General features: G+C 38.7%; 2 protein-coding genes and 1 long non-coding RNA gene across 6 annotated transcripts; 1 reads left to right on the forward strand and 2 right to left on the reverse strand.

Moving 5' to 3' along the window:
- Window positions 1-23,535: 23,535 nt before the first annotated feature.
- LOC113741281 (alcohol dehydrogenase-like 6) lies at window positions 23,536-47,340 on the reverse strand. 3 transcript variants are annotated; one of them, XM_072046191.1, is made up of 11 exons: window positions 47,031-47,340; window positions 46,805-46,890; window positions 45,901-45,947; window positions 45,046-45,368; window positions 43,677-43,759; window positions 43,511-43,586; window positions 43,339-43,400; window positions 39,111-39,206; window positions 38,870-39,031; window positions 24,648-24,820; window positions 23,989-24,096 (listed from the first exon to the last, which is right to left on the reverse strand). In XM_072046191.1, the coding sequence occupies exons 1-10, from the start codon at window positions 47,071-47,073 to the stop codon at window positions 24,671-24,673; spliced, it is 1,128 nt and encodes a 375-aa protein (XP_071902292.1). In that variant the 5' UTR covers window positions 47,074-47,340; the 3' UTR covers window positions 23,989-24,096; window positions 24,648-24,670. The 3 variants fall into 3 exon arrangements, with proteins under 3 accessions (XP_027124577.1, XP_071902292.1, XP_071902291.1); XM_072046190.1 differs by having other exon boundaries at window positions 46,754-46,890; window positions 47,031-47,338; XM_027268776.2 differs by lacking the exon at window positions 24,648-24,820 and having other exon boundaries at window positions 23,536-24,096; window positions 46,754-46,890; window positions 47,031-47,333.
- On the forward strand, window positions 33,095-34,579 carry LOC140005336 (uncharacterized). Its single transcript, XR_011813159.1, has 2 exons — window positions 33,095-33,226; window positions 34,252-34,579. It is a non-coding gene; the product is annotated as an uncharacterized lncRNA (long non-coding RNA).
- Window positions 47,341-53,670: 6,330 nt separating the features above from the next.
- LOC113742121 (uncharacterized) lies at window positions 53,671-59,271 on the reverse strand. 2 transcript variants are annotated; one of them, XM_027269837.2, is made up of 3 exons: window positions 59,134-59,271; window positions 56,421-56,776; window positions 53,671-56,181 (listed from the first exon to the last, which is right to left on the reverse strand). In XM_027269837.2, exons 2-3 carry the CDS (start codon window positions 56,765-56,767, stop codon window positions 53,901-53,903), a joined length of 2,628 nt encoding a protein of 875 aa, XP_027125638.2. In that variant the 5' UTR covers window positions 56,768-56,776; window positions 59,134-59,271; the 3' UTR covers window positions 53,671-53,900. The 2 variants fall into 2 exon arrangements, with proteins under 2 accessions (XP_027125638.2, XP_027125637.2); XM_027269836.2 differs by having other exon boundaries at window positions 53,671-56,196.
- Between the last annotated feature and the right edge of the window lie 12,818 nt (window positions 59,272-72,089).

Consider the following 72,089-nt stretch of genomic DNA (forward strand, 5'->3'; position numbering starts at 1 on the left):
TATCTTATTTCGAATTCTTGTACCCGAGTACTCAAGAGTTCAGGGTAATGCTAAGAACGTGAGATCTCCACCGCGAAGAACAAGACCCGGCTAATGTTTTGTGAGAGCAAGTGCAAGAAGTGAGAGATCAGACAGAGAATATTTTAACCGAGTGTGGGACAATATCGGCCAGAGAGAAATGGAATCAACTGGTTTAGTGATGACCTAAGCTAGGACCGTAAGACCTTGAGGTTGTAGGAAGTAAGTTAGGGTGGTTGGGATGGCGTGTCTTGTTTTCCTTCTTGTTTTGCCACTGTATGTATTTTGGTCATGACATGTCAATGCTTACATGTATAGTACTTGTAGCACTTGAATTTTTGAACTTGATATGTATCTTTGTGAACTTGGTGTTATAGATATGCTAAGCATGTTTCCTTATCCTTGGTTTAATGGTTTAAAATTGTCTTTATCTTGCCGCTTTAGCCAATTTATTTTGTTTACGTACTATATCACCTTTTGAAAAAAGAAAAGAGAGAGAAGGGTATGGAGGGTAGATGAAGTCAAGGACGAGGGGCTAGTTGGGGACATACGGCTAGCCGTGGACGTGGCGGTAGGCAAGTACAAGAACCAAGAAAAATAAGAGACGCAGCAGTAGAGCAGGAACAGGAACCAAGGAACCCTAAGCGTGGCCGAATATGAAGCACAATTCACTAAACTATCCAAATTTGCTTCTGAATTAATAGCTACGGAACAAATGAGGGTGAGACGATTTGCATAGGAGTTAAATGTGGAAATACGAGAAGCATTGGCAGCTGCACAAATTAATACATTAACGGAAGCTCTTGAAAAAGCTCAAAGAATTGAAATGGCGATGGCGCAAGTGAAGGCTTTTCATGCAAGAAAGAAGAGTACACCTACTAGTACACCTGAGGAATCTAAGGAAAATGTAACACCCTCAAAAGTAAGAAGAATGGACTTTCCACACTACCCACCCTAGGCATTAGGACAATTGGAAGAAGGTTCTTCAAGGGGAATTGAAATAGGAAAAGGGCAACAAGAGGGAATTCCTCGAGAAAGCCAAAAGTGGCTCCTTGCTTGGCTTGTGGATATTGTGGGAAAACAAATCATACTGAGGATGAATGTTGGGTAAAGGGGAACAAGTGTTTGATTTGCGGGAGTACCGACCATCAAATTAACAACTACCCGAAGAAGCAGCCACGGGGGAATGGTGCTCAACAAGTAGATAGAACCAAATCTAGACAATCTAATGACAGAGGAAACCAACCAGAAGTACCGACATGGGTATATGTCTTGGACAAGTAAAGGACTCTGGAGTCATCTGAGGAGATGGAAGGTAAAAATTTCGAGGACGAAATTTTCTTAAGGGGGAGAGAGTGTGAGACTCGCAAAATTCTTCTTATTTTCATAAAATTTCCTTTTATTTTGAATGAATTACTTTATAATAGCTTTACTGCTCATTTACATTCTCCGTAGTTGCAATAAATCATAGAGTTAAGAGTTTCCCATTTACTTTAATCGTCCGGGTAAATTAGGGTTTTCGTGTATTTTCGTTGTGTAATTAATGGTGAGGCGTGGGTACTAAATTTGGTGGTTAAGAGTGAGTTTTAGATAAGAGGAAGTGTGTAATTAGAAATGCTATTAATAAGTTAGTGAATCATAGGTTAAAACCCTAGTACGCGCGAGTTAAGGAAAATAAGTTTGAACTGACGCGCACCGTTTGCTACCGATTGAGTGCACCACGTGAATACTACGTTATTACCTTAATCTCATTGTTATTAATTGAACAAAATCAGCCCCAAAATATCCTCAAGCCAGCCAAAATTTTGGACCACGAAAAAGAGAGGAAAGAAAAAAAATTGACCACAAATCAAAGTGTGACACTTGTTGACTTTGACCAAGCACATTTCCTATCTTCTCATCTTTCTTCTTGGCTGATTTTTATTTATTTCTTGATGGTCTTGGCCGAACGTGAGAGAAGAGATAAACAAGTGAGGAAAGCTAGCAACTTCAACCTTGAATCCTTCTTGTTTGAGTGAAATCTGTGACAGCCCCACCTTCCCCTAAGGCGAACCAAAGAGGTTAGCGGACTGCCTGCCCAGCTCTCGCCAGGACTAACGGTGCAGTTTAGAGCGATCTATTTCGTTTCGGAACTTATAAACACGCGTAAACAAGGCAAAAGGGCAAAATAACCCAAAATAAAAAAAATGAAATTCGGAGTCGGTCATGACTAGTAACCGACCCGTCAGAACGCAACCAAATATCGAACAAACATTCACATCTTGAACTTTAGCAAATACAATCCAAAGTGACATACAAAAGTTGTCAAAAGTGAATATATACACGGTTTGCCAAATTGAAAGTGAAAACGGCCCTAAAGATACATTTAGGGTTTCACTTCATATACCATACAAAAAAATATACATCTAGTTCATTCGGCAACCATCTATCAAGATTCATTCCAAAAAGAGTCATATTCCTGTAAGGAAAACAAAAGGAACGGTGTGAGCTAATTGCCCAGTGAGATACTATCACTTACGCAACCAATTGCATATAAGCATCAAACTTTCATTCAATATAGTAAATTAAGCAAAGGCACACGTCAAATATGGTGATAAAAGGATACAGATGGCTCTCAAGAGCCCTTTTCCTCGTTTGCATTTCTTGATCAAATGTCATTAACTCTCCGTCAATGTTCAACGATAACCAACCGTAGACTCCACTTTACTTCCATTCCTTCCACCTAACATTCCCCAACCGGGCCCGAAATCCAAACACTTGCATTGTGGTATTACTCGAGTAAACCGGAATCGAGAGTCTCTCATACTACAAGATTCCATATAACATTGCCCCAAGGCACATTAATTGGCACGACCAAGCCCTCGCCGGCTCGATTCAATCAATTACCAATGGGGTTGAGCTCAAGGATAACAATTGTAGTCGTTGGAGACTCGTCCAAACGACACCAAGTCATGTGTTTCATTTCATATAACATTTCATATAACATTCCAATAACATGCGAAACAATAAGTGAGAGTGATAAAGTACACTCTCACTTCAATCAATTAACATTCAAAATCTCAAGTTCAAGTATCAAAGTCATATAATAACACACAAGTGAGTAGTACACTCACCAAGCTCGCAAATGTGGTTTCATGCACTTCCGTCAAAAGAACGTTGTGCACCACGGTCACGTCCTAAAACATGCAAACAAATACAATGAGACTCGATAACGAGTCATAAACCAAGGCCAAACATGACCCCAATAGGGTTCCATAAGCATATACAAACATTAAAGGAAACCAGAAATTTCGGAAATGTAACTAGCTTTGGCCCTGAAAAAAAACAGTTTTTGTCCTCATTTTGCGGTAATGGCACCAATTTCACTACGATTATCGGATGAAGGTACAAGACCCACCATTTTGAAGCTAAAAGATAGGGTTACAACATCACAGAAGGTCACTCAACCCAGTTTTGAGTACAAACAGGTCAAAAATGCAAGATACTACATCAAAAACGTAAAACAGATTCACCAAAACGCATTCTAGCGGAAACATCATAACTCAGGCTCTACAAGTCCAAATCCAGAAATTCCAAAACCAACTGAAAGCTAAGAAACAGGGCTAAATTTCATCAGAAGGCCTCAACAACCAATTCGAAAGCAATTCCAGCCAAAACAACCAATTACAGGCGCAATCCTTACATTCGGGTAAAACCAGAACAGCAATAGTAATTTCGACTTTTCTCATTCTACACTACTCCGATTGACCTGAAATTTTGTAGGCACCTCTAAAATGTCATTCCCTACAACTTTCATGTTTTAATCTAAGGTCAATTCGGCCTCTAACTAGGAGCTAAAAATTCGGGCAGAATGCCCCCTCAAAAACCCTAATTTTCTGAAATTTCTTCCAAACCAGAAATTGGTTGCAATTAATCACTTTTTCCACCTCCTAGAGTCATTATATACCAATTCCAATCATCATAGCTAGCCACACAATCATGCTTATATTAAAACAGAAAAATCCCCAAAAATAATAAAACTTCATCACTACAACCACAAATCAAGAATTAATCCATAAACTTGCATCTCATACTACCACTAAGCATGATTTAAGCATCAATTAAGGGAGGAGGGCGGTTCTTTACAACTTACCTTAGAAACAAGAGAGATAGAGCTATTGGTCACCTTAACTTTCCAAAAAAACTTCACACAACAACTCACCAACACTTCCTTAAGTGGTTTTATGGAGCAAAATCAAAGTTGGATGGTTGGTTTTGATGATTTGGAACAAGATTGAAGTGTTTTCTTCCTTGTGCTTGGAGTAAGAGAGAGAGAAAGAGAGAAAGAGAGGGCCGGCCACTTCTTGATGATTTTTGAAGATTTTTGGTCATTTTTAAGCTATTTTAACCAATTTGGTAAAAGGGTGAATAGTGTTCTAACAAGTGCAACCAATCCTATGGTGACACTTGTCACCTTTTATTAAATGCTCACCTACCTTGTCTCTCTTATATCAATTCACTTAGCACCCTCTACTTATCTCTTAACACCCGGTAAATTAATTCCAGTATCCAAAACTTAACCTAGTTGGTCGAATTTTTCCGAACTTTTCGCATTAGTGGGTCCCACATCCGGTATACGCTCTTAATTTCTCAAAATCCATTCGATACTAGAAAAAACATCTAAAAATTATATCTGCTCCTTAAATTCATCTAGAAATTTTTCTAATCACGAAAATGCAAAAAACAAGCCATGAAAAAAATACGAGAAACCTAGAAAATGAAAATTATGGGTTCTCACACTCTCTCCCCCTTAAAAGAATTTCGCCCTCGAAATTTCTCACCTTAACTCACGAAAAGGTTAGGGTATTTCGTTCGCATTTCTTCTTCCACTTCCCAGGTAGTTTCCTCTACCCCATGGTTTCTCCACAGTATCTTCACTAACGGAATCTGCTTGTTTCTGAGCTCTTTGACTTTCCGGTCAAGCACTTGGACAGGTTTTTCTTCGTAAGCAAGCGATTCTTCCACGTCGATCTCCTCTGGTTGTAAGACATGGGTTGGGTCGGGATAGTACTTCTTGAGCATTGAGACATGAAATACGTCGTGGATTCTCGAGAGACTTGACGGCAGTTCTAGTCTATACGCTACCGCACCTATCCTCTGTAAGATCTTGTAAGGTCCGACAAACCTCGGTTGAAGCTTCTTTCCTTTGCCTGCTGTGACACTCCGTAAATGGGTGACTTTAAGAAATACATGGTCTCCAACCTCGAACTCCAAGTCTTTTCTCCGGTTGTCGGCGTAGCTCTTTTGTCGGCTTGGAGCTGTTTGGAGTCGTTGCCGTATCAACTTGACCTTCTCTCGAGATTCCTCCATCCAAGGAATAGTGGTTGGATCTAATGTCTTCCTGTCGCAAACTTCATCCCAGTAAATTGGTGATTGTGAGGCCCCAGTTCGTTCTACGTTGATATATTCATTAATTAGGCGGTAACGTTTGGTTTTGGGAGTATTTCGAAAACCCTAAGTAGGGATTAAGACTTAAACCCTAAGTTCCGGTTAAGATTGAAAACCCGTTTTTTTCCACATTTTCTTTATTAGAAATTTCCCCAGATAACTTTTATTGAGTAAATAGAGTTTTTAGATGATTTTTCTAGTATTGGTTAGATTTTGAGAAATTAAGAACGTATATCGGACGTGGGACCCACAAGTGCGAAAAGTTCGGAAAAATTCGGCCAATAAGGTTAAGTTTCGGATACTGTGTAAAATTTATCGGGTGTTAAGAGATAAGTAGTGTGTGTGAAGTGAGTGATGTGAGAGAGAAAAGGAAGATAAGAATGCATTAATGGTGGTGACAAGTGTCACCATTTCATTGGAGAAGACTTAAGAATTACTATTCATATTTTTGACTTTTTTTTGACCAAAGGTTAAATATCTCAAAAATTCACCAAAAAATCACCATTTCCTCCTACTCCATGGCCGGCTCTCTCCTCTCTCTCTTTCTCTCTCTCTTGCTCCAAGTACAAAGAAGAAACACTTCAATCTTGTTCCAAATCATCAAACCAACCATCCAACCTTGATTTTGCTCCATAAAACATCTTCAAGTGGTGGTTGTGAGTTGTTTTGTGGATTTGTTTGGAAGAGCTAAGGTGGTCTACAACTCCTCTTCTCTTGTATACTAGGTAAGTGATGGTTTAACATACTCTTGCACTTAATGAAGCTTAAGTTATGCTTATTAGTGATTAAAGTGCTGAAATTTCTGGTTTTTATCTTGGTTTGGAGTGATTTGGTGAAGTTTTCCATTTTATGATGATTTTTCTGGTTTAATTGGATTATGATGGTGTGGTTGTTTGTGATGATTGGCAATGGACTATAATGGCTCTAGTGGATGTGAAATGTGGATAAATGCAACCAATTTTGGATTTGGTGTGAAAATTGCAAAGCTAGGGTTCTTAAATCCCCAATTCTGTCCGGTTTTGGATCATAGGGTTAGAGGCAGAATTTGACTTTGCTCAAAACATGAAAGTTGTAGGTATTGATGTGTTTGAGGTGCCTACAAAATTTCAGGTCATTTGGATTAATGTAGAATGCGATATGACGAAATTACTGTAGCTGTTCTGCTTTGGACAGAATGCGAAAACTGCGTTTGTATTTGGCCATTTTGATTGGAATTGGTTTGGATTTTGAAGTTGGTGTCTTCTGGTGAAATGTATCTGAATGTCCTAGCTATCATATGCCTTTGGAATTTCAGCATTTGGACTTGTATGGACTGAGATATACCGATTACAGTTTTCTGTGTTTTGCAAACCTGTTTTGGAAATTCTGGTATAGTATTTTGCATATTTGACCTAATTGTGCTAGGATTTGGACTGAGTGACCTTCTACATTGTTGTAGCCCTGTTTAATAGCTTCGAAACGGTGGGTCTTACACCCCCATCCGATAACCGTAGTGAATTTGGTGCCATTACCGCATATTGAGGTCAAATACGGTTTGTGATTCTAGTACGTTTTTGGAAAGTTTATGGCTGGAACTTTGGCTTCACATTTGACTGAGTTACAAGCTGTTTGGGCTTCCGACCAAAACACCAAACTTATAGCCCTATATCAGAGCTTTCTAACGCCCTTGGAATTTCATGAATCGGATTTTTAAAACCTGAGATATAGCCGAGCAAACAAGGCCTGCCCGTGAAAATGACCAGAAATCTGTTTTGGTCCTGATGACCAATTTCCGTTCCGAATTTGGATTGCCGACCTTCATGAAAGTTGTTCCATTTGGAATGAACTATCTAACTGCCAATTTTCAGCTCTTTTGACCATGTGTAGCATAGAAAACAGTTCGTACTCAAAACTGACCATTTGTGCATTGGCCAGATTTCGTAAGTGATTGTGTTTGGTTCATTTGGGACTAAAGCCTCCAGTTTCAGTTCTGGATGTCTTCATAACAGTTGTTGTTCATCCTTTAAGCTTCGATTTGGCATCTCATCCGCCTTAATCCGATATTCGTAGCTCAACTTATGGGTGAACTAGAAATGAGTATCAAATCTGCCGTTTGCCGTTTCCGCACGCGTGCGTGTGCCCTTTCCGTACTTGCGTGTGCCGATGTTGCTGTTTTATTTGTTTTGGGCACGTTAGTGGCCGTTTATGACATCATGTGATGCAATCTTCTATTTCAGATCGTGGTGAGCTAGGCGGAGCTGGTGGGCCCTACTAGCGAACACGCACGAAGTGATTTTCACGTTTGTACTACTTTTGTACTTTGTGTAAGTATTCAGGCCAGTTTGGTGTGTTTTCTTTGCTATGTGTTTGAGATATGTGAAAAGGGCACTTAGGCGAGGGTGTACTTTATCGCACTCGACTTAAACCCTAATTTGAATGTATAATTGTACTTGGCATATGTATATGAACCTTTTGGAACCAAAACCCTTGAGCTTGTGGCTCGGGGCGACTTTCGAATAAAGTTTGTGAAGTTTGCAAAGTTTGTGATTTTGAATAATTTTGTGAAGTTTGTGGGTTTGGGGCGAACTCTTGACCTAGTTGGACTATTCGAGCCGGTTAGGGCTTGGTCGAAGTCAGTCCAACTTGGTCTGAGGTCACCAAGTTTGTAGGTTCATGTTATGAACCAATTTTGTGAATCCGGTTCACCGAGAAGGTGACCAAGTTTGTGACCCGAGCTTGTGACTCAAGCTCAAGTTTGTGATTTCGTTCGCCCGGGCAAGTTTGTGAGGTGACTGGCCAGTGAGGGTGATAAGGTGTCGGTGGGTGTACAAGTGAAGTTCTACGGACTATTATTTGCGGTCGACGGAGTGTCGGCAGGAGATCACGCATGGCACATGAGTTGGCTTTGGAGCCACCTGTATCCTTATTATGTGATGTTACTTTTCTGCTTTTGCTTTACTCTTATTGTGTAACTGTTACGTGAAATTTATGCTTTCGCCCCTGTTTACTTACTAAGCATATAGCTTACCCCATTCCTTTTGTTTTCCTTAGCAGGGGCCGACGCGGGGACTTTTGGCTCGTATACTAGTATAGTAAGATTGGCTTGTAATAGTTGAACAGTTAGGATGTTTGTTTTTTTGTTTTGGTGGTTTGACTCGATACTTTTGGAGAATGTAATTATAACTCTTTTGGGGTTGTATATAGTACTCTTTTGAATTTTCTGGCTTTGATTGTTTTAAGTTTTGAGTCCTGGCGCGAGCTGGGCAGGCGGCCCGCCGAACCCTCTGGTTCGCCTCAGGGGGAGGTGGGGCCGTCACAGTGATCGGCATTTTCGTCCATATAATGCTTCATTTGGAGCCATTTGAATCGACGAATGGTAGCTATTGTTGTATGCAAACTCTACTAAGGTCATGTGTTGACCCCAGTTGCCTCCAAAATCCAGAATGCAAGTTCGTAGCATGTCCTCGAGAGTTTGAATGGTTCGTTCTGATTGTCCATCCGTCTGAGGGTGATAGGTTGTGCTCAAGTTGAGTTTCGTCCCTAGAGTCTCCTGGAACTTTTGCCAAAATCGAGATACAAAACGTGGATCTCGATCGGAGACGATGCTCACCGGCACACCATGCAGCCTTACGATCTCATTCATGTACAGTTGAGCCAACTTGTCCATGGAATACTTCATGTTCACCGGCAAGAAATGGGCCGACTTAGTTAATCGATCGACGATCACCCAAATGGCATCGTGTCCTCGCTGCGTTCGCGGCAAACCTGAAATGAAGTCCATGGTTATGTTTTCCCACTTCCATTCAGGTATCTCCAAGGGTTGTAACAAGCCCGATGGTTTTTGATGCTCTGCTTTAACTTGTTGGCAAACGAGACATTTTTGCACGTACAGAGCAATTTCCTTCTTCATATTGTCCCACCAATAATTTCCTTTCAGGTCTTGATACATCTTACTACTACCCGGATGGATTGTATACTTGGATCGATGGGCTTCCTCTAGAATCTCCGTTTTCAACGATTCATCCTTCAGCACCACTATTCGGTTTCGGTATTTTAAAATACCCTCAGGACCAAAATTTAAATCAGTGGTTTATCCTTTTCCCACTTTCTCTCCCCATTTTTGCACCAGTGCATCTTTCTTTTGAGCTTCTTTAATCCTTTCCAAGAAGGTAGAAGTCACTTTAATATTGCCAAAAATCACCTTATGGCTCCCAGGGCAAGGTTTCTATTCACACACGGAGTCTAACAATTCCCATTCTTTGATCATTAGACTCGCGACTTGAGCTTTGCGACTTAGGGCATCGGCCACCACGTTTGCTTTTCCCGGATGGTAGTTGATGGTACAGTCGTAATCCTCTAGAAATTCCATCCACCATCGCTGCCTCATGTTTAATTCCTTCTGTGAGAAAAGATACCTCAGGCTTTTATGATCGGAGCAAACTTCGAAAGTTACTCCATATAAGTAGTGCCTCCACTTCTTCAGAGCAAAAACAACTGCAGCTAACTCCAGATCGTGGGTCGGGTAATTTTGCTCGTGGGGTTTTAACTTCCTCGAGGCAAAAGAGATCACATTTCGGTTTTGCATTAATGCACAACCCAGGCCTTCTCGGGATGCATCAGTGTACACAGCATATCCGTCCACCCCATTTGGTAAGACTAGAATTGGAGCCATGGTCAATCTTTCCTTTAATTCCTGAAAACTTGTCTCACTTCGGGCATTCCATAAGAACCGACCATGTTTCTTCGTCAAATCGGTTAAAGGACCGGCTAGTTTGGAGAAGTTCTTGATAAAACGCCGATAATATCCAGCCAATCCTAGAAAGCTGCGGACCTCTATGGGAGTTTCTGGCCTCTTCCAATTAGTCACAGCCTCTACTTTCGCAGGGTCGACTGAAATACCCTCTTGAGAAATTACATGCCCCAGAAAAGCAATTTTCTCCAGCCAAAATTCGCACTTGCTGAACTTGGCATACAGTTGATGGTCTCTCAGGGTTTGCAAGACAGTCTTCAAGTATTGCTCATGCTCTTCACGGGTCTTGGAATAGACCAGGATGTCATCGATGAAGACTACTACAAATCGATCCAGGTAGGGCTTAAAAACCCTATGCATTAGGTCCATGAAGGCGGCATGAGCATTGGTTAGTCCAAAGGGCATCACTGCGAACTCGTAATGCCCATATCTCGAGTTGAAGGCGGTCTTCGGAATATCCTCCTTCCTAATTAGTAACTGGTAGTACCCTTGGCGGAGGTCCAATTTCGAGAAAACCACCGCTCCTTGCAACTGATCAAATAGCTCATCGATATGGGGCAGTGGATACTTATTTTTAATTATAATATTATTCAGGCCCCGATAATCAATACACATCCTCAAACCACCATCTTTTTTCTTCACAAACAGTACAGGAGCTCCCCAAGGAGACCCACTCTCTTGAATGAATCCCCGCTCCAGAAGGTCCTGTAATTGCAACTTTAGCTCCTTGAGCTTGGCAGGAGCCATTCGGTATAGTGTTTTTGAGATGGGTGAGGCTCCCGGTAGCAGGTCTATTTTGAATTCAATTTCTCTTTCTAGAGGTAAGGCTACTAATTCATCAGGAAACACGTCCGGAAATTCCTTCACTATGGCCACATCCTCCACTTTCAACTTATCCGTGGGGGTGTTAATCAAAAAGGCCAAAAATCCTTGCGCCCCTCTACTTAGCAATTTCGTAGCCCGAATGCCCGAAATTAATGCAGATGAGCCTAACCTACCCCCTTATATCCAACCTTATGGTTGCCTCACAAGGGATACGGAATTCCACCACTTTCATTTTACAATCCAGTTGGGCATTATACTTGGCTAACCAATCCATACCCAAAATCACATCATACCCCTTAATGACCAGACTTATCAAATCCCCTAACAATCTTTTCTCTCCTACCCACACTTCACAATCCTTATAAACCATACTAGTAACCAAGCGTTGATTCCCCGTAGGTGTACTAACTTCTTGGTCGTATGGTAAACTAGCAGGTTTTATATCGATGCCACACATGAAATCAGGGTTAACAAAGGAATGGGTGGCACCAGGATCAATTAAAACTTTGGTAAAACGGTGGAAAATAGGGATCGTACCTTCTACGACCTCTGAGGATTCTGGGACCTGTCGAGGTTCTAAGGAATAGACTCGAGCTGGCACTTTAGGTTTCGCCTCATTCTCCTTATTCGGTCCCGTATTGGTCTTTGGCGTGGTTTGAGTTCCCCTTCCGTCTTGCGTTATGAGTGGGCAGGTAGCAAGCTGGTGGTCTACGCTTCCGCAACGCAGACATTTGCCTCCCTTCTTCCAACAATTGTCTTCAGAGTGATTCAGCTTTCCGCAGTACCCGCAAGGTCCACAAAACGCCGAACCTGAGCCCCTCTGGAAGTTTCCACCTTGCCCTCTCCCGGCTGGGCCACCCCTAGACTGAAACCCTCTGCCGGAACCTGACTGTCGCCCACCTCCAGCTCCGCGTCCAAACTTGGAGGGAGTACCTTTGTCCCCTTGTCCAGAACTGCTTCCAGGAAAGCCCCGCTTCTTCGCCTAGAGGTTCCGGACTTGCAATCGAGCACTCTCTACCCTTTGGGCCTTTTCTACGACCTCGCTAAAAGCATTGATTTGAGGCACTGCGAGGTTCTTTTGAATTTCGACGTTCAAGCCCTGAATGAAACGCCTGATTCGCCGTTGCTCTGTCATGATCAGCTCAGGCGAAAATTTGGACAAACGGGTGAACTGGCTCTCGTATTCCGCCACCGATTTAGTTCCTTGGCGGAGTCGGATGAACTCGTCTTCCTTCCTTTCCTGAACTAGAGGAGGGAAGAATTTCGCGTTAAATTCCCGGATGAAATTCACCCAAGTCCTGGGCGTTTGTTCCCGTTCCCATTTTTGTCGTATGACGTTCCACCAAGAACGGGCCGCCCCTTCGAACTAGAATACGGCAAAAGTTACCTGCCATTCATCGGTGTAGTGCAAAGCCGCAAAAATATCAAGCATCTTCTCGAGCCATCGCTCGGCAACATCCGGATCAGGTCCCCCAATGAATTTGGGCAGACCAAACTTTTGAAAACGTTCGAGAGCTCTGTCTTCGCTCTCGATGTGGTTACCAGGGTTTCCAGGGTTTCCAGGATTAGGGTTTGTATTCTGGCCTTGTTACTGCACCACTTGTGCTAGAAAGTTAGTCATTTGCTGCATAGCGGCAGCGATTTGCACATTGGGGTCAGGGTTAGGTCCCGTAGAAGTTTCCCCAATACCCCTATCCGATGTGGGTTGTCTATTTCCGCGTCCACGTCCCCGTCCACTACGTGTTCCTTCCATACGTTATATGATCTAGGCAATGGTACTAAACCAATATAAAACAATGCATGTAAGTAAACTCAAAACTTTTCAAACACGCATATATACATTACAAACAAGACAAACAACACACATATATACAATCAGTCAAGTCAAGTACAAGCATGGACAATCCCCAAGGGAATGGCCTCATCAAAAGAAATATACACATAGCTAATCTAGCTGTACAAAATGATTAGCTAAGGCCCTACTCCCTATCCACCCTATATACAAGACCAAAACTATCCACAACAACTCTAGGAGTCGTAACTTAGACCGATGACGAGCTATGAGACCCACCCGACGGAGTGGATCCAACCCCAACCTCAGACCCCGCACAGGAGTCCTCGTCGCTCACGCCCTCGACCACCTCGGCGCAAAGGTTCAGGATCGAAGCGGCTCGATTCTTTACCTTGCGAGCTCGCTTACTCTCGCGCTCTTGGACCTCCTTTAGCTGAGCGCGGAGGTCATCAACCCTATCCTCTACCTCAAGTACGTCGTACTTCAGGCCCTCAATGCGCTCGGCCTGTCTCTCATTGACCGCCCTAAGTTGAGTCACCTCGGCCTCCAGTCGAGCATTCTCTACGACCAACTCTGTGACAGCCCCACTTTCCCCTTAGGCGAATCAGAGGGTTCAGCGGACCGCCTGCCCAACTCTCGCCGGGACTCAGTCGTTCACTCACACAAATCAGAAATAGAACCACAAGAAAGAGCAAAACTAGGATCCAAAACTTACAACAAAACTTATATACATTGCTATCTCAGAAAGAAGTATAACCGCTGAGAATACAAAAGTTCTCAAGTCACCATACAACCAGCCCGTGCCAAGCACTAGGGCGAGAACCAAAACAAAACCAAAACTAAACCCAGCCAGTCGATACAGATCTCTCGCCCCTGCTCGCCTTCCCCTGCTAAGGAAAACAAAACTAAAAGGGTGAGCTAAAAGCTCAGTGAGGTTCCGAACACATAGGCAACAAGGAGTTTAAAGCATTCATTACATGTTACCAATAATTCAAATACAAAAGAAAGCGATAAACACATTCATTAAAAGGATACGTGCTCACAAGGAGCCATTCGTTCATTCATTCATTCATTCTTTCTCCTTTCGTTCCCTTATACCTTCAATCATTTGAAAATGCATTTGTATATAAATAAAACCCTCATTCATTCATTCGTTCATTCATTCATTCACCAGGCTCCACCAACCTCCACCAACCTACAAGGTAATACTCGAGTATACCAAAACGTTCACCCAGGTCCCTAATCGCCTGCCGAGTCCGCTTCTGGCTCGAGACGACCGGTAACAAGGGGCAGTGGCCAGTTCAGCCAAAAGGCTTACATTCATGCACAAATAACATTTCAATCATTCAATCATTGAAAATTTCACAATCATTTAGGCCGAGTGCGAAAAAGTACACACTTGCCTAAAAAACTCGTTTTAACAATCATTGAAAGCATTTAACATGTTATCAACCATTCATACCAGCCATAAAATCATGAAACATAACAAACAAGGAACACTCACCTATACACGCAAAATAACGTCCACTTCTCAGTCACTAATGAAACCTAAAAGTAAACAAAGAACACATTACAATCCATCTATCATGATTTGGATGAAATCAAGGATTACCCGACTACTCGCGAGTAAACGTATAAAATGACTTTTAAAGTGTCAATAGAGCATATGGATCCGTGGACGGAAATTACTAGGGTTCATAAACCAACCCAAAGAGGTATTAGGTTTTAGAATGGTAAAATGATCATTTTATTTGCCAAGCAGAAATATACAGGTTCAAATAGAAATTTAGCCCTCGGCCACCTTTTGAAAGAGCCGGTAACATTTTCAGTAAATAAGTCCAATTCGTCACAAAATACATTCACAAAATCACTTTAACTTGCTCACATTACAAGAAGATAAACGGACAGCATGTCCCTTGTGTTTACCTATTTTCCAGCCATTAATGGCTTCATTATTTTCCTCAAAACAGTCCCAACATCTCATATAGAATAATCTCATGTCCAAAAGCCGTTCACTAGGCTTAAAGTCATATAAATACAAAAATCAAGCTAAAAACATTTCCGGATAAAAACAGTTTTTGACACCATTTTGCGGTTTTGGCACCATTGGCGCTACGATTATTGGATGAAGGTGTAAGATACACCGTTTCGAAGCTAACAGATAGGGCTACAATGTTGAAGAAGGCCACTCAGTCCAGTTTGTAGTGCAACTAGGTCAAAATTGACATATATGAAACCAGAAACTCACAAACAGGTTGGCTAACCGTACAATTGTTAATCAGCAATAACTCTGGCTACCGAAGTCCGATTGAAGTGTATCCTATGGTGTTTTGAAGCTAAAACACAACCCTACATTTCTTATCAAGACCTCCAAGGCCAAATCATGCATTTTCATGATCAAAAATGGAAAACTACATCAAAACAGAATTCTGGGCGCGAAACAGGTTTCATGGACAGCCAAGGGTATTGCGGTCATTTCACATGCTACAGTGGTCGGATCAGGCTGAAATACTTCATGTAGCTAGTTTATACTATTGGCTACAACTTTCATGTTTTGGCCAAAAGCTAATTCAGTAGGAATCATGGTGAAAAGTCACGGTCCAATTGGGTGAAAAGACAACCCTGTTCGCTGAACTCCTACCTAAACCAATCTGGGTATTTCCATCTTATCTCAGGCTACCGAGCTCAGATTGGGCTGAAATTTTACAGGAAACTAGAAAACATCATTCCCTACAAATTTCATGTTTTGTGCTAAGGCCAATTCAGCCTCTAACCTGGTCAAACAGAAACGGGCAGAAAGGAAAAAAAAAATGGACCCTAATCTGGAAATTCATGCATTCATGTGCCAATCTTCCACAAAACAACATCTAAAACAATTAAAAACCACTAATAAGCAATTAATTGAAGTAAAGAGGAAGTTTGTAAGCAAGGTACCTTGACACCTCAAGAAAGATGATAACTTAGGGTTTTTCTTTCACAAACCCCTCGACTAAAAGCTTTAATCCTCCTTAATAAGTAACTTTGATGGAGTAATCTTCACTTTTAATGGTTGGAAATCAAGATTGGAGCAAGGGATTGATGTACAAGATGAAAGATTTCCTCTCTTTTCTCTCCTCAAAATTTCAGCCAACAAGGGGAAAAATGAAGAAACATTTGGTCAAAATGGATGTTTAGTAAAGTTAAGAAAAGTTAGTCAAAGTCCCCATCCAATGGTTTCATGACACTTGTCCCTCTCATTAATGTCATGCCTAACTTTTTTTGTCTTTCTCACACCTATCCACTTGGTACCTCTAAATATCTCATAACACCCGGTAAACTAAACCCAGTATCCAAAACTTAACCGAACTGGCCGAATTTTTCCGAATTTTCCACACTAGCGGGTCCCACGTCCGATATACGCTCTTAATTTCTCAAAAACTAACCGATACTAGAAAAATCATTTAAAAACTATATTTACTCACAAAATTGATCTAGAAATATTTTCTAATAAAGAAAATGCAGAAAACGTGCAATTAAGAAAAGTACGGGTCCTCACACTCTCTCCCCCTTAAAGAAATTTCGTCCTCGAAATTTTTACCTTCATTTGCCTCAGACGAGTCCGGAACTGATTGGGTGCCTAACGCATAAGCTTTTGCTGGCCCACTAGTTCGGTTCCCTCTTTCATTTGCTTGTTTCGTTTTAGCTCCCTCCAGTTGCGGAATACTACCTCCGCGTGACTGTCTCCTCGGACAGTTGCTAACTTGGTGCTCACCACTCCCACAAATCAAGCACTTCCGCCCTTTCCGCCAACAATCGTTCTCGGTATGATTGGCCTTTCCGCAATAGCCACAAGTCAGGTGAGAAGCCATCTTTTGGCTTTCTTGAGAAATTTCCTCAGGTCCGATTTGGCTCCCTTTAGTAAACCTTTCATTTCCCGCCCCTACCGTCCAGGGCGGGTAGGACAAAAAGTTTGCTTTATGCATTTTGGAAGGGACTATCGATTCACTTCGTTCCTCACTCATACTACCAGCTGCACCTCTTTTCTGTGTTTGGGAGGCTTTTACTTGTGCCTTTGCATTCTCGATTCGTTGAGCCTTCTCAAGGGCCTCCATAAATGTATTCACTTGCGCTGCTGCCAACGCCTCTTGGATGTCCAAATTTAGTCCCAGTATAAACCGTCTCACTCTTCTCGGTTCTGTGGCTACTAATTCTGAAGCAAACTTGGATAGTTTGGTGAATTTCGTTTCGTATTCAGCCACACTTAAGGTCCCCTGGCGTAGTCCAATAAATTCGTCCTCCATCCTTTCTTGAACTAAGGGTGGGAGGTATTTCTCGTTAAATTCTCTTACAAAATTCGCCCATGTCCAGACAGTCTGTTCTCTTTCCCACTTTGTTCTGATTACGTTCCACCATGCCCGGGCCGGTCCCTCAAATTGAAACACTGCGAAGTTCACCTGCCTCTGTTCAGTGTAATTCAAAGCTGTGAATATATTCACCATGGCCTCTAACCATTGTTCAGCGATGTCCGGATCAGGCCCTCCAGCGAATTTTGGAGGTGCAAACTTCTGAAACCGCTCCAGAGCCTTATCCTCACCCGTCTCAGGGTTCCTGGGTTGATTTACAGGTATTCGACCTTGTTGATCTACTAATCTTGCCAAGATATTCGTCATTTGTTGCATTGCCGTCGCCATTTGGTCTCCGGTTGCAACTCTCGGTCCTTGTTCTTGTTCGGCGGACGTTTCCCTTTCTGCTCTAGGTTCTGGGGTCCGTTTAGTTCCACGGCCTCGACCACGTCCCTGACTACGTCTCTCGTCCATATTTTTTCCTTCCCTCTCTTTTTTTTTTCCAAAAGTGGTTTAATGAATAAATGCAATAAAGTGACTCAAAAGTAACCAAAATTGAGGCACCAAGTACACAAGTAAACATATATGCACATAGCACTCCACATATCAAGAAAATAGATGATCAATTACACAAGTACGTATCAAGTCAGGCAAATATTCATATGCTCAAATACACCAATGAACGTCATGTAATAAGAATATATAAGCGAATCAAATGAGGAGATGATGTGTCATCCCAGTCTTAGCTAAGGTAACCCCGTCCGGTCCCTCACGTCACTTACTATTCACACCAGATATCCCTTAACCTCTTGTACTCATTCCAGTCGAACAAAGTCTGTTCATGTTCCCACAATACAAGTCTCAAATACTTAGCACTATCTCAACTCTGGAGTACTCGGGTACGAGAATCCGAAATAAGATAATTCACCTCTCGAGCTGGCCAGTCCCAAGAGTAAACCATCTAAAATCGGAATTCCTCCCAGACGTACCTATCTACGTTCCTCAGATTCCACAAGAAAATTTAAGGCCTATAACGTTCACAACTCATACCTTATGCTCGAACGAGCACTTAATCCTTCATACCTATTCACCACTCAGTCCAGGCTCACTCCGCGCAGAGACCACGCGAAGCAGGCTCTGATACCAACTGTGACAGCCCCACTTTCCCCTTAGGCGAACCAGAGGGTTCAGTGGACCGCCTGCCCAGCTCTCGTTGGGACTCAGTAGTTCACTCACACAAATCAGAAATAAAACCACAAGAAAGAGCAAAACTAGGATCCAAAACTTACAACAAAACTTATATACATTGCTATCTCAAAAAGAAGTATAACCGCTGAGAATACAAAAGTTCTCAAGTCACCATACAACCAGCCCGTGCCAAGCGCTAGGGTGAGAACCAAAACTAAACCCAGCCAGTCGATACAGATCTCTCGCCCCTGCTCGCCTTCCCCTGCTAAGGAAAACAAAACTAAAGGGGTGAGCTAAAAGCTCAGTGAGGTTCCGAACACATAGGCAACAAGGAGTTCAAAGCATTCATTACATGTTACCAAAAATTCAAATACAAAAGATGTGAGAACCCGTATTTTTTCCCTTAATGTTTTTCCTAGGGTTTTCCCCCTTTAATTGCATGTTTGCTGCATTTTCTGGCGTAGGAAAATTTTCTTGGTGGATTTTATGAGTAAGTATAGTTTTTAGATGATTTTTCTAGCATTGGGTAGTTTTTGAAAAATTACGGATATATATTGGATGTGGGACTCTAAAATTCCAAATTCACATAACGGATAAGAAGCAAATCAGGCACTTAGCAACAAATTCATGCACTCAACACTCACCAATCAAAATGAGGAAGTAAGTGCTCAAACAAGTTTTTAGGCGTCCACTTCGAGATCCTCTTGAAGGTCCCCTTGAGAGTCTGAGTAAATAATAATTGACTATCACACACTATTACTTACAAACCCCTTGCTAACAAGGAAGATTGTACACTTGTACAATACTAAGAAAATGTCATGAAAGAGAGCCTTAATTACTCAAAAATCGAGACTCAAAAGTAGGATTTAATAACATAAGAAAAACTGATTTCCTCCATGAAATCAAGTTTAAAACGGTCAATCAATATCAATGGATAGGGAAGAGTTTCCAAAAACTCATTTCCCAACAAGTCGGTAAAATTCAGTTTTAAGTGACAATCTTTGAAATTTCAGATCTTTCACTCAATAGGTCCAAAATTGAAAAACTTTGTACCATTGGAATCTTGGTTCAGAGTATAAGACAATTTTCTAAGATTCTAAACGGAAGACATTCAAATTTCAGCTCAAAGTGGCTGATCTGAACAAGCAAGGCAGTTTCAGTCTTGTTTTTCGGCAAACTTTGAAAATTCGACAAAATTCACAAAAAGTGAACTAGCCTTTGAAATTTGTAACACAATAAGAGTTCCATACAAAGTTTCAAACACAACAAGAAAAACTAAATTTGGATTCATGACTATCAAGATATTGTAGTTCAAAGTCGGTAAATTTTCACTACTAAACGGTGAATTTCCAGATTTTAAAAGTAAACTTTGGGACATCATTTGGGTATCTAAATGGTCTTAGAATAACACCAAATTTGGTACAATTCAACTTCCATATGAGGACTACTCCTCCTTCAAATTTCACTTAAAAAATCGTACGGGAAGGTAGTTAACAAAACTACCAAAGTTTAGAAAATTCTTAAAGCAAATCTTTCTTCTTGCTTTCTTTTCCTTTTTCAAACATTTTGCCCAATGAAATCAACTCCAATTCTGTCCATTTTTTAAACCAAGGTTCTAAGAACACTTAATAAGCATTTGACAAGCAATGGACATCAAGATTTTCGAAACAAAACGTCCCAAATCAAACCTAACCAGTCGGCTAGTAAGAAGAAAGGGTTTTCCAGATTTCCAGCTTTGGCACAGTTTGTAAATTGAACCATAGCTCACTCAATACAACTTGAAATTGAGAATAGTTGGTGGCGTTGGAAACTATGTTCAAAATATTTCATCAGAAGAAAATATTTCCAAAATCAGTTCACAGGTAGTTCAAATTCAAGCCACAAGTTGCAGCTTCTCATGTCCATTCGAATGGAACATGCAAACAGAGCAGAACAGAACAGCAGATTTTATCAATTCATTGCACTTCACTCAGATTGAACTAGCAAGTGATTTTTATACTGTTAGAAAGCTACGGATGTCTAGTTTCAAATGCCACAAACGGCACTCGATTTCGACTTTTGTACAAAGAGTTATGTTCGATCAAAGGGGCACTGTTCAGAGTCTGAACACATTTTCCAGTTTTCTTCAAATTTCGAAATTTCAAGTTTCGCTCAACCAATTCAAATGATTTTTGGTAGAAACTTTCTACACACCATATACAACATATATCAACCAATTTCACAGCAAAACAACCCACAAAAATTTGAAAGGCAGGTACAAAAAGCACTGGACTGATTCGGCCAATTCTAGTTCCTCTCATTTCTCAACTTTCTCTCCATTTCTAACCGTAATTCCTCTCATTCAACACATAAACAATATTAAAAAAGCATTTAATCCTCAAGGCAGCTGCCTAGAGGTCACACCAAGTCCGCTAGCCTAACAATAAAAGTAAGAAAAATAAATTTCCTCAAGTCCTCTACCTATTTCTTGCTTAGGGTAGTAAACCCTTGCAAATCCACTACCAAACTTTGATTAAATGGAAAGATCTAAAGGAGATGGAAGTTACCTCCTTAGACGTAGATGAGATCAGAAATTTCCACCACCAAAAGCTCTAAGAAATTCCACAAAATGAAGTCTTTCACCAATCTAGAGTTAACCTCCAAGTAGCTAGAAGATTGGTTGAGATTTTTGGTGCAAGATTTGAGCAAGACAAGAAGAGTTTTTCTTTCCTTCTTCTCCTTTGCTGTTCGGCCGACCAAGAGGTGAGGAAAGAGAGTGTTTTTGTTGTGTGAAGCTTCTTGGAGAAGATTGGAGGGAAAATGGAATGAAAAGCTAGCCAAAGTCAACTAGGAATAGTGTCACGCGCGGGGTTCATATCACCGATTTCTCTCGGGTTTGTTTCACTTGTGTACTAATCTTCCAATGTAATTCCCTAACACTTTTAATTACTCACTCCTAGTAATCTAGTATTAATTTCTTAAATCTCTACTTAGCCGTTCCGGCTCGATTTACGCGAACTTCGGATTCGCGCGCAATAAAGCGAAATTTAAAAGAAATTCTTGTAACAATAATATAATTAATTAATACTAGGTTAAATAACTTATAAAATGACTATTTTAAGAAATAAAACATAAGTCCTCAAATCTTGAAGATCATTGCACTCTCGGATCGAATATTGCCTCGAAATACGTGTATTCGCTATTTCTTACTAAATGAGCTTCTGAAAATTAAATTTGTTAACAGGACGTTTTAAAAATATAAGTAAGGCATTGTTGCATGTAAATAGATTTAAAATGGTTGAAATAAATTATTCCGAAAAAACGGGTGAATAAATATTTAAATAAGGCAGTAAAATAAGATAAAAATAAGAAAATTTTCGAGTCCTCACAGTTGTTCTATCGTTTTGATCTTTTTTGAACGGTCCAAGATCGATCAAAAATATCCATCCCCAAACGTTGATCCTTAATCTAGATCCAGGATTTGTGATTCACGTTCTTGATTCGTCTTAGCGTATTGGCATATCGAGAATCGTATCATCAAAATTTTCGATTAACTCTAGCTAACTTTTATCTTAGTTTTCTGAGTTAGCATTAAACAATGCCAATTTTTATCGGATTCGTTAAGTATATTATTATTGTGATCTATCAGTATATGGGCCTTAATACTTGAAGTTTCTCTTTTATAGACAATAATTACTAGTATGGACATGTAAATTGTGGGTTAATGTGCTTAAGATGTTCATGTTGTCTTGTGCTCCTTTGGGTTTTACACTTGAGGTCACCGTAAATCTTGCTTCTGATCAAACTGTCGAATTAGGTAAAATGTGCATGATAGAAATACAAAATTTCAAACAAATGTCAATATAAGAAAAAAATAAAGTATTACATTGAAAAGGAAAATCAAGAAAAAATTTTATTAGGAAAGTAATTCAGTTCAGCAATTGGAAATAATTGACGAAGATGTAAATTATGAATCCAAAATTCAAGGCATTTTGTAATCCTTGGAGTTAAAGTACAGGAGATATTGTACAGTAACTAAAGAATATTGAAAAAAAAGATGATAGTAAACATGAGTTTTTTGCAATTAGGTGATATATGTTAAATAAAAACTTGGGAGGGTACAGTATAAGGTACTTTCTCTTCCAATGTGAAAGTGAAGAACTAACTAAGATTAAAGCCGAAATGAAAATTTCCATACTATAGCTGATCAAACAATCAAGCAAAATCATTATTAAAGGGACTTCTGGAATAGTTGTGCAAACTAACACCATGTTGGATTTTGGGTTGTATTTTTATATATGGGTCAATTGACTTTGCCTTTTTTAGTAATACTTTGTCTCTTTAAATTTCATATACATAGACTTTATCCTGTTATTAACCTTTTTAACGGATCAAATTGAAATTATGTTTTGAACGACCAAAATAAGTATTTCTAATTTCTGAACATATATAGCAATTGGAACTTAATAAACGACCAAATTTTTTAACAGTTGCTAAGTTCAATTGAATATAGCTGCACTAAACATCTGGCTACAGTCAATTTTGGGCAATAGAAGCTTTCGAAAAGATGCACAAAATTCTAAGACTCAAATGGTCATTGGAATGCTCATCGCAGTGCTTGAAATAAAACTATTTTAGCAAGGCATGCATGTGGTATGAAAACAAAAATTCACGTCCAATGGGCTCTTTAGAATTCACAGCAAAATGGAAGGTAAGCAAAATTATGAAGGCCAATTGGTTGATAACTTAAAAAGTGAGAAAGATAAGAGGCGCAAAACTGTTATAAGTTTTGGGAATGGTTTCCAATATTTTCCTCAACTACACTATTTACCAGCTCTTTGGTATTTCTACCATCGTTTTCAATTTTTTTCTCGTCAGGGAGGGATAAGATTTAAACAATAAAAAAGAAAAAGAGGAGATTAGAACCCAAGATCTCTAAATGTTGAATACTCTACTTCAACCACTGCCATCTTTTATTCTATTTTCTTTTTTTTTTTAATACCACGTGAGCTAAGTATTATTTGTTTTTTTCGTTTCATTTCCCAATAAGCCGCTCCATCTTTTTTGCTTATAGTGTAGCATTATCGATTACAACCATTACCATGCACATAAATGTCATGTTATCGATACTCAGGAGAGAAAGCCAATCACTGACCTTTGACTAATGGACGTAGGGGAAAAAGTATACGTTCAAACTTCAACGTTCAAGGGGGCAATGTGTAAGTAACTTATTTAAAATGGATGAACAATTATACTAGTCATACACAAGCACAAACATTTATATATGCACTGAAAATAGGAAATCTTCAGAAAGTATGAGATGGTTTTCTTCAGATTACAAGTAAGAAATCAAACAAGCTACCTTATTTGATAAACAAATTATACACTGAATTGGTAAGTGACTCGAATAGGATAAATTTTCACTAAATGAGATACCCCCCCCCCCCAACCCCTCCTTCCCAAATGGGGCCAAAAATTGATAAAATTTACCAGATTAAAAATCCAACAGCTCAATTTTAATCACCATCTTAATACCATACCAAGTTGGCCCAGTGCAAATCCAACAGGAGCAGGAAATACCTCTCAAGAAGTAGGTTTTTTTTAACCTACAAAAGTTGTTTGACACAAACAATCCTGTGAAATCCTGGTGCCATATTGGGGAAGTTGCTTTGTATTGTCAAATTCATCACGAATGAAATCTACTTGGGCATGTGGATGACACAACGCAAGCAATTTCCTTCCCTCATCAGATCAAAAGCTTTGTTTACATCTTCAAATGGAAGATCATGCGTAATGAGTTCATCAATCTGGATTTCCTGAAAGTTGAAAACAAATGGTTTGAACTTTTCGCATTTTGCTAAACTGAAATAGCATGCAATGCAGCATATACCACAAATATTGTCAAGCATGGCTCCAAAAAACACATGGTCCTAGATATGGCCAGATAGAGAAAATTACCTGCTCTATATGCATATGGTCCATACAAGTCCCAAGATGAACAAATATTGGAAAGGAACCATGTTATTTCAGAGATAAGTATTTGGTTTTACCGCTCAAAGAGCCCTTTTTTCGGTCACCTGCCAATATGTTACTAGCATACTGATTTGAGAAGCAAGAGGTGTTTGCCTTTTCTACCTAAGCAGACTACGGAGTTTGGTTCCATTGGCAATGAATCCAAGGATATACCAAGTTCAGCAGCAAGATGCTAGTTATTTTGTCTCCCCTTGGCAATGAATCCAAGGATATACCAAGTTCACCTGCCAATATGTTTACTAGCATACTGATTTGAGAAGCAAGAGGTGTTTGTCTTTTCTACCTAAGCAGACTATGGAGTTTGGTTCCATTGGCAATGAATCCAAGGATATACCAAGTTCAGCAGCAAGATGCTAGTTATTTTGTCTCCCCTTGGTTGTCAAATTTATGGTATGCAGTAGCCAGATGGATGAGGGGCCGAACTGTCTTAAATAGTTGAACTAATAATTCCCACAGAGAATTAAGGTGGCCATGCTCCAAAGCATCCAGTGAAATGTGCTCCACCTCCTATAAATGTACATTTAAAGTAAACTATTCAGGAATTTCATGTAAATATATAATTCAGGGGCTAACTATTGACACTTTGACCTCATAGTGTACTGATAATGCACTATCTAGAAAATCGATCGAGAATTTTAGTCAATAAATGTTTAGTCCAGCTTAAATTCTTGGACTCTCTCTGAGCATTATCTGCTATCAGGCTACTCAAGATCCAGTGATAAGTCCTCCTCACAGTTCCAGCATCAAACACTTATCGTACCATCAGTAATAATTGCTCCTCAGAGCTGTTAGAAATGCTCCAACACTCCATTCTGTTAGCTATCATAAAGAGCTTCACATTAAGCACACTGCAAGTATAATTGGTGATAGCCACGCCTTATACAGATCCAGTTATACCCCCATTAACAGCCACAATCTTCATTTCACGTATATCAGTTACAACTTAACCAACCTTCTCCTCTGAGGTATCAGAACCACTTAGCCCTTTAAGATCAAGTTCTAGACGCCTTAATCCTTGTTTTAAACCTCTTCAATGGTTAACATCTCCGTAAAATATTAATAAATGTTAATAAATGAGGTGAGCAATAATTTGCTCAATAACACTTTTTTTTTTTTGGACTGAGTATGTTAGTATAAATATAGAATGCATTTGAAACTTTCTTTGATACATACATATAAATTTACAAAAATGTGGTCATCATACGCATTTCAAATACAAAGCATATATCACAATGTTCATAACCATAAATGAGCTCAAAATATAAGGTTAATCGTTGACCATATATATCCTGCTTTTAAGTTGACCAATTAACATGATTTATGGTGCTAACTATCACACTGTTTGCCCATTTCATAATATCATAATACCAAATACCATATGAGGAATTAATCCCATCAAAAGTCACCTTATACAAGAGGTTAATCAAATAAATCATTCAATCATTCACTTCTGATCCAAATTATGCATGTATAGTAAATCAATAATATGTACACATACTCATGCCATTTCAATATACAAAATACCTTTTGAAGTCATAACAGTTTGATAATTACATTTTCAAAAGATAAAAGAGTACATGCAGCACTTACCTCTATCAAACAAGCTAGCATCCAACTCAACTCCATCCCAATTCCCAATAGAAACTATTCCCCGCCTAAACATTGCAAACATACTTAATTCAAACTCTGAGGAGTCTTAATAATGCTAATTCATCATAATATAGACACCAAACACTAGTCCTAAGTAATAACCTATAGTAAACATCATCCTCTCACTTCAGTGGAATACAAAGGTCAAATTTAGAAGTTCACCAATTCTTGTGAGTATAGAACTAGGGTGAGATCTTTATAAAAACTTGACACTCTCTGTGTTTAGTTTCCAACACTGCAAACAGCACTCAATTTCAAGTTTTCTACATCTTAAGCTAATTTACTAAAATGCAACAGTGCTACGAACTGAATCCAGCTCAGCATCTTGGATGAATCCAGCCGTGGATTCAGGGGCAGATTCGATGCAGAATTGACTTCCATGTTCGGTTCTCAAGTTTTATTTTCACCCTAAATCATCTCCAAGCTTCCATAGTCATAAAAATACATAATTTTGTATCCCACAATCATATTATTGCATAAATAAACTTAGAAATCAGGTAGTGAACTCAAATAATTCAATTTCTACTAAGATTTTCCATCTCTTAAAACACCCAAAAACTCTCTTAAATATCATTCTAAGCAAACACTCCATCCCCAACCAAATCATGAATTAAAACATCTCAAAACTAAAGTCTAACAAAAGATCCAAGAAAACCAACCAAAAGTCAGCCATACCCACAACTCAATTCATCAGCCCATTAACCAATCCAAATTAAACCATAAATAAACTAAAATATAACTAACTTACCTTTGCTAATAGATAAAGAAGCATACACTAGCTTCTATATTGCATTTGTATTGGAATACTTAAACTCTATAGGAATTTGAAGACGAAAAGAACAAGAAGAACAAGAAGCCATTTGGTTATAGGAAGAAAAGAAAGAGAACAAAAGAAGAAATATCATCTTCCACTAACAAATAAAAATTGCACAACAATCCTTTAATTTCTCAGCACTCTAAATTTTCATCCTAAAGTTTCATAATTCATACCAAAACCCCTATAGAAATTACTTGGGTATCACATTCTCCCTTACAAAAGTTTCATCCTCGAAACTTAAGCAATGTAGTTCCTGAAATTTATAGCAATAACAAAATCTCTCAAATATAATACACACTTTCCCTTTACCATAAAAATTCCCAACATATATGTCAAGATCAAGGTGTCGTTTGGTAAAAGGGGATCGGAATCAGGAATTGAAATAATTCCAATTCTTGCTGTTTGGGGTACATCTATTGGATTCAGAATCTTGGAGTGAATCATTAAAATTTGGGGATTCTCAATCCCCAACAAATTGGGCGGTTTTGGTGGATTCTCAAATTTGTCTCAATTTGACTCAAAGACTTCAAAAAAGAAAAGAAAACATATCATCTTCATCACTCTATCACATCGGCCCAACCTCCATTGCAGCACCTTAGCATCAGATTTCCTCTTTCATCCTTTCTCTATCATCCCATCTTCCAAAGCAGGATTTCATTATCATCCTTTTCTCTCTTTCTCTCTCTTCACTTTCTCCTCCAACCCTCCATGGCAGCAACCCCACCCCATCTGGTTCTCTCCTTTCTTGTCAATCTCTCTTACTTTCCCTTTTCTTCTCTCTTCACTCTCTTCCTCTTTCCTCCAATACTCTATAATAGCCGCTCCTCTCCATCTAGTTCTCTCTCCTCTGTTTTTTTTTTTTTTCTTTTCGTGTAAGCCTTTCTCTCATCCCTTGTCAGTCGCTCTCCCATGCTCCACAGATTGCAAGGTTGATTGGTGGTGGTCAGGTGGTGGTTCAAGAGAAATTGGTGAGGCAAGAATACTTAAGGGCTGGGAAGAAGGAAGTAGGAAAAGAGAAAGAAGAAAAAAATAAAGATAAGAAAATGAAAAATAAGTTGATTCCAAAACCTTATATATATATATATATACCAAACACTAGTCATTGTAGTTATACCCTTGATCAAACCCCATACTGAATTTTGGACGTGATTTCAATTAAAATTCTGATTTCTAGGCTTGAACCAAGCGCCCCCTAAAAGCCTTCAGAGTTCCACTAAACTTCTACTACATATTCTAACTATTTGTACACATATAGTGATACAAGATCCCCAATCCCATCACATCTCATTTTCCCTTTCATTAAGTTCATGATCAATTTATCGTTGCCTAAGTAACTTCTACACCTCACATACATGGACTTGTAATATCTAAGATTTTCTGATGGCAAATACAAATATTAATAGGACTATGAGTTAGAGGGATTGTCTTGATTTGATGATTAAAAAATGTCCTATTACAATATAGCAAGAGGCCACAACTTTTTCGTAAATGTATTCATGGGGATGAGTATATAAGTAGTGACTAAAATAAAATGTGAAACCTATAAGATTGAACAAATACAACACATTTCTTACAAGTATAATTTCATACTTTGGTGAGAGTACAAGTTGTGGACAGTTATGACTTAGGCAAGTATTAAAAATAGAATAGCAGTGTCATTGAGTCTTTTAAGTTTTAACTATTTTGAGTTTACAGTTCTTTGTCTACATACATATATATATGTGCTTCTATGTAACCATTGGTGTTCACAATTTGCTTCTACAAGGTTTTCTAATATTTCATCTAGTCCTTCTAATTGTTCAAGAGTACTATAATAATTTTTTTTATTTTTCCTGTTAGATTCTAAAATATTTTTAGTAAACTCATCGTCACTATTGTTGTTTTCTTCTTCTAAAAATTCTTATCATCCATGGAAACTATACTATAAATAGATTCAATATCATCCATGTATTTGTCTACTTCTAGAACATCTTCATTTACACACGTTCTATTAGAAATGCTTCTTATTATGCATATTTTGTCTTCAATTTACAATCTTGAGCTAAATGTGCAGTACTTCCACAAGTAAAATAAGATAATCTATTACTATATTGTCTTCTAGGATTAAATCTCCAAATAGGTCTTTCTTTATTTAAATATGGTTTTCGAGCTGATGATCTCCTAAGCAAACATCTTTTCTTTATTTTCTGTTTTTTATCTTTTTGTCTTTTTGGTCTCCTTTCTGACTGATCATAATGTTGGGGAGTATAAATCTGTTTACAGAAACTATATTCACCTTTTAATTAACTGGTTATTTTTATATTTTTACATTTTTCAACTAATTGGCTAACTATAAAATGAATTCTAGTTGCTATATTATCTAATTGAGATTGTATTGTTTGCTACTCTTTAAACTTTTTATGTATTTCTGATCCTAAAGGATTTGGTAATTTCATAAATAATTTTTCTCCTATAATTAAATCATAAAAACATCCTGCTATAGTTGCATGATAATAAAAATCTTGTACAAAAGGTCTTATAAATGACCATTGTCCTATTTATAATTGTTCTAATTTTCTTATTACTTCCTGTTGTTGTTTATTAAATCCTACATTAGGCTGTGATCCTAGTAATAGTAATTGTATTTTATTTGTAAAGTTATAGGGATTAGGTCCTAAAGACAAATCAGTAGCAAAATCAGTTGGGTAATTTCTTTTATATGCTTCCCAAGCTGCTCTAGCTGTTTCTCCTAAAAAATTTTCTAAGCAGTTATACATTTCTTCAGCTGTTTGTTCATATCCTAATTCATCCCAATTTCTTGCTATCATTTGTGACCATATTTCTAGAACCATTGGCCATAATTGTGAATCATATGCTGATAAATTTAAAATTCTCCATTGTCTATTAATTTTTTCTTATCTACTGTTTCTAATAGTGTCCTTTTTCCTTTAGGTTTAATTTCCTAACTCTAAGGGTTTATATTCTGTATAAAGGTGTACGAGGGAGTTGCCCACTTCTACTTTCATTTCTACTACTAAACAAGGGAGGAGTACTATTACTAGCCTGTGCTGTATTAGTATCCATTAATTCTATGGGTGTATTATTTAGAAATTTTCTTTCTTCTTTTAAGGCTTTTTTAATTCTTAGATTTTTATTATTGTCATAATGTAGTTCGTCTTCTTCCATTTTTCCTTCTTCTTCTATTCTTCCATTATCATAATATAATCCATGGGGCTCCATATTCGAACTCCTTTAATACAGCTATAGACCATTGTCTTCCAAATTGATTTGTCGCATAAGTTCGAATATGGAGCCCCATGGGTTAATGTAGAAATTATATCAGCTCCTCCAAAATGGACAACTTATGACATAGAACCAGCAGTTCAAAGAATTATTATTTATGGAATTATCAAGAAAGTTCAAGAACAAGTAGCACCAATTAATCCAATACAAGTATGTACTAAGAGCACTACCAAGCAATTGAGACACTGGAGGATGAAGACATTTGCCTATAAGCACAAGAAGTTTGAATCGAATTATAATTTAAAATTATTCGCAGAAAACAATATACAGAGGATATATGTCAAGGACAGAAGAATCTTGACTGAAGTAGAATTTGAAACATACATGTAACATCCAGATTTATTCATTCAAACTTTATGTACAGCAATATGAAAAGACCCTTGCAGAAAATGAATGGACAGAACCAAGACACACTAATGAAGTTGACACAATCAGTGACGATGGAGAAGGGTTTGAAGATAATATGGCACCAGAAGGGATAGAAAATCTGGCAAACATGTATGAAGGATAAAAAGAATGAGATTCTTTGTCAGCCACAAGTGAAAGCTTTACTTTGTAAAAATTAGATTGAAAACTTTTGAAATCTGAAGTTTGAAGTCTGAAGGACTTTCTCCCTATAAATAGCTGTGATACTCCAACATTGTGGAGCATCCACAGCCCTTAGCAATTGTAGCATTCAGAACATCTGAAATAAAATCCTTACACATGGCTTTGATCTTGCCTTAGCATATATATCCTATACTCTTCTTATTTTCACCTTAAAAGGGAAATCGAATGGGAGAATTCCCAGACATAATTCTGGGAGTAAGGTTATAAAAGACCCTTAATATCGCTCTCGAAACATTAGATTGGTAAAAGACATGGGGAAGTAGAGGCCATGTAAGCCAAAGGAGTGGTATTTGGCCAAAGAGTACGCACAAGGTGAACCAAGGTAACGGTTGGATGAAGTTTTAATTCTTGATGTATACTACTCAAAGAAGAATTATTTGTCTGAGAACAAGTACTGAGTAGGAAAAACAATATATGACACCTGAAGCTGCTTACCAATTTGCACTCACAGAAACGGATGGCTTAAAAAGCTCTGCGGGTTCCTCCCTAAAAAAGGTACCCCTAAATTCTGGTATAAGAGCTCCAAAAGGGTTCTGGTAACAATAAAATTGAATTAAATCTCTTTATTTGCTAATTTCTGTATATTTTAGCCTGTAATTTTTCAGTTTTGACTATTTGATTATCTTGCATCTTCTATAAATTTAGAAGAAAATAAATATTATTGAGAAGCGTATATCAATTCTCAAAAGTATCATTATGAGCCTAAAGGATTTACAAGGTACATAGGAACAAACCCAGAAGATAAGATATACTCAAAACAGAATAATATAATATTAGGATTATTAATATTATTACATCAAAGGATAGACAAAATTGAAGAAAAATTAGAATATATAAATCAAGAAAAGAAATTAATAAATAAGGATTACAATAAAGACTTAGAGAATATAATAAATAAGTTAGAAAAAATTAAGATAAGTGAAACCACTGAAGATAAAAACAAACAAGTCAGGAAAATTGGAAAACATACTTTCGGGTCAACAACAAATTGAGTAGGACAAATTCCTTAAGTTTTCCTAGAACAAGTTGAGAGATTAACCTATAAATGAACAAACTAATATAGGAAACTGAACATTTTTAGGAAGAATCTTTAATAGAAATAATATTAGTAACACAGAAAGAACTCTAGAAGAATTAGTAGATGTAGATAGAGATATAGAATTATTCAATAATCACCAGATTAGCATCCTAAACCCTAGAATATTATACAGGATAGGACCATTAAATTTACAAACGCGTCTTCTTAGAATAAACAGAGAAGAGAGAATTCTAGTAACAAATGATCCTAAAAATTTGAAAATAATCAGTAAAGAGTCTATAAATAATCTAAAATCCACAAGAAAGAGTTTAGTGCATATAGGAATGATAGTATTATATATATATATATATATATATATATATATATATAAAGTCTGGAGTTTGGATGGTTAGAGTTTGGCCATTTGGTTTGCTTGGCTGGACACCATCAAAGTTGATTAAGTTGGTGATGCTGTCGATTTGGTAGTTATGTATGAGGCAATAGTATAGATTCCGAGGAAGGAAATCTCTTGATACGAAGGGGGAAAAAATGCAGAGATTAATATGACTAAATTTATCATAAAACTTAAAGACTCAATGCACCGTCATTCTATTCTTAATACTTGTCTAAATTATAACCATTCACAACTTGCACTCTTACCAAAACATGAAATTATACTTGTAAGAAATCTCTCAAATTTGTTCAATCTCGTAAGTTTCATATTTTATGCAATCTTATAAGTTTCATATTTTATTTTAGCCACTACTTATATGCTCATCTCTGTGAATACATTTAAAAAATTATGATCTCTTGCGACATTGTAATATGATCTTCTACAATTACAAATAAATCAAGACAATCCCTCTAACTCATAGGAATTGATATTTACATTTGTCATTATAAAATCTTAAATGTTACAGGTCCATATATGTGAGATGTAGAAGTTACTTAGGCAAAAGATAAATTGATCATGACCTTAATGAAAGGAAAAACGAGATGTAATAGGATTGAGAATGTTGTATCATTATATGTGTACGAACATTTAGAATATCCAATAAAAGTTTTGTGGGACTCTTAAGGGTTTTCAATTTTGACATATATGTTAGGAAGTTTTATGGTAAAAAAGTGTGTATTATATTTAGGAGACTTCGTTACTGTTGCAAATTTTAGGAACTACGTCGCTTAAGTTTCGAGGACAAAACTTTTATGAGGGAAGAATGTGATACCCCATGTATTTTCTGCATGTGATACCCCATGTATTTTCTGCAGGGGCATTGGTATGAATTATGTACTTTAGGATGAAATTCAGAGTGACAAGAAATTGGAGGATTGTTATGTAATTTTGAATTGTCAGTGGAAGAAGATATTTCTTCTTTCTTTTCTTCCTATGACCAAATGGCGGCTTGTTCATCTTCCTTTAGCTTCTTTTCCTCTAAAGGTTTCCATTTCCTTTTAAAGTTCTCAAAGTAAGAGTTTAGGGATTTCAATGCAAATGCAAGAGAGAAGCTAGTGTACCGGTTTTTGTCTGTTAGCTAAGGTAAGTAAGTTGTTTTTTCAGTTTATTTATGATTTAATTTGGGTTGGGTTTTTGGTTGTTAAATTGAGTTATGAATATGGTGGATTTTCGGTTGGTTTTCTTGGATCTTGAGATTTGGTTAAGTATTTATCGTCCTTTGAAGTTTAAAGTTAAGATTTATGGTGGTTGATCATGTTTGGGTTGTGTTTAGCTCTAAATCCTTGGTTTAGAGTTCTTGGATGTAGAGTTTGGAGTTGGTTTTAGTCTCTACTTGTGTGTGTTGATTATATTTGTCTTGAAATGAAAATGGGTCATTTTGATGAAAATTGCATGATTCGGGTTTAATACCTTGTTTCCAAGTTATTTATGTAATAATATGATTGTGGTATGCAAAAATGTTGATTTTGATAATTAGGGAGGGTTGGAGATGATTTAGGTGGAAATAGAACTTGAAAACCGAAACTGGAACTCGATTCTACCTCAAACCCATCCCTTGAATCCGTTGCTGGATCCCTCATGCATCCTTGGGCCAGATTCGGCTCACAACACAGTCACACTTTAGTAAATTGGCCATATCTTTGCATAGGAATCTCGGAATTGTATGCCATTTAGTGGCGCTGGAAACTAGATTTAGAGAGCTTTAAATATGTATAAGCATATGACCCTGATTTGGTATCTATGGATGTCGGTGAAGGATTAAAGTTAATCTATGCGTTTCATTTAAACTAGTTTATGACCTTTGCCATACGTTACTACCTAAGGGTGGTGTCTAGGGTCCTTTTTGTGATAAATTAGAATACGTAAGAGGTTTTAGAGTTTGAACTAAGGATTTTTAATATGTTTAGGTAAGAAATGATTTCTATTGAGATGGTCCATAGTTGAGTTAGATGCTAGCTCGGTTGGTGAAGGTAAGCAGTGCATGTACTCCTTATCTTTTGAAAATACATTTATCAAACTCTTATAACTTTGAAAGCTAATTTATATATCAAAGTGGCATGTGTGTGTGTGTGTATATGTTATTGATCTACTTTTTTTTTGTTAATCAGCAACTCTTACTCCTGCTCTAACCTACATTAGGGCAGGGCCCAACTGGGCCAAGGGAGGCTAAAGGGAGAGGGTCCCAACTCTAGATCAAAGGGATGCACTACTACTACACCTTTTGGAGTTTACTACAGGTGCAGAAGTTTGAACCCCTGACCTGTAGCCAAACTTGTACCTATTGATCTACTATGAGTGCATGATTGTGGTCAAATGTGAATAAGTAAATGACTTGTGTGATTGAGCTCTTGTATACAGTGACTTTTGACGGAAGTAGTTCCTCATATGGTAGTTGGTATTATGATATTATAAAATGGGCTAACCGTCTTATAGTTAGCAATATAAAACAGACTAACCATATGCTAGTTAGCATTATAAACCCTGTTAATAGTTCAAGTTAACAACTGAATATCTAGGGTCAATGATTAACTTTATATCTTGAGATCATTTATGATTATAAACTTTGTGATGCGTGCTTTGCATTTGAAACGCTTATTATGACCACATAAAGAAGTAATGTGCCCAAACCAATAAAGAAGTACATGTGCTACTTACTGAAGTACATTTGTGATAACGCGCTCAAACCAATAAAGAAGTACATGAGCTACTTACTGAACAAGTTGTCACTAATCTCACTCATTAGCATTTTGTAGATATTTTACCAATTAAAGAGGTTCAATTGAAGGATGTGGGACTTTAGAAGCTAATCCTAATGAAGAGATAATTGTAGCTAAGGAAATGTAAATTAATGCAGAGCATCCCCTTCCCTTTAGCCTTGTAAGCATTTGACAATAGTCGTGTATACATTTGTCGTGCAATCATTGGATTTGAATTCATGAATTTTTATTTACTAAGGTTCTGAAGAACAAAATGTTGTCTATGGTTGTCGACTATGTTGATATTTTGATGGATTTGAAATTAGTTTAACTTTGTTCCCTTGTGCCTTGTGGGTCAGTCACAGGGTATGTTATGTCCCAAGTACCAGACGATAATAGTAATAGTTCCGTTTGGCACCCTTATTTTTTGCTTGTTTGTTTTAGATAAAGTTTTTTCCAACTTCAGCTACAGGAACTTGTAAAAGCACCCTAAATTTTATAAAAATACACTCGTTCAAAACACTTCTCACATTTTACAAAATGACTTTTTTCGTCCCTCACTTTTAAAAGAATAATTTTACGTCCCTTACAAATTCACATTGATCAAATTTGGTACCTACCTAGGTTTTCGATTAATTTTTAGTCGAAATCTACCACATGCCTTGTACATAATCATTTTTAGGGGCAAAATTATCAAATCAAATTTTACATAATTCGATTGATAGTCCCTCACATTTCATAAAATGAATTTTGTCATCCCTCACATTTTACAAAATGAATTTTTTCATCCTTCACATTTTTCAAAATAGATTTTTTCATCCCTCATTAATCGTGTGTGCAAATAATTTTTTTTTTTAAACCCATGTGTACATCTATTTGATTTCACTTGAATAGTACGAATAATATGTAATATGTCTCTATTTGATTTCACCTGACGAAATCAAATAGAGATATATTACATGCTATTTTGTATTATTCAGGTGCAATCAAATAAATATATACATAAGTTTAAAAAATTGTTAGTTTTTCACTCATATTCATTTCCTTTTACTTGAAAATTGAAAACAAAGAAGTCATTTAATTCTAAACATTATCAAGTATTTATATCGAATTAAATTTGGACAAAAAAAAGACAAATGAAAAATATGACAAAAAGAAATAAATGATTGGCACTTTCAAATTTTAAGACAATCACAAGACAAGTAATTCAACTGTTGGTCTTAAAAGTGACGAGTAGAAATTTCATACGTAAACTGCAATTTGTTAGCACGACTATAGAATTCGAATTATGACCGATTAATTACATGGCTGTATTATACAATTCAATAAATAAATTATTATCAAAAGAGAAAGGCCACAAATATTGAATATGTTCACATGGTGAAATCATATAGATATATACATGGGTTTAAAACAAAATTATTAGTTTTGAAAACTGTATATATCTATTGAATAGAATGTGTACAACTACGATTAGCTTGTTTAGGTAAAATCAAATAGAGATATATTACATATTATTCGTACTATTAAGGTGAAACCAATAGATATATACACGGATTTAAAAAAAAAAACTATTCGTACACATGATCAATGAGGGATTAAAAAATCCATTTTGAAAATTGTAAGAGATGAAAATTTTATTTTGTGAAATATAAGGGACAAAATAATTCATTTTGTAAAATGTTAGAGACGAAAAAATTCATTTTGTGAAATGTGAGAGACTATAAATCGAATTATGTAAAATTTAATTTGGCAATTTTGCCTTTAAAAAATGATCACATGCAAGGTACGTAGTAAATTCCGATCAAAAACTAGTCAGAAACCTAGGTAATGATCAAATTTAATCAATGTAAATTCCTAAAAGACGTAAAATTACACTTTTAAAAGTAAGGGATAAAAAGTCATATTGCAAAATATGAAGGATGTTTTGAATGATTTTCCCTCTAAAATACCTAAAAACATACACCATCTCCCTCTTCTACCACCACCCTCCCTAACCGTTTTCACTTCCACTCACCTTCATCCCCACCTGAGCCAACCACTACAGCCACCGCCACCACCACCTCACCCTCTGACTAATTTTTTTCCTTCTTCGTTATCCGTCCCTCTCCTCCTCCCTCTTTCCCCTTCTCCTCCCTCCTTTCCTTTCCCTTCCCCTCTCCTCTCTTTCCCATCACCCCAACCCCTTCCCACTAATCGTGCGACAGATGCACGACCAAAGGGAGAGGACGAGGGGGCCGAGGTGAAGGGAGAGGAGAGAGAAAGGGTAGGAGGGCGGGGGAAAGGAAAAGGAGGGGGGAGGGAGGGAGCAAGGAGAAAGGGAAAGAGGGAGGAGGAAGGAAAAAGAAGGGGGAGGGAGGGGGTGCCAATAGTGGCGGTGGGAGAGAGGAGAGGGGGGTGGCGGGGAGGGGTGGGGTTAAGGAGGAAGAAGAAGAAGAAGAAGAAAGGAAAGAAAGGAAAAAAGAAAAAAGAAAAGGAACAAAAAAAAGGAAAGTTTTTCAACCATTCTCAAACTTTTCGTAAAAATTTTACAGTAAGTTACGGTAAAATATTAAACAAATTCCCAAAAAACACACCACTCCAATGGAGCCAAAGGGACAGAAGGTCATTGATGGAATTAATGCAGATGACACTTCAAGATGGTTATGAGGCAGAGAAGAGGAATGGGGAAGGTGCAAAAGCAATGGTGGTGGTAGTGGTGGTGGTGGTAGTGGTGGTGCACTAGTAACTGGAGAGAGATTTTATAAGTATATTTGCACTAAGGCAAAGTACATACATAATAGCTTAAAACAATGCTGATGGCTTACATGCTTGACCTGGAAAATTACAGGCACAAAATTATGAAAAATCAATTTATGCACACAAAATGCTTGTCAGTTTATAAAGGAAACAACTATGGAAAATTCTCTTGACTTTGTGGTTGAGAGAGCGTGTACTAAAAAATTGCAAATAGTTATGTAAAGTGGACTTATCTAGTTGTTCTTCTTTTTAAGTATGTTTCATTACCTAACAAAGAATGATTTTCCTCAACTATCGTGCAACGAATATATGCAGTCGTTATGCTATTATGACTTGAGCTTCAGTGCTTATCTTAAATTGAGGAAGAAGTTTTGATATAAGCAGAGTTAAGTCTACATTCAGGCCTAAACTTTGAAGTATGCTTAATAGACTTACCAGGCTCTATAAAGCAGTTCAAGCTATCAATAAGCTACCATCAGCAAGGATGCAAGTAAAAGTCTTTTTGTAACACCACAAATACCACGGGTTAGGTAGGGAAAGCTTAATTGATGAACGATACCTATTGTACTAGGCACTAAAAACTTCAGTCAAGCATTTTCAGCTATTCTTTAGGTCCAAAAGTTACAGACTACTTGTGATTGTTGGTGTTAGTGTCCAGATTCCTTTTTCTTTTTCTTTTTCTTTTTTTTTTTTTTTGTGCTTGGGACGGGAGCATATCTGTTGGGTTGGGCAGTGAAAATGTTCAGGAAACAGTGAACTACTGTATTCTGTAGGACTAAGTGCTACTCCCGGAATCAAGCAGGAACCATCTCAAGAAGCTCTATGCAATTCTGCACAGATTGGTAAGGTCCTGGGTTTGGACTGATTGGAGTCAGCCAATAGAAAGTTAGGGCCCTATGGAAGGGAGGAACTAAGGCTAACGCTCCAAATCCAACATGGAACATATAGGCAAGCTTGAGAGATCAACCAAATTTGTGTAGTGAGCTACTGATAACTTGGCTAAGGCACAAGGTATTTAATTAGTCCTCAACCCTAGGAATTATAACTACATTTCCACTAAGCTCTACAATTTACTTTTGGACAAGACCATTATGAAAACAAGATGTTTTGATTGCTGAAAGAACAGTTATAACAGGAATAACTCATGCATTAAATGGCTATAAGAAATATGTTAGGCAAGGCATAACTGACAGCCACAAGGAGCCTTTTATCTATGAAAATGATGGTAAAAGCTTTGTCAATAGAGATGAGTCTTGCTTAACCTGATAATATAGTAAAAAGCACAACTTACCTTCTTCAAATACATGTCCACCAATGTTGGGATATCAGATTTTGGTTTCCATCCCCCAAAAAGGGAACCTCTTAATGTTCTTCCAGTAAGAAAAAATGCATAATGAGCTGTTATCACTGGCTTCACTTTTGGTACACCAAGAGTAACAGTCATGCCCCATCCCTAAAAAAGTGGCAAACAAGCAAATAAGGTGAAGAACAGATCCAAGCTATGAAAATTAATAGCCAAGGTGGATACTTACATCACAACAAGACTGTAATGCAGTTGTAATCATGTCTGTATCTCCAATACATTCAAAGGAGTAGTCAGCCCCTCCATCTGTGATGCGTTTTATAACCTGTAAAACTATGCCATGCATCACGTGAAGATCACACACTTGTATGCACGCAACTAGAGAGACAACATACATGCATTTAAGACTTTGAAATGACTCAAAGCAACCCAACAATAGAAAGAAATATATATAATCATCTCATTTGATGTGTTCAACAGTTGAAGAAAAATTCTCACCGCCTAGAAAGTTCCTCTGTGCTATTTGTTAAGAGAATATAAGTATTCTTGTAGATAATAAATTAGTAAGGGTATTTTTGTAAATAGTTTGATAGGTTTGTACTCCTATAAATACTAGTTGGTCACTCACAATACAGTGACTAAATGTTTTCCTCCCAAGATACCTATTGTCATGGTATCAGAGCAAAAGTCCTAGGGTTAGGGTTAAACATCTAGCAAAAGTTTTGGTCATCGCGACTGTTCAAGCGACACTGTTCACGCGACACTGTTCACTGTTCACGGCACTGTTCCGTCACTGTCATCTCGAGTTTTGACCGTCTTTGGTTTGACGTGCTATTCGTCATGGTTGAAAGGTTTGTTAATGCGGTTACCACTGACAAAATTGAATCGAGTTTTTCAGCACATGGGTCCCAGAAGACTGTTACTATATCTGAGGAAGATTATGTTAAATTCCTACAGTACTAAGCTACAAATCACGCATCTCTTCCCTCTGCTTCTTTAGCACAAAAAGGTAATGACTCATGGATTATTGATTCCGGGGCTACTGATCATATGTCAGGTACCTCTAAAATTTTTTCTAATTTTCAAGAGTCTACTCCCTTTTCTCATGTTACTTTAGCTGATGGATCTACCACTAAAGTTAAAGGACTAGGCACTGTAGAAATTAATCCATCACTTCCGCTGTCTTCTGCTCTTTACGTACCCAATTTGCCCTTTAATCTAATGTCTGTTAGTAAGCTCACTAAATTTCTACAGTGTACAGTTACTTTTTCTCCTGATTCTGTTGTCATTCAGGATTTGAAAACAAAGAGGACGATTGGTGGAGGGCATGAGCATAATGGTCTTTACTTTCTCAACTTCAATGGTCCGATAGCATGACCTGCTACTATTTCTCCTCTTGAAATTCACTGTCGTTTAGGTCATCCGTCTTTACAAAATTTGAAAAAGTTGGTTCCTACTTTAAGTCAATTATCTTCATTAGAATGTGAGTCTTGTCAGTTAGGAAAGCATCATCGTGTTTCTTTTGCTCCTAGAGTCAATAAACGGGTTTCTAAACCCTTTTTGTTAGTTCATTCTGATGTTTGGGGTCCTAGTCGAGTCACTTCAAAGTTAGGTTTTAAATATTTTGTAGTTTTTGTTGATGATTTTTCCAGAGTTACATGGCTTTATTTAATGAAAGATCGTTCAGAATTATATTTCATTTTTTGTGCATTTGTTACAGAAATAAATAATCAATTTGGTGTGCCTGTACGTATACTTCGCAGTGATAATGCGAAAGAATATTTTTCCACTCCTTTTAATACCTTTATGACTAAGTCTGGTATTATTCATCAGTTCTCTTATCCTCACACTCCACAACAGAATGGAGTTGCTGAAAGAAAAATTGAACATTTAATCGAAATTGCTCGAACACTGCTGTTGCACATGAATGTGCCCAAACAATTTTGGAGTGATGCAATTCTAACTGCATGTTATTTAATTAATCGCATGCCATCTAATATTCTTGGGGGTCAATTACCTCACTCCATTCTTTTTCCTCATGAACCTGTATTTAAATTGCCTCCTCGTATTTTTGGATGTGTGTGCTTTGTTCATCAACTTTCTCCCTGGATGGATAAATTAGATTCTCGTGCTATTAAGTGTATTTTCTTAGGATACGCACGAGCGCATAAAGGGTATAGATGTTATAATCCAGTTTTAAATCGATTTTTTACTTGTGCTGATGTTACTTTCTTTGAATCCACTGCATATTTTATCAAACAAAGTATGTCTTGTGAGTTAGACCAGTGTCCCTCTTTTTCCTCTCCTGTTTTACCAGCCCCTTCCCCTTTATTACATGAGTTATCTAGTCCACCAAATTCCATAGCTCGATTATTTCGTCCTCATCTTCAAGTTTACTCTCGTCGTTCCATGATTGATAAAGTTCCTGATATGCCACGCACTTCACCAATTAACACTCAATCTTCAAATCCAAGTATGACGCTCTCCTCTGAGTTAGATCTTCCTATTGCTTTACGCAAAGGTAAGAGAAATTGTACTTCCCATCCTATTTCTAATTTTGTTTCTTATTTTCATCTCTCTATGTCATACTCTTCTTTTGTTGCTTCCCTTGATTCTATCTCCATTCCTAAGTCTATTACCTATGCTCTTAATCATCCTGGTTGGAGATTAGCTATGCAAGAAGAGATGTCTGCTTTGGAACAAAATGGTACTTGGGATCTTGTCCCTCATCCTTCATGTAAGCCTGTTATTGGTTGTAAATGGGTGTACACTATAAAAGTGCAGCATAATTATTCTATTGATAGATTGAAGGCTCGTCTGGTAGTTAGAGGATTTACTCAGGTGTATGGAGTAGACTACTTAGAAACATTTTCTCCTGTTGCAAAGATTACCTCTGTTCGTCTTCTTATCGCTTTGGCAGCAACTTATAATTGGCCATTGCATCAGTTGGATGTAAAAAATGCATTTCTGCACGGAAATTTGGAAGAAGAGGTATATATGGAACAACCTCCTGGATTTGTTGTTCAGGGGGAGAATCCGCGGTTAGTTTGTCGTTTGAAAAAATCCTTTTATGGATTGAAACAGTCTCCGAGAGCTTGATTTGGCCGGTTTAGTAGTGTTGTCATGGAGTTCGGTCTGACAAGATGTGGAGTAGATCACTCTGTATTTTATCGGCATTCTAATGCTGATAAAATTTTATTAGTTGTTTCTGTGGATGACATTGTGATTACAGGTGATGATGTTGTGGGGATCCAGAAACTTAAATCCAATCTGCAGGCAAACTTTCAGACAAAGGATTTAGGTCATCTACAGTATTTTCTGGGTATTGAGGTAGTTCAGTCTAAATATGGGATTTATTTATGTCAAAGAAAATATGTACTCGATATGTTGAGTGAAATTGGGATGTTAGGTTGCCAACCTGTGGATACTCCTATGGATCCCAATATGAAATTAGCAGGAGATCAAGGTGCATTACTTGATGATCCTAAGCAATATCGAAGACTTGTGAGTAAATTAAATTATCTCACTGTAACGAGACCTGACATTTCGTTTGCAATGAGTGTTGTGAGTCAATTTCTTGATACCCCTCGTACTAGTCATTGGGATGCTGTTATACGGATTCTCAGGTATCTTAAGAGTGCTCCTAGAAAAGGGTTGTTGTATCAAAATCATTGACACACTGATATTGAAGGATATAGTGATGCAGATTGGGCTGGTTCTGCCTTAGATCGAAGATCGACTACAGGATATTGTGTGTTTGTTGGTGGTAATTTAGTGTCGTGGAAGAGTAAGAAGCAAACAGTTGTATCCAGATCAAGTGCAGAATCTGAATACCGCGCTATGACTCACATTGTGTGTGAGTTGGTTTGGTTGAAGAGCATGTTACTGGAACTTGGGTTTGAGCATAAACAGCCTATGAATTTAGTGTGTAATAATCAGGCAGCTGTTCATATTGCGTCTAATCCAGTGTTTCATGAAAGGACAAAACATATTGAAATTGATTGTCATTTCATTCGAGAGAAATTGCTTGACGGGGTCATCAAGACATCTCATGTACCGTCTATAGATCAATTGGCTAATGTGTTTACCAAGAGTTTAGGAGGCTCTAGGGTGAAATACATTTGTAACAAGTTAAGTGCTTATGATATATATGCTCCAACTTGAGGGAGAGTGTTAAGAGAATATAAGTATTCTTATAGATAATAAATTAGTAAGGGTATTCTTGTAAATAATTTGATAGGTTTGTACTCCTATAAATACTAATTGGTCACTCATAATACGGTGACTAAATGTTTTCCTCCCAAGATACCTATTGTCACTATTATTACCACATTCTTTTCTATTTCTTTTCCTTCAGAAACTGTGCACTCCCTATGGCTCATATCTATAACTAATGACTTATTGGAAGGAAAAAAATGCCCACTTAATACAGATGCTTCTTACTGAAGAAAGAATACCTGCTGAATTGGTTCTTTGCATTCACTTGAGTTTAAAAAGTCCGTTACTCCAAAAGCCTTTGCTGCAACAGGTAGTAAATCATGAACAACACAGGCCACAATGTAGGCCAAATTGTGGGTTTCATGGTTGTAAAAAAAAAGACATTGACGCAAAAGAAAATAAGTCAGATACCTTTCTCGCTCTTTTCAGGATTAATGTCAATGCCAATGATTCGAGATGCTCCCCTTAGCTTAGCACCTTGGGCAACCTGTCAAACAGAAAGTATTGCATGACAAGCATCCTGGTTGGGTGAAAAAAAGCCCTAACTTGGTTATCTTCTGCAGGTGATTTCACTCACAGAAAGACCAACAGTTCCAAGACCAAAAATGGCCACAGTTGACCCTTCAGATATGTCAGCAACCTTCCAAGCTGCACCTAGTCCTAGGAATTGATTTAAATATGAGGCATAATCAGCACCAACTAGCGAATATATTTCGTAGTAACTGAATATCATGTGTAGAGTTAAAAGGATTAAAAGGAATTTAACCATTTTATGGGACAAAGTATTTAAATTTGTCATAGCTGACAAAAAGAAAATAGTGCAGAAATCTGACACACTTTTAATTCTTAACATGAACTTGATCATCACAAGCTGAAGTTCTTTCCTTTGAAAAAGATTAAGACCTTGGGAACTATGAATTCAAATTTCTTTGTCAATCATTCTGGTTCAAAACATTCCAAACACACAAAATGGAGATCATTCTGTTTTATGTGAAGTAAAAAGAAAGAACATCAGCACTAATGCGTCAAACTAACACCAAAGAATTATTGACAAAATATCCTGAAGAATACTGAGAAATGAGGGTAATCATAGCCAGTTCTACAAGCAATGGTAAGATATGAGCCATTCTGGCACCATATAGCTGGATGTACAGCCTTTTACTTCTTGATCATTTAACAAGTTAATCATATAATAATACATACACATCTTTTCATTATCAACTTTCAATCTGAAAGGAAAGCCGAGGGGAATAATTAAATCAAGTTTCTTTGTTGGTATAGCTTCTTGTCTTGTCACCAGCAGTCACTTTCCTTCTTCCATCCTTGACATCTCAGTTAAAGCTATATGTTGCATAACTAGAAGTTTTTATCTCCTCCTTTTAACCGCTACTTTTCTTATAAATATATTAACATTTCAGTTAAAGAGATGATATATTCCACATAAAATAGAAATAGAATTATTGTGAAACTCCAACAAAACACTTTATTTAAGAGTCTAGGGATGCAGGAATTTTATGCCTGCTCCAAGGTTTGACAACGTCTTGAAAAGCTGTCCCATTCCCTAAATTCTGCACTGTGCAAGTTCTTCCATTGATGTGTCAACTAATTAAAAGTTATCTTTAACTCCGTACAAATGAGAAAACATCGGAAAACTGATGTAGTAGAGAGTACTTTGCCGATGGAGTTTTATTCCTAATTTTGCACACTAAATCATCCAAATATACAAATGTTATGCTTGTAAGTACATCACTTCATTGAAAAAAAAAATGCAGAGCCCCCAATTTAGAAGTTTTAAGATGACTGAAAAACATGATCCTTCCAAGTTTCTGCTCTGAATTTGATTTTCATCAGACCTAAGCACCCTGAACCAGAGTTGATACTTAGGACCAGCGTTTTCAGTCTTTAAATTGTTGGATATGCCTGAACCTAGGGAAAAAGGATATTACCTGCTGCAACACCACAACTGAGCAGGCATATTCTATCAAGAGGAGCAGTCGAGCAAATTTTAACAGCACATCCAGAATGCACAACTGTGTATTCACTGAAACTTGAAACTGCACAATAGTGGAAAATAGGCTTCCCCTTTATTGAGAAGCGTGTTTTATGATCGCTATGCATTAGACCTTGCCGTTCCAAGCCTAGCACCTGGCACATATTGCTTTTATTTGAGGTGCAGTGCTTACATTTCATGCATTCTCCAGTAAACAAAGTTAGGACATGGTCTCCTGGTTCAAATTCAGTTACTCCTTGCCCCACACTCTCAACAATACTGCATAAGCACACAATTAAATAATCTTTCATCAGGCTTCTCCTAGAGCAGATAATCAATTGGGTAGATATTGAACTTGTTAAAATACCAGATAAGCGCACTGCAATACAAACCTCCAAAATAAAAATAATCAATATAGCCATTATAGCAAAATTGTCCTCGACTAATATTTTTAGCTGCAATTCACCAGAACAAGTGACCACATGCTTCTAATTCATTAACGACCAATGCATCATAGATGATAGAGAGAATTATTCATATTGATAAACTATTAGCGTTTGAGAGGATTAATTGTTGAAGAAAATGCATTTCATAATGTAGTTACTTCCAGCACTAGAGCAGATTTCCTTTAGCTAATGCCTACTTTCTAGTTATACTAACATGAGCTCTAAGTCACAGCATTTACAACGTTCGAAAGGGACAATGAAAAGTTTGAAGTCACCTAAATGGGGCAAAAATATCTATAACAAGATTCAACAGCATCCCTCAAAACCTATTCCTTTAACTAGGACAAGTGAAAAGTAGGGCTCACCCCGATGCTTCATGCCCAAAAATCCTGGGAAATATATGAATGTGTGCCTGCAGAAACAGAATTTGAAAGAACATATCTTTGTGTTACTCCAAAGTGAAACAGAGAAACAAAAAAGGCCAATAAATCCTTGTTTCAAGAAGGATAATTCAGCACTTCCTTACCAAAGATGATACTGTGTAATTTTAGCAGGAAAAAGGTACTTGAATGAACTTTAAAAAGTTGATGTAGACAACAAAGCAAGAGATTAAAAAAGAAAATTACCATCGTGTTATCTTTTTCCGGAAAAGGTAAAAAAAAAATTAAAACAAAATCTTATAAGCATCAAGTACGTATTACCGAATTCTTCATCTTTTTTATTTCTGAATCTAAAGTAAATAGCATCTTCAAAATTGACTACATTGTAAGCAATAAATGAACATGCAAGTCAAATTAGACACAACATAGACCAGGCCTGCCTAAGCCAACACTGGGATTGAGAACAGGTGCAACTGTATGTCCCAATGTCTTGAAATACTTTTACCCATGTAATTCAACATACTCAAAACCAATTTCAAAAATCTTTGTCCCTGCAGGATGAGAGCTCCCAAAAACAAGAACCGAAAAAACATTCTTCCGCTGCACATGTTATTTATGAGGAGTACGTTCCATGATTACAATCATTTTACTATTCCCTGTACAATGGTGCTAATCTTCTATATATTCTTTTTGGGGCATGAAAATTGAATGAATGAATTGTCATCATGTTTCTTATGCAAAGCTCTGGTTCTTGTTAAGTATATCACCAATTCTTTGATCTATCCAATTCCAAGAGCACCAAAGAACAACAAACACAAGCAAATTTCCTAGAATTAACCTGGGAAAGCCAAGCGGTAACGTCGCTGCGACAAAGTGAAGTAGCTACAACCTTGATACGAATCTCCATAGGCTGGGGAGGGCTGACTTCCACCTCCTCCATCACCAGTGCTTCTCCAGCTCCCCATGCCACAGCAGCTGCATATGGAAAATGAATACAAGTAAACTCTTAAAAAACAGGGCCAAAAAAAAATAAAATAAAAAACTAAGATGGGATCAATTGATAACAACTGATTTCTTAATCTGAAGATGTGCATAGGACAGAAGCAGAATGCTACCCTTGCAAGTGATGACAGCAGGCGTTGAAATTGAGGACAACATATTTGGTGGGCAGCTTTAAATTTAGAAGCTTCTATGCTTTTGTTTCTCAGCCAACTTGAATCTGTTATGGTATTCAAATTGTGAGAACGGATGCAGAAGGAAAATTGAAGTTGTTTTAGCCTTCTTTTCGATTTGAACAAGAACAGCAATAACTAAATAGACCAAATTATAGATCAATTCTAAGAAGTTAGGTGCTGCTTGGTTGGCATGGAAGTGGTAGGTGAGAGGCCGAGTGGGCATTTTGCAGTGCGGACAGGTAAACACTACAGTTTGTCTTCTTTTTTTTTTTTGGTTAAAAACAAAAAAGTTCCATGTGATATACATAATACACAAAAAAAAAAAAAAATCTCGTGATTTCAAAACATACAAAACGACATCGCATGTTTTGAATTAAATTGTAAACTAACAGAATTCATTAAAGTTAACAAAAATGACGGTCACCGGATTCCGTTAAATTTACCGGATTCTGTTAAATTTTTCGTTAAATTTACCGGATTCCGTTAAATTTATAATTTAGTTCAAAATATAAGATGTGGTTTTGTATATTTTAAAACCACAAGGGAATTTTTCTATATATTAGGTATACGGAGTTTTTTGTATGTACTTTTTAATGATGTTACTAGTTCATGTATAATTTAATATTGTGATCTTGTGAAAGTTAAATTAGTTTTAAAATTAATAGTTATAATAATTATATTAAGGAAATTAAGAGATAATAAGTGAATTTGGGCTAAACCTAAATTAGATTCACAACTCGAATATTTTGTGAGTTAAGTATGAATTTCATATTTATCAATTCGAAACTCATAATTCGAAATTCGAGAGTGATACAAATTATATGAGTCAAACCCAGACTTATTAAAGCCCGACTCAAATGGTCCAATTGGCAGGCCTACAGTTGGCCCAGCATTTCTCATACCGCTGTTCTACTCTAAAGTCCAAACCCCAACCTATAGAATCTAGGGCTTGTTTGAAAGCTTGATTTTTTACCAAATTTGTATAAAACTAATTTTTTAACAACTTTTGCTACAGGAACCCCAAAAAACTTATCAAAGTTTTTAACCTACACACTTAAAATATCCAAAACACAACAAAAAAATATTCCCTTCCCCTTTTCTTCTTCTTCCTCCCTCACTACCACCTCCATTGCCGGCTCCGTCACCAATTTCCGGTGCCGGTCTTTTTTTTTTCCCCATTTTTTTCCCTCTCCCCCTCTTCCTCCCCTGCCATCATCCTCCCTTATTTTTTTTTTCTCTCTTACGTCTGGCGCAGAGGGGGGTGGCACAGAGAGGGGCGGCCAAGGGGGCAGAGGGAGGAGGGGGAAGGGGCGGCCAGGGGGGCAGAGGGGGGAGGGAGAAGGGGCAGAGGGGGGCTGCGGGGGGGAAGACGGGGGAGAGAGAGGCAGCGGGGGGAGGGGGAAGGCGGCAGGGAGGGGGACGGCAGGGGAGAGAGGGAAGGCGGGGGGAGGGGCAGAGGGGGGCTGCGGGGGGGAAGGCGGGGGAGAGAGAGGCTGCGGGGGGAGGGGGAATGCGGGGGAGAGAGGGAAGGCGGGGGAGAGAGGGAAGGTGGGGGGAGGGGGAAGGGGCAGAGGGGGGCTGCGGGGGGGAAGATGGGGGAGAGAGAGGCAGCGGGAGGAGGGGGAAGGCGGCAGGGAGGGGGACGGCAGGGGAGAGAGGGAAGGCGGGGGGAGGGGCAGAGGGGGGCTGCGGGGGGGGAAGGCGGGGGAGAGAGAGGCTGCGGGGGGAGGGGGACGGCGGGGGAGAGAGGGAAGGCGGGGGGAGGGGGAAGGGGCAGAGGGGGACGGCGGGAGGTGGAGTTGCAGCTGGGGGTGGTGGAGGTAACGGGGAAGAAGAAGAAGAAGAAGAAGAAGAAAAAGAGAGGAAAGAAAAGAAAAAGGAAAGAAAGAAAAAGAAAAAGAAAAAGAAAGGGAAAGAAAAAAAAAAGAAAAAAAAAGTTTTTCACCTTACAAAAACTTTTACAAAATTTTTCACCTAACAAAAACTTCTACAAAATTTTTTCAAAAACTTCTACAGTGCACTACAGTAAAGTTTTAGACAAACACCAACAAAACTTGTGTCATATTCCGCTTTTATTTAATGAGTAGTCTATTCTGTAATTAAAAAAAATTGTAGCCTATACTATAATTGAAGTTCTTTAGTGACAAAAGCGAGTAGCTATTCCAAGATGTACATGGTTATGAACACGTTGTACATTATAAGGTCACTATTGTAAATAATTTTATTCATTGTGTAAATAACGAATCCTATTTCATTAGTTTTAGAACCCTATTATAAATTTGACGTCATTGTACATTTTGTAAATTAAGAAGAATGGCCAAATTTCCTGTGATTGTTGTTTGTTGCTGAAACTATTTCAATCATTTATCCTTCTTAGGTGGTTTTTTTCTCTTTCTAGGCCCCAAATGCAATTTAGTGGGGAGAGTTACACTTTTTTCCTTAGGCTTTCAAGTAATACAAACATTTGCAATTATAAAAAATTTCCAAAAAAAATCATCATCATTACGTTATGTGAAAATCAAATTATTTTAAAAAATGTAAATATCAATCCATCTGTTGTGGAATTCACCAACACCCCTTTAATCAGGCGAATTTCCCGGAATAACATTAAAATGAGAAAATATTACAAAAGTGGTGTTAGTTGGTTGGGTGTTCTACTTTAAGGGTTGCCGCAAATCGTAAGAGAGGCTTCATCGAAAATTGTTTTAAATTTTAAATTTTTTTTGGCATCGAAATTAAGGGAGAGGAATTTTTTTTTAAATGCTTCGCCGCTCATGAAATCTGCGACGAATTGAAAATTTATTAAAAGGAATCATCGCAGATTTCATGTGCTGCGATTTCTTTTATTTATTATTTATTTTTAACCCTAACCCTAACCCTAACACTAAATCTCTAACCCTAGTCCCTAAACCCTAACCCTAAAACCCTAATCCTTGTGATACGATTCTTGAAATGCTAAAACGAATCAAGAACATTAACCACAAGCCCGGATCTAGGTTAGGAATCAACACTTAGGGATGGAGTTCATAATCTATCTTGGACCGCACAAGAAAGACTAGAACGGATAGGACAATACCATAAGTTTGATTGCCCACAAATTTTGTTGGTAAGTGAATACTTGATTGATAAGTTGACGAATCACTTTAGGGCAACTCTAAGATGTTCAATGGTGGCTTCACAAGCCAAGAAGAGCTCTTTCATTCATGAAAGAAATCTGGAAAATTTTCTCAACTTTATTCAATGCCCTAAAAACATTAAAGCTAAGGCATTTTATAGCCTTTTACAAGACCAAACTCCTAATCCAACTAGCAAATACGAAACTTAACTCTAACTCCACTTAACTCTACGAATTGACTCCAACTCGGATACTAACTATGGTCAATATGATCTTTTAGCCATTTATTCCATTAATTAATGACTCAACTTGATAAATTAAAGCTGCTGGAATTAATCTAGGCAAACGGCACAAGCATAAAGAAACTCAAACCAAAAAACTATAACATTAACTAAGGAAAAATGACTCTTTATAGCCTTAGCTAGGCTCAACGGCTGGCTTGGCTTCTTTAGCAGCTAGATCCCGTATCATTCCTCTCCTCTTAAAGGCGATTTGCCCACAAATCGAAGCACGAAGGGTGACAATTCGAATGACATGCCGACGGGTCAGCCTTGTCATGATCATAAGCCAAGGTGTCATCCAAAGAAAAACCCTCCACTTGTCAAGTTGGAAAAGACATCGTTTAGCTTCTTGAATCTCACAAACCAACTTTAATGTATGCTCAACTAATTCACTTGTATGCGTGAGGTAAGGGTCCTCAAAATGATGCAAAATAGCTCCCATGAAGCCAAACTCCTCACTCTTGAATAAACTTGCAAATTGATTTGGCACGTGATCAGCCCCAATATCTCCATAAGAAGGATTTAGCTCGTCTTTAGTTATGCACACCAATGCTGCTTTCTTCTTCTCTTTTTCGGCCAAACTTATTTCCTTTTCTTGCTCACGCATTGACATTTTCTTTTGTTCACATTCTAGCTCATATTCTTCATGTAGTCTTACTTCATCTTCATGGACTTGTCTAGGGGTAAAAGGAACAAGAGTAATCTTTTGATCACCATGTATGAAGGAATACCTGTTAGTTCAACCATCGAAGTGGACAGCTTTGTCATATTGCCAAGGGCAACCTAAGATCAAGTGACTCGCTTGCATTAGTACCACATCGCACACCACTTCATCTTCATACTTACTAATGCGAAATGGTGCCTTCACTTGTCTATAAACAATTCACCACCGTCATTATTTAGCCATTGAAGTTGATATGGCTTAGGGTGCTTGGTGGATAGAAGAAACAATTTCTCAACCATGAACAAACTCGCCACATTTGTGCAACTTCCACCATCAATTATTAAACTACACAACTTGTCCTTAATGTGACAACGAGTGTAGAATAAGTTCTCTCTTTGCACACCTTTCTCCTCTATTGCTCGGGCAGCAAGCAATTTCCTTACTACAAAGACTCCAACATTCCCTTCAAATGCCAATTCTTCCTCCGAGTCGTGGCTTTCCTCTACTAAAGGTGTCATACCTTCACAATCGTCCTCATCATCCGACACCACTTCTCCATTAGGCAAGATAAGCATGGTCCTATGGTTGGGACATTGAGATGCTATGTGTCCAAAACCTTGACACTTGAAGCATTTAGCATCCCGACTTCGTGGTTTTGGAGTTCTTTGGCTAATTACCATCTCGGCCTTAGGTGCTGTTTAGCATCATTTGGTCTCGATTTTGGTGGTTCAAAAGCTCCTATGGTTTTGTCCTCATTTCTTAAGGGCGAGTTTCGCCAATTCCCAGCTTGATGGGTGGGATTTGATTGAGTGTTACCCCTCCTCTTGAGGCGTCTTTCCACCTTCACCGTCTTATCCAACAACTCATTTAAATCAAGGTAATGATGTAACTCCACAATTTCAGCAATTTCATCCCTCAATCCACACAAAAAGCTAGCCATAGTTGCCTCCAAATCCTCATGAACATCAGCCCTCATCATGCCCATTTCCATTCCCTTTACCTAGGTTTCCGACTAGTTTTTGGTCGGAATCCATCACGTGACTTGCATGTGATCATTTTTAAGGGCAAAATTGTCAAATCAATTTTTACATAATCTGATTCATAGTCCTTCACATTTCACAAAATATATTTTTTCGTCCCTAACATTTTATAAAATGAATTGTTTCGTTCCTCACATTTCAAAAAATGAATTTTTCCATCCCTCACAATTTTCAAAATGAATTTTTCATCCTCCATTGATCATGTGTATGAATAACTTTTTTTTTTCTATAAACCCACGTATATGTCTATTTGATTTTATCTGAACAGTATGAATAACATGTAATTTATCTCTATTGGATTTCATCTAAACATGCTAATCGTAGTTATACACATGTTATTCAATAGATATATATAGGGGTTTAAAACTAATAATTTTGTTTGAAACCCATGTATATATTTATATGATTTCATCATTTGAATCTATTCAATATTTGTGACCTTTCTCTTTTGGTAATAATTTATTTATTGAGTTATATAATAAGGTCATCTAATTAATGGGTTCTAACTCGAATTCTATAATTGTACTAACAAGTTTTAGTTTAAATCTGAAATTTCTATTCGACACTTTTAAGATCAATAGTTGAATTACTTGCCTTGTGATTGTTTTAAAATTTGAAAGTGCCAATCACTTATTTCTTTTTGTCATACTTTTCTTTTGTTTATTTTTTCTATCCAAATTTAATTCGATATAAACACTTGATAATATTTAGGATTAAATATGATCTTTATTTTCAAATTTCGAGTAAAACAAAATGAATATAAATAAAAAACTAACAATTTTTTTAACCCATGTATATATCTATTTGATTTCACTTAAGTAGTACGAATAACATGTAATATATCTCTATTTGATTTCACATGCTATTCGTACTGTTCAAGTGAAATCAAATAGATATATATATGAATTTAAAAAAAAAATCAATCACACACATGATCAATAAAAGATGAAAAAATTCATTTTGAAAAATGTGAAGGAGGAAAAAATTTATTTTGTGAAACATAAGAGACGAAAAAATTTATTTTATGAAATGTGAGGGATTATGAATCGAATTATATAAAATTTGATTTGACAATTTTGCTCTTAAAATATGATTACGTACCTTGCATGTAGTGAATTCCGACAAAAAACTAGTCAAAAACCTAAACAGGGACCAAATTTGATCAATATGAATTTGTAAGAGACGTAAAATTACACTTTTAAAAATGAGGGATGAAAAAAGTTATTTTGTAAAATGTAAGAAACGTTTTGAACGATTTTTCCAAATAATAAACTTTAAAGGAGGTTAGCATAATTTTTAAAACTGTAGCAAGGAGGAGGCAGGGCAACACTACTCTGAAATTTCTAAGTCCTTCCCCATTATCAGCTCCAGATGCCACATTTCTCCCGGCCAGGTCTTTGGGTTTTCATTCCCACATATATGCATTTGCCCACACTTCCCTGGAAATTTTACCAAAAAAACAAACAAACCAACCATGCCATTTGCCCGAAAATTCAACATAACTAAATTGGAAACAACTATCAACACAAGTTCAAACCTAGATTTCCGTTTCCTAAAATTGTTTTCAGTCCAATATAGTCCTATGCTAATGATTAATCTAATGAAGACTACTGCACAGCATGTCTGAGCTGCTAAGATAAGCTCGTCAACAAGCAATCAATTGCTATTGTACAAGCTGTACAGGATGCACAACAAGAAGGAACTTAGGAATTACAAAGTTGCTTTGCACGAAGCTTTATTGTGTCCTGGCTCCTTGCACCTAGTACAAGTGACTGTCCTCCTACTCAGCGCCTCCTTTCTCGCCTGTTCCTTCTTCTGTTCAGGAGTTAATTTAGGGGGATTTGGGGGAAGCACCTGTACTGAGTCTGAATCAGCCTCTTCCTTGTCTATAGGCTTGCCAATGTCAGGTATAGGGTTCAAGGATGCAGAATATATTGAACAAAAACTCTCTACGGTGAAATGTTTTGGGCAGTAATCATAAATGCTTTTGCCCCTGCAATTTAAGACAGCAATAGCATGCCGGCATGGTAGACCATTCTCTTTCCATTCCAGGCAAGTACATTCCTGGCTTTCAATGTTCACAACATGGGTGCAATCATCATGAACCTCAGCAAGGATGTCAGACGAGAACAACACTTTCAGACTGCGGGCTTTAAGTGCATCTTCCTGCAGCTTTTTCTCAATTGATGGAGTTAGTTTAGAAGACCACAAACTTGACAGCGTTTGCCGATTCTTAACCAAACCACAAATCATACATACGAGAGCCTCAATCTTCTGCATTATTGTAGCCTCCTGGACGTCCTCCATAAGCTTGGTGTACAGTTCAGAGACATTTTCAGTGATATAGTTATAACGCTCTCCCTTAAATAGCAAACTTGTCCAACACTCTGGCTCTATTTGGATTACCCAATCATATGCTTGTGATGAGATCTGCTTTATTTGTTCAGTGAATTTTTTGTAACTACCAAGTCGGACAGCATGAGCAGCGGAAAGAAAAATACCAGGTAAGACACCTCTTCCATCAGCACCGTGAAATGGACCTCTCAAACTCCTCCTGAAGCTTTCAACAAGGTGGAACATGGAATAACCATGATAAGCATTCTCAAATACCTCAAGCACAGAGTTCTTCAAACCCTTTTCCCTCTCTGAGACAAAAGTGATGGGCTGGGAAGTTGAAATTGCAGATTTCAATTGTTCCAGAAACCAACGCCAATTGCCGTTATTTTCAACGTCAACTATGCCAAAAGCAACTGGGAAGAACCCATCATCTGCGTCGACTGCAGTGGCTGTCAACAACATTTCCTGGTATTTTGACTTTAATGATGTTGATTCAAGAAAAAGAAGGGGGCGACAACCATTTTGAAAACCATGTATTAAGCAGTGAAATGAGACAAAAAGGCATTTAAGCCTTTTGTCATCATTAGTGACGAGATTGGCAAAGCTACCAGGATTTGTCTCCATCACTTTCTCACAAAAAGATGGTAACTGATTGTACGAATCTTTGTATGAACCTTGAAGCTGCTCCCTGGCATGCTCCAGCCCACGCCACACTTGTGTATAATTTAGTTCGATCCCAAAGTCCCGGAAAATGCCATTAGCAATATCCTTGGGTTTATGATGTGGGGACTCTCGTAACCTCTCCTTTATAATGCTAACCAGCCAATTCCTTCCGGGATGAGCAGATTTCCAAGCTTCCCCTCCACATGTGTGTACATTATCGAACTTCTTAATCCTAAATGATTGAGATGCAGGAACCCAAGATGCATGAATCCTCCAAGGACAGCCTTCAGCAACACACATGCCACTAGCACGATTTGTATCATTCTTTTTTAGTTTGTAGACAAAGCGATGAGCAATAGCATACTTCTGCAGGGTATCTCGAAACTCTTTCACACTTTCAAAGTCCTGACCTACTCCGGTAATGCTATCTCTCCATGAAGCAACCAGATTTTCTGGAAGATCTTGATCACGAATAACAATACCGTAGGGACTCCCCAGATCATCTGTCCCTGACTTAGGATCTCCTTTCAGTTCAACGTCATCATGTACCTTGATAAATCTGCCTCTGCTACTCTTCTTACGAGATCGCTTTTCTTGTGCGTTATCTGCATCTGACACAATAACTGGACCCTTGGTACCAACTTTCCAAGAAGCAGTACGCCTTCTCTTTTTGACTGTATCTGCTGGGGTGCTACCTGCATCAAAGTTGACGGGGCTACGAGCAGAAACACCACCAGCAACAACACGGCGGGGAGCATAATCGGAATCATAATCACCACCATGCGCAGAGGAAGGAGTAGATGTGCTGGTGGTTCTGCTTGGACTCTCCATAGTTACATTGACATCCACCAAATTATCAGGCGTAATAACTGGAACTCTATCAGCAGCTGCAGCATTCTTTTGCCTAGATCTTACATCAGGGCCAGAACTATTAGCAGCTGGGGGAGGAATTACATGGTCCACAGTCTCTGCCAATTTTATGCCAACTCCCCTGGATGTATTACCACTGTAAGAAAGTATGCACTCAAGTAAATAGACTAACTAGTCAAATTCCAATGATCCACCAAGACACTAGGCACATTCTAAAATTGAATACGTGAACTTTGAGTTCCCTATGTATCTCCTGTGCTGATATGGTGCACAGGAGTGCAAATGTGTCATTATGACATTCCGTTAATGAATGGAAAAAAGTAGCAATTTATGTGAGATAACAAGTTCTCAAAGTAATACCTTGAGGCATCATTCTTCAAGGCTGGACGCTCAAACCCATGTTTCCCAGATACAAAGACATCAGCTGTCACTGAGTTCCCATGAAAATCAAGCATCCTCTTTAGGTCCTTTTCATTCTTCAAAGTAATAAGATTTCGTTGATTTCCTGGGAGAAAGTACTTGAGCGCAATAGTTTTCAGATCCAAATTGTACAATTCAGCAATCTTCAACTTCAAATCATCATACAAGGTATCATGATTGATGCTCACAGCATTTGCCTCTCCTCCATTATAAGATAAGATCCCATCATCTTTTGTCATAAATTCACCACCATACTGACTGATCAGTATAAGTTTCCCCTTTGCCATAATTCACATCTTTGAACATCACAAAGAATCAGTACAGAAAATAAGTTTCACTAAAATATGTCAGCACATAGAAACAAAAAATTCGAATAGTACTACAACGATTTTAAGCGGACAAAATTACACTCATTGATGCTTCTGTCTTCCTCTGTTGCATTATTTGGATAATTACAACTTGGTTAACATAGATTCAGGGGGTGACAAAAGCACTGCATTTCTCATTACTGCACAAGAAAAATTCTAGCTCTTTCTCTTCATACATTAGCAAATTAAACAAAAGACAGTAGGCTTCCAATACAGAATTAAATGTCAAACTTGCTATCCCTCATCTAAACCAAATATACCCTAGATCATGCTTCAAGGAAACAAAGGAAAAAATCTTGACATCAAGGACAACAAATTTTGCTCCTCATAGCAATCTCAAAACAGTGTAAAGGAAAAGGGAAATGCTTCCCCAAAAAGCAAATGATAAGTTTAAACAAAGAATCTTATAAAAACATATATAGGTCGAATATTTTGTTGTTAATGGAGGCACAGGGGATCCAAACAACGTAGCTTTACCACTTCAGCATGCCTACTATCTGCTAAATCAAAAGTTTCATTCCTTACCTTTTAAGCCGATCTATAACCTGCTGAACATATTGTTGGGTGTTTGTGACATAACTTAAAAGGATAAAAATGATTAAGCGATAAACTCACTAACTCTATTCTTCAAAAAAGTTAAACCTCAATCCTTTGAAATTGCAAGCTGAAGCAGAGACCTTGACTTTACCGGTAAGTAAGCCAATGTTAAAGCAAATGAAAATCAATCATAGCTTCTCAGCAATCAAATGCTCCCAACACCTTTTATAGTACACAATGTCTTTCCACAATAAACTTGGACAATGTTTTCACCTTTTTCCCCTTTCTTCGGGTAGAGAGCGGAGTTAAACAAAGCTTTCCAAGAGAACACTCGCATGCACATTTGTATCTAGAATATACATTTTTAGCATCCTTTTTTGGAAAAAAAAAAAATCAAGAATAATCACCAACAAATTTTCTAAAACTTCCTTTACAATATTGCGTGCAACATTACTCGTGAAACTCAAAATCTTCACCAGCCAACAGTTTAGCACTTGCATGTACATGATAAGCATCCACAATTTTTCAATGTACATTAGAAAAAGAAAATGTTGGCATTTCTGTCTAATTGGCTATTCTTCATAGGGCTCTACCTCCCCCGAAGGAGCATTAGAGGGGTAGAGTTCTGATTTCCATTAAGATAAGACAGCTGTTCTGACTATCAGCAGCGAACACAGAGTATTTTATAAATTACCTCAGAAGCACACATAGAAAAACTAAAATGACACCATGGAACCCATGCCAACATGAGCGTTTACCATATCCATATCCAGTCATGAATAAGAAAATCCAGCTACCATCATCATGGCACTTGATGTTATTGTCAGATAAATTTTTCTTTTATAGGTCAAACTGTCGTAAAAAGAAATCTCAACTAGTAGCCGAAGAACCTTGCCAGTGTTGTAAATCCAGCTTGCCCAAACTGTGAAATGTTTTGCTAAAAAACTGCAGATCTTGAGTAAGAAACCAACATATTAACCAATCGAAGCAACTCCATGCAATGATCTTATCTCACCTTCCTACTTAAATGCCCATGGAAGAAAATATGAAGGGCAGAAAGGACAAATTAGGCAGGTAACAATCAACCCCCCTTTTCCCAAGACAAGAAAACAAGGCTAGCACTCTCGAATGTGCTCTCCACTAGTTCTTTACCAATGTCTGCTTTCTTATTGCCACCAAACCACAGATGGGAATCCACGCAAACAACACAACGATTGTCTAATGAGTCATAAGCTACTCTTTTTTTGCACTAAATTTGTTAAGCTATTTTATCTAATTAAAGTTCTTGATAGGTAATTCATACTCGAAACAAATACTACAGTGTAAAATCCCAGTAAAACAATCATCCCAAACATCGACCTTGATATAAGACTAGAAGAAGAAAGATTATGCGTATAGTGCTTTACAACCAAGAGATCAAACACCAAAATTCTAAAATATGACAAACATTGGTGATCAATTGAACTGAAAATAGAGGTCAAATGAAGTCTACAAAAATCAAAAGTCAACAAAAGTGCAATTTTCAGTTGAATTTCACTCAAGAATCAGCTGTAACATGTTAAAGATTAAATCTTTTAAACAATTTTATGAATGCATGCATAACAGAATTTTGCACACTTCAACCCTGATTTAAACCCCGGTTTAGTACTCAACAAAAAGAGGAGAAAAAAAAATTATCTACACACAAATGCAGAAAGCGATATAGAGGCGTCTGATTGAAAGAAAAGTGGAGCGAGGAAGAAAATTACCAGAGAGGCGTAGCGAAGTGAACGTAAAACCTAGAATTTGGGGCCGTTTCGGAATTAGGGAGAAAAAGGGAGAATGATACGAGGGACAACAGCCACAAGGGCGTTTTACAAAATAAGAATGGATGGGCTAGGGCTATAAAGAGACTTGATGGTGATTAACTATGTTGTGAGGGGTCATATTGAAATTTCGGGAAATTTGATCAATTTAGGATTGAAGGACGTGGGTGACTTGGATAGACATAATAGACTTTTTGATTGGATTGAATTTTGTACCACCTATTCCGTTCATCTTTACCATAACTTTGAAAATAACAGAATTTTTATAGTTTTAGCACGAATAAAATTGTTGGTAAATTCATAATTTTCTCAAGAATTTGATTTTTTTAAAATCTTTTTTATGTTGTTTTTTTTAGCAAATTTAGAATAGGTAAACATTACACTTGTAAGGATAAAGATATTAGATAGTACAATTACTCTTTAAAAAAGTTAATAATATTTCCCAAGGTTAAACTTTTATGTATAAAATTCAAATGGCCTAAAAGTTTATTCGGTTTTTAGCATACCCTTACGAAAATCATTTGCTGTTTTCATGTTCTTTAAAATGTTGATTCCAAGTTTTATGAGCTAAATTCTGTATGTGGTGTTCACATTTAGTTTCCTCCGTCTTATAGTGGAATTTATTTTTAAGATCAAAAGTTTATTTAAATACTTTGCTTTTCGGGAAAGCACAAATCGCATGGCTTTTTCGCATAAGAAGAGAAAAAAAAAATCAAAACATGAAGCAAAAGAAACATATTAGTGTACATAGGTCAATCCTTTTTTTTTTGAATTATTTGTCAGCATAATACGTTTTTTAATTAGTTTACAACGACCACTACAATCTTTATTTGTAGAAGAGAGTTGAAAAAAAATTACATCACTTAACTTATTAACAAATAAAAGAAATAGACTAACGATGTGAAAACTTAAAGAATTCATAAAATTTATTTAAGTGATTTTTTCATCCTAGCATCTAAGAACATCATTGAAAAAGATTTGAAACAAATGTTGTTGTCTTTTGCCTGGATTAAAGCAGGTAATGTTTAGGTGGCAAATTAGTTTAATTTTAAAAATGTAATCTAAATTGTTGAGTTCTCTTTTGACAAATTCTTTGTCTCCATACCAATAAGACTGCATTAGGGCAATTTGAAGCATACTGACGCCTATTTAATAATTCAATTCAATATTAGATTTACAAATGTGTTTGATAACCATAAATAGAACATTTGAATTAATTAAGTAGTATTGAATTTTATAAACAAAACTTGTTCCAAAAAATAAGCGATAGACAACTTGTTCCAAAAAATAAGTGATAGACTATTCACTTATAATTTAATGTGATATAATACATAATAATGCAAGAATTTAATGGATTCATATTTTAGTTTCATATTTCAATTTTATCAAACGTACCCCAAGACAACTAGCTAAAAAGGTAGCTAGTATATTGAAAACCCACTTAAGGAAAGGTAAGAGTTATACAACATCAAAGAGATATATAATTTGGATTAAAAACAAAATTAGAAGAAGAATCTGGAAAATTCAAAGGTTGCTAAAAAAACTAAAAATTTACCTAGAAATGGCAATAAGTATTGCTGCGCATTCACTTGACCAACGTCACCAACCGTGAAAACAAAAAAAACCTATCTTATCTGCCACTTAATTTTACTGAAAAGTTGGATTGACATATTATATCAAATAAATGGAAATTAATAATTTTGCGAGTTTTAGCATATATATCAAATAAATGAAAATTTAAATTTTACTCATATATCATGCATCCAACTGTGATAGTATATACACTGTCAGTGTATATAAGATTTACTCAATTTTTTTGGATGGCGTCAAACACTTTTAGTACTATATATTTTATATGGTTTTGAAGGTCATCAGCTTCCCAATTCCTCCATCCATCAAATTCCTTTGTGATATGGATATCCCATAGCTTTGTACTCGTATTTCTCTTCTTCGTCCACTATTTTTCATTTTGGGCGGCTCCATACTAGTATTACATGGTTGAAGCTCTTTTCTTCAAGACTTTTCTTCATGATTTTTAAAAATTTTAAAATTTTCAAACCCTCCTTCCCATTGCTACCCCTTAACCTTTTCCTGATCCTTTCCTCTCCCCTTCCCTCTCCCATCCCACCTGCCCCTCCAAGAGAGGGAAAGAAAGGAGGAGAAGAAAGGAGGAAAGGAGAGGGATAAAGCAAAGGGTAAAGTGGGAGTTGGGGAAGGAGGGGAGGGGTGGGAGGTACCAAGGAGCCGGAGAGGGTCAGGGGAAGATGGGAGAGGGAAAGGAAGCGGAAAAAAGAGGAGGAGCGATGGAGGGGCAGGGGATGGGATGGGAGAGGGAAGCGGGAGCATTAGGGATAATTTTTAAAATACCAAAAAAAATTTAATTTTTAAAATTAAAAATTTTAAAAAACCCTATGGAACATGGCTAATATGATGACATGGCAAAAGAAAAAAAAGGAGAAAATTGAAAAAAAATAAAATATAGCAGTATAAAAATCACATCAAAGGTGGGATCACCGGCTGTGATCACCTAAATATGCAAATGCAACTAATTCCTCAGTTCCCAAATTCAAAATCTCAAACCCTAAATCACACATATGAAATCTACAGAATCTAAAGTTTTAGTTTCAATAAGGAAAAACTTAAAAAAAAAAAAAGAAATTACAGAATCTAAAGTTTTAGTTTCAACAAGAAAAAACTTTAAAAAAAAGGCAAAGTAATTGCAGTAAAGATCATCCATAAACCTTAACTTCTGTACATTCATTAAAAAGAAACTAAAGAAAGGCTAAATAGTTGAGTCAATTATCCCAAAACAAATCCTCGTGTATGAATCTTAAAGCAAAACAAATACTCACTACATTTAGCTCTCGAGTCCTCATGTTATTAGGTAATAACAATGGGTTCAAATAGTAGATTAATTAGGATACTTTTTTGAAAAAATTACTGTAGTGTTTTTTGGATATAAATGTATGTGAGATAAAAAAAAAGTGATTAAAAAATATGTTGATGATGCAAACAAATAAATTTTGACAAATAATTCACTGTCACCATTGCTGGTAAAGTTAAACCGCATCTTGAAATCATTTTATCATGATGAACATTATAAAAGACATTAAATAGTTCTAAAATAAAATGTTATACAGTACATGTACATTTCCTTTTAAGTTAAAATGAAATGGTACCACATATATTACTACTAATTACCTGAAGCTAATCAAGAAAACATTTTATAGAATGAAATTTTAGGAAATAAAAATAGGATTCAACTAAACTAAAGCCTTGTTTGATAATCCAATTCAACACTTAAATTTGATGGGTTCAGATCTTAATATGTTTAGAAGCGTTTGATAATCAAAAACAAATATTTGAATTAATTAACTGGTAGTGAATTTTCTAAGCAAAACTTGCCCCAAAACTAAGTGATAAATTATTCACTTATTACTTAATATGATATAAATTCAAATATATTACAGTAACTACTTAACAATTTAATAACTTAATAAATTCAGATTTCAAATTTTAGTTTTATCTAGGGTTGCAAATGTGTCGAATCTAGTTGATTTTGAACTTATCGAATCGAGTTGGACTTGTTAATGTACGAGCTCGTCGAGCCAAAGAAATGAAGCTCGAGCTTGACTCGACTTAGGAAAGGAAAGTTTGAGTTTGACTCGTTTCTGGTTCGCGAGTTTGACTCAATTTTTGGTTCACGAGCAGCTCGAGATATCAGGTCGAGTTTCACTCAACATTCTGGCTCACAAGGAGCTCGAAATTAGCCTGATTTTAATTAATATAGAGGTATTTTTATAATTTCACATCAACTTGAGCTTTTCGAGCGGCTCGTCAAACAATTAAACCTAACAAATGATTGCTCAATTTGACTCGTATATATTAATGCTCTGCTTGAGCACAGTGTTGATCAAGTTCGAGTTGAGCTTTGAGTCGATTGCAACATAGTTTTATCAAACATATCCTAAATTAGACAAGAAGAATATGATGGGATATAATACCTGCCAATTGTCCATGCCCTGTATACGCGAACTCATACCCTATCACAAAAGGGCTCGGGTAGCGAGCTCTGTGACCGAACAGCATGAAGATTTACTGTAGCGGGTTAGCAAGACTCAACATAAATCGAGAGTTCCTCTACTACAAAGTGCCAATTGAGTTCACAATTCCTCACAAGGTTGACTTAAAAAGCAATATTAAGAAAGGTAATAAGTCATAATGCCTTAATTTCACATTAGATTCAGCAGCAATCTAAATTAACGATCAAAAATACCAATCTAAATCCCCAATCATAAATAATAGACAGCTTTTTCTACCACCATTTAAGTTAAGGATTAAAAAATTTGAATTAAAATCTACCTTCTAATGAATTTCAAATTAGACGGAAAAAATAAACTAAGATCAATCTTTTTTTTGTAAAGAAAGATGAGAAATCACAGAAATTAACAGAAAATTCTCTTAAACTCTAGTGAGAAAATTGAAGAATTAGTTTAATCTACCTAAAGAATTCGATGGTCAGGAGAAATTTATGAATAATCAGACCCAGAGAATTGGTAAATTGATTGGGAGATTTTGCATTCTGCGATTATGTGATTCTTGAGACGGGAATATAGATATGGAAGTAGGGTTATCTGCAGCTTTCACTATTTTTTGGTGCCTGGGAGGGGGGTAGAGAAAACAAGAAGCATGGAGCAAGAATTTACCTGTCAGCTCTGAGTTTGGAGCTAGTGGAGGGGCTTCGGAAAATATTGAAGTGAAATTACCAGCATAACCATATTAATTCATATGAAATTCCGAAAACAGCCACCTACTCATGGTGCCATGAGCACTGTTCCTAAACTCAACCTGGTTATTAGGATATTTCCTAAAGAACGTCTTTACATATGGAAATAAGATTTTTAAAGAGACTAGATGAAGAAGCGCTGAGCTTCCCCGGACCGAGCTGACCTGACGGGCTCGGCGCGCTGATGGAAGAGCTGGTTCCAAGCCTACAAAACAAACAAGAATGAACTAGCAAAGGAGGCCTGAGGGTTGTTCCCGAGGGCACTCCGACGGTCAAGTTAGTTTTCCGGTGAGTCCAGTTCACGGGAGCAAACAGTCGAGAGTCGTTCGCCAATAGTGAGCGTACCTTTTTTCCTTGGTGTGAGTTACCTTTCATACCTGCTAAGGGAGTCCGACCTCTGTACGTTTCGGGACTTGCCCAGAATAGCCCACATCCTGCACTCAGGGGGATTTCCCCCGACCTCTGCGGGATGGCCTCCAGGTCCTTCTGGAGCCCTAGTGGTGGCGCGGCCCAGGGCGGCTGCTAGAGGCTTGAGGTCGAGGCCCAACTCGGTCACACCTGGGCTTCCACGTGTCCCGGCCCAGGATGGGGCCTCTGCACTAGCCCCTAGATTAGGTAGGGCTGTCAGGCAGACCTAATCTACCCCTGCCACGTGGGAGGCCAGTGCCGCGCACTGCTCTGCCCTTCCGGTACAGTGCGGTTTGTAGAAAAGCCACGCCCACGTCCCTTCAGTTGTCGCGTCTCTTTGGTTCCCGTACCATCATTCATGCGTTCACATGGGACGGTTCGATTTCAAGCAACCGTTTTCCCCCCATTTTTCCCCTATAAATAGTGGTCACCAGATTTCCATCCGCTCCATTTGCCACTTTCTCTTCCCTTTGTGCATTTGCATTTCCATTTTCCGGCAACTTCCGGTTTTCCGTGCCTAGATTCCGGCGATTCTTCCATCCCCCCTGCTTCGATGATCAGTAAGTCCCTTTGCGATTCCTTTTCCTTTTTCCCTCATTTCACAGTGTCTCTTCCCCCTTCTGCCTCCTCCTGCTTTTTATGACGGGTTATTCCGACGTTACTTCCACCGCGTCCCAGAGTCCGGCCCGTCGTAAAGCCACTAGGATCTTCATTTCTTCTTCATCCTCGTCCTCATCTTCGCCTTCACCTTCTCCTCCTCCTCCTTCTTCCTCTTCTGCTTCTAACCCGAACCTGCTTGACCCCATAAACATTATGAGTTCTTCTTCCGACCGTTCTCCTTCTGCCCATTCCCCTTCAGCCCGGGAGCTGGAGGAGGCGATCGAGCTCGATGCCTACCTCGAGCGGCGGGCCGGCTCCGCCCCCTCCCCCAAGTCCCCCCATGACTCTCCTGGCGGGCCCCAGGGAGGAGCTGGAGAGGATAGGGACTCCTCCGAGGGCACCCCTGGCCCTAAGCAGGGGGATGATCCCGAATTTAGCTACGGCTACCCCGACCACGAGGAGGTCACCATCTCGCCGGAGGCGGTGGCCGAGTTGGTTAGGTCCTACTCTATCCCCTCGGCCTTTGAGCCAAGGGCTGCCGGGCCCGACGACCGGGCTAGCCGTCCCCCCCCGGTTTCATAGCCGTCTACAAGGAGCAGCTGATCGGGGGGCTCCGCCTACCGATCCCTTCGGCCCTGGCCGAGATCCTGAGCTATTGGGGGCTCAGGATCACCCAAGTCCACCCTAACTCAATCAGGATCATCATAGAATTTCTGATCTATTGCAAACTCTGCTCCATTCCTTACTCCCTCTCCCTTTTCGGAGCTGCTTTCGTTCTCAAGGTAACCCTTATTGGGTGGTATTACTTCTCCCGCCGGACAGGGAACCAAGGTCGGAGGGACAAGGGCTGCCAGGACTTGTTCCATAAATTCCCCTCTTCCATCAAGAACTGGAAAGGGGACTTCTTCTTTGTCAAATCCACCGATTTTGACGCCACCGTGTGGAAGGTCGGGGAGGTCAAGACTGACTCCTACCCGGAGGACCTGGACCCTGAAACCCTCATCCAGCTGTTGAGCTCTAAGGTAAAGCTCTTTGCCACCAAGTTCTCCAGCAAGCAGATCTCTGCGGCTGGACTGATGGGGACGTTGTCCGGGTCCCTTGGCGAGGTGGTGGCCTCCCCTATCGACCTCGACGCCTGTAACACTGACCCTGACCCTGTAGTTCATTGCATTTGCATATATATATATCTTCGTACCGTCCTGTTTTGGCTGATCCAGCGATGTTTTTTGCAGTGAGAAAGCTTTCCCAGCTGCTAGGCGCACCCACTGAGGAGGCTACCCCCACTCCCCAGTCAGAAGCTGCCAAGGAGGCCCCTGGGGCGGTCTCGACCCTGGGGGGCGGCCAAGCCCCCCAGAAGGAAGCGCAGGACATCTCCTCCCCCTCCAAGAAGGCCGCCAACAACAAGAAGAAGGCGACCGGACAGAAGAGGGCTCGAGGGGACGAGCCCTCCTAGCCCGGGAAGAAACTCGCGCTGGTCCCAGCACAGCCTCCTCCCCTTGCGCTGGCATCGGGGGGGCCAGTTCACTTGGGCGTCGGCTCTGCCGAGGATTATGCCCGGGAGTCGCCTCCCCCGAACTTGTGGCACTTCCGCCACATAGCTCCCCTGAAACCGGGCCAGGCCCCCACTATGCACGACCCCCGCCGTTTCTGTCCGTCCTGGGAGCTCTCCATCAACAACCGAGCCCAGTTTCCCGAGGTGGCTCATGAGCTGATGGTGGGCTCGGTCCTTCCCCGCGATAGGAGGTGGATGGAGCTAACCAACCCTCCCGAGCTCCTGGACGCGTATTACACCGCCCAGGCTCAAGTAAGCCTTCTAGCCCGTGGGCCAGTTGTGCCTCTGTGTTTTGGTTAGATGGCGTAACGTGCTGACCTGTTTTCCCTCCTCCTCAGGCCAATGCCATTGGTGCTGCTCTGACGACCCGCTTCTCCGAGCTGTCTCCCGACTTGGAGAAATTGCGGAAGAAGAATCGGGAGACAGAGCAGAGGCTTAAGGAAGCGGACTCCCTTAAGGCCAAATTGGGCAAGGCCGAGAAAGAGCTGGAAACAGGTCAGGTCCAGCTCGCCTCCACTAGGTCGGAGCTCGACCAGGAGAAGGCTGGTGTGGCCAAGTTGAGGGATGACCATGCCATCGAGCTCTCCGGCACCGTTAGCCGGGAGCGGAAGAAGGCTGTTCGGGAGTTCATCTCCTCCGAACAGTTCGCCCAGGACGTTGCCCTTCTCAACGGGCCCATCCTCCAGGTCGGTTTCACGCGAGCCCTGGATAGGGTCAAGGCGCTCGGCCTGCCTAGCTTCGACTTGGCTGCTTTCAAGGAGTACAACCCTAAAGCCGAGGAGAAGGTAGACTGTTTCTTCGACGGGTACTGCAAGGGGCATGCCCTGAAGGAGCTGGTGGGCCGAACCGACATTGGAGCCGAGCTGGCGGAGGTTCCCTTGGAGAAGGGCGAGTCTCCCGGCAGAGCTTCCGAGAAGGAGCCGGTGGCCTAGGGCAGCGACCACTCCAGAAACCCTTTCCGTCTCCTTATAAGGATGTGACCATGCTCCAGTTGAAAATGCTCTTGAAGGTCCATCTGAGACGGAAAGGCTCCCCTGCTTCTGGGTTCCTGAATAGCCTTCACCATACGCCTCCCAACATGCTTAAGGTGTACCTTCAACTCCTGCTCCAGACGGGTCACCAGCACGAGGGTGTCTTTCTTTCGTAGCCCGGTAGGCTTTGTAATAGATAGGCTGGAAGCTTTGTAATAGATAGGCTTTGAATGCATATACGAAATTCGAAGGAGATTTCCTTGCAACTTTTTCTTACACCCCACTGCAACAACCAAAACCAAGCGCCGACCTCCTGGGTCGAGCACCAAATGCATACCCCTGTTAATCTAACAACTAAATCATTAGAGGGAACCAGATTGTCAAAACCCTGTGCCGACCTCCCGGGTCGAGCACCATGCCGTCCTACCAAGGCAACGTGCCAGCCTCTTGGGGCTGAACACCAAACCTTAAGGATTTTTCCCTCCAACCTCCTGGGTCGAGCGTCTGACTTTGAAGGTGTTCGTGCCAACCTCCCGGGTCGAGCGTCGAACCTTGAATCCCATCAGACCCAGAATAGTCCACTCCATGCCGACCTCTCGTGGCCGAGCGTCGCGCTCTCAGATTCCCAAGCTTTAACCCTTGCCGACCTCTTGGGGTCGAGCATTCACCTGGAAGTTTTAATCAGTGCCGACCTCTCGGGGTCGAGCATCGTACCTCGCAATGGCGCCCGCCGACCTCCTGGGTCGAGCGTGGAATTTTCAGAATCCTTCAAAGTTTTCCAGTCGTGCCGACCTCCTGGGGTCGATTAACCCTTGCCGACCTCTTGGGGTCGAGCATTTACTTGGAAGTTTTAATCAGTGCCGACCTCTCGGGGTCGAGCATCGCACCTCGCAATGGCGCCCGCCGACCTCCTGGGTCGAGCGTAGAATTTTCAGAATCCTTCAAATTTTTCCAGTCGTGCCGACCTCCTGGGGTCGAGCACTCCCACATCCATTACTAACCCTTAGCCCTCCACTAGGACATTTAGTGAGGAAACGCTAAGTGTGCTAGTGTAAGATTCAAACTTAAAAGGCAAACAAGTACAAATGAAATTAAAACTTGAAAGTCGAGCCTTTATTGAATGATGAAACTGAAATTCGGATTCCAAAGAACAGACAACCGAACACCCTGGTCTAACCTACGCTACAAACAGTCGCAGATTGGAGAAGTGCCAAGTGCGGGATACCTCTGATCCATCTATTTTCGCGAGCTTGCAGTAGCCAACTCGGCTCGCTTCAAGGACCTTGTATGGGCCTTCCCAGTTCGGGTCGAGCTTGTTGGAGCCATGAGCTCGGCTGACCGAATTCTTCCTTAGGACAAGGTCCCCCGGCTGGTACTGTATGGTCCTCACCCTGGTGTTATGATAGCGGGCGAGCTGGATTTTATACTTAGCCATCCGTACCGCCGCTTCCTCACGCTTAGCCTCCAGCATGTCCAAGTTGTACCTCAGCTCTTTCTCGTTGGATGACGCAACAAAGTTCTGTGTCCGGGGTGATCTTCGCGGGTACCACCGCCTCTACTCCGTAAGTCAGAGAGAACGGGGTCTTGTGGGTGGCCGTCCTAGGCGTAGTGCGGTAAGCCCAGAGGATACTAGGGAGTTCATCTAGCCAGTTAGACTGGGCCAGTTCCAGCCTTGTTTTCAGTCCTTGGAGGATGGTTCGGTTGGCACTTTCTACCTGGCCGTTGGCCTGGGGATGGCCGACCGATGTAAAGTGCTGACTGATCCCGAGCTCGGCGCACCAGCTCTTGAAGGGGTTATCTGCGAATTGGCGTCCGTTGTCTGATATTAAGACATGCGAAATCCCGAAACGACAGACTATGCTCCTCCAGAAGAACTTCTGAATTGCCCTCCCCGAGATAGAGACCAGGAGCTCTGCTTCCATCCATTTCGTGAAATAGTCTATGGCCACCACGAGGTGCTCATATCTTCCCGGGACTCGGGGGAAAGGACCCAGAAGGTCTATCCCCCATTGAGCGAAGGGTCAGGGAATGTGGATGGGGATTGTAGACACCAAAATTTTGGTTTTGAATTTTATTTATTTAATTAGTTTAATTTGAGATTTATTTGTTTCAATTTTAGGTTTATTTTAGTTAATTCCTGTTTCGTGTCTCTTATTTTAATTAGTTTACGAACATTTATTTTATCTACTAATTCAAAAAGAAAAAGAAAGAAAAAGAAAAAAAGAAAAAGAAAAAAAGAAAAAAAAGACAAATTATTCACAAAATATGTTTATTTCTTTTTTTTTAATTCAATCTTTTGGCATTTTTATTTATTTTTGTTAAGTTATTTTGAAAAAAAGGAAAAGAAGAAAAACGATGAAAAAGGAAAAGAAAAAAGAAAAGAAAATGGAGTTTGCACTTTGTTGTTTCTAGTTTATTTATTTTTATCCAATGTTAATTAAATTATTTTTGTTATTTATTTTTATTATCAAATTTGTTTTAATTAATCTCAAAAAAAAAGGGAATACGCGACAGCAAGCTGCGTTTTTTCGCAGCTTGCAAAGAAAGGTTCGGGCAGCCCTTGGCTGCAAATATAGAAAGGATGGTTAAGGGTTTAGGGTTGGTTTTTCTTCCATATAAAAAGAAAAGGATGAGAGCAAGAGGGGGGCGGCGGACAGAGATAAGAGTGAGAGAGGTTGAGAGGGTACAGAATGGGTGAAGTTTAGCAGAAAACAAAAAAAGCAAGAGAGAGAGCTATAGAGGAGACGAGGAGGTTTTGACGGCTAAAACTAGAGAGAGCAGAGAGAGTTTGGGGGGTTGAGAAAAGAAAGCATCGACTGACGGCTGGAAAATTGGAAGGGAGAGGCCGAGAGAGAGTGACGGCAGAAAGAAAGAAACCGAGAGGGCTAGAGGGAGAGCTTGGGCTGGACAGTAGGGATCTGAAGGAAGAAAAGAAGACTTTGAGAGAGTAAATAGGAGAGGCGGCGAAGGAAGGAAAGCTGCAGTAGCCATTGAAGTCAAGATTCACTACTGCCACCATTTCAGCCCTCCATCGCCACCAGCAGATCTTCACCGAAGGTATTTCAGTCATGGATTCATGCCAAGTTTGGATTTTTCTGCTGTTATTATTTGGTTTATGATTGAGGAACGCATGGGGTTTTGACCTGGGATTGTTAGCGGCAGTAGTTTGGTTTCCTCGGTGATGGTTTTATCATGAACTTAAGATGCTTGTGTGGGGTGTGTATAGCTGATGATTAAGATAAACAAGCCCAGCAAAACGTAAATCTTTTCTTCCTGTTATTAGATTCGCATGACCTGTCATGTTTGCTACCATAGGTGAGTCCAGGAGAATAGCCAAAGGTCGAGAGAGATGGTTTGTTTTTGCTATTTCCTTACGTTGCCGTGCATTTCATAGGCTAAAGGTGTTCCCTTTTCGTAGTTTACTGGTTTACTTTTTGTATGACTTTGTTTGATGATCTTGTATCCTGGAATCAGATTATCTTAGGCTGAAGTTCGTGTATAAGAATCCGCTGCTGCAACAAGCTTGAGGTTCTCGGTTTATTGCAGCAGCATGGACAGTCTTGTCTCTCTTTGGTTGCTGGAATTCGTTAGTCGTTTGAAGTGTTTGGATTGCTGGTTATTTGACAGAGTGCCATGTGCATGCTTGTCGTGAATCCCTTGCTTTACATCTGTGCTGCATTTTCATATCTAATAGCATTATTGAACCTATTAGGAATAGGTAGGTGCATCCTGTGTGTTGCCAATAATGCTGTGATGAAGTTTTAGCAAGTTTTGGTTAATAAGCTTGGGTAAAAAAAAATGAAAATCTGTTCTACGTTGGGTGTTTGTTGCTGTGAGAATGCAGGCTGAATGTTTGCATGGGTTTTGGTTTCAAAAGAAAATGTTTCAGTTGTTCTTTGTTTCATGGCATGACGATGGCGGTTCATGCATTTAGTTCCTCCCTGTTTTGTGCCAAGATAGTACTAGTCCATACAGAAATTCTCTTGTGATAATCTTCTTTATGCACGAACAAAAACCATCAGCTCACTTTCATTCATGAAACCAGAGCGAGGTGAGCGAAGTTGCTGCAAATCCTCACGTTGCTTTTCTGCATTTTATGCTCGGTGGTTTCGATTGTGTTTGGGATGAGATTAACAACATGGGCTTGGGGTCATTGCATTTGTGTTTGGTCTGGTTTAAGTTGTTTCATCAATCTGTCCCGGTTGGAATGAGGAAAGTTGCAGCTAGCTTCGCATTGCAGCTAGCTTAGAATTGCAGAAACCTTCATCAGCTGCTGGAACTTTTGGCAGAAAGCTTTGTTCGTTGTTTTCTGCATGAAACCATTTGCATGAAGATTTTCCTCATTCTGGTTCCGCCATTTCCTTACATGCATGATAAGCTAGATAAGAACATGAGGTTGGGTTTTGTCTTGAGAGGTTGTGAATCTGTCAAGGCGAAGTAGTAGAAGCTTAGCATGAGAAAATTGCAGAGGACTTTTGCTGCACTCTTCCGTTTCCTTTCGGTCAATTCAAGTTCTTTGCTTGAATCCCGCAACCAAATCTTTGTGTTTGTTTTAGTTGGTGTTTGGTAGTCAAGACCTTGG

Source organism: Coffea arabica, chromosome 4c (genome assembly GCF_036785885.1).
Source record: "Coffea arabica cultivar ET-39 chromosome 4c, Coffea Arabica ET-39 HiFi, whole genome shotgun sequence".
In the NCBI taxonomy this organism is placed as follows: Eukaryota; Viridiplantae; Streptophyta; class Magnoliopsida; order Gentianales; family Rubiaceae; genus Coffea; species Coffea arabica.

What these genes read in the sequence shown, in the direction of transcription:
- LOC113742121 (XM_027269836.2), bottom strand. Translation starts at nt 56,767, where the DNA reads ATGGCAAAGGGGAAACTTATACTGATCAGTCAGTATGGTGGTGAATTT. An exon ending in TTGAAGAATGATGCCTCAAG is followed by an intron (nt 56,197 to 56,420) that starts GTATTACTTTGA and finishes ACTTTCTTACAG; the next exon opens with TGGTAATACATCCAGGGGAG.
- LOC113741281 (XM_072046190.1), bottom strand. Translation starts at nt 47,073, where the DNA reads ATGTTGTCCTCAATTTCAACGCCTGCTGTCATCACTTGCAAGG. An exon ending in TGCTGTCATCACTTGCAAGG is followed by an intron (nt 46,891 to 47,030) that starts GTAGCATTCTGC and finishes TTCCATATGCAG; the next exon opens with CTGCTGTGGCATGGGGAGCT. An exon ending in TTACCGCTTGGCTTTCCCAG is followed by an intron (nt 45,948 to 46,753) that starts GTTAATTCTAGG and finishes CTGTTTCTGCAG; the next exon opens with GCACACATTCATATATTTCC.